Source organism: Nannobrachium achirus, assembly GCF_963921795.1.
Source record: "Nannobrachium achirus genome assembly, chromosome: 3".
Classification (NCBI taxonomy): Eukaryota; Metazoa; Chordata; class Actinopteri; order Myctophiformes; family Myctophidae; genus Nannobrachium; species Nannobrachium achirus.
In genome coordinates this window covers 55332612-55403775 of record NC_137812.1, presented here as the reverse complement: position 1 = coordinate 55403775, position 71164 = coordinate 55332612, and the positions used below count along the sequence as shown (strand labels likewise).

At 41.4% G+C, this 71164-nt stretch overlaps 6 protein-coding genes across 7 annotated transcripts; 4 read left to right on the top strand and 2 right to left on the bottom strand.

Moving 5' to 3' along the window:
• Window positions 1–8378: 8378 nt before the first annotated feature.
• On the top strand, window positions 8379–10436 carry LOC308282325 (uncharacterized protein; the record flags this gene model as incomplete). Its single annotated transcript, XM_080722670.1, has 6 exons — window positions 8379–8512; window positions 9007–9030; window positions 9267–9390; window positions 9645–9823; window positions 9988–10174; window positions 10334–10436. Exons 1-6 carry the CDS (start codon window positions 8482–8484, stop codon window positions 10434–10436), a joined length of 648 nt encoding a protein of 215 aa, XP_080578796.1. The 5' UTR covers window positions 8379–8481.
• A 6260-nt stretch (window positions 10437–16696) lies between these two features.
• On the top strand, window positions 16697–29269 carry syngr2b (synaptogyrin 2b). The gene is made up of 5 exons (XM_080722100.1): window positions 16697–16897; window positions 24065–24302; window positions 25547–25683; window positions 26246–26566; window positions 27701–29269. The coding sequence occupies exons 1-4, from the start codon at window positions 16787–16789 to the stop codon at window positions 26516–26518; spliced, it is 759 nt and encodes a 252-aa protein (XP_080578226.1). The 5' UTR covers window positions 16697–16786; the 3' UTR covers window positions 26519–26566; window positions 27701–29269.
• Window positions 29270–31887: 2618 nt separating this feature from the next.
• Window positions 31888–35471, bottom strand: tk1 (thymidine kinase 1, soluble). The gene is made up of 7 exons (XM_080721886.1): window positions 35352–35471; window positions 35117–35148; window positions 34517–34630; window positions 34126–34219; window positions 33912–34001; window positions 32634–32753; window positions 31888–32167 (listed from the first exon to the last, which is right to left on the bottom strand). Exons 1-7 carry the CDS (start codon window positions 35415–35417, stop codon window positions 31988–31990), a joined length of 696 nt encoding a protein of 231 aa, XP_080578012.1. The 5' UTR covers window positions 35418–35471; the 3' UTR covers window positions 31888–31987.
• Window positions 35472–36579: 1108 nt separating this feature from the next.
• Window positions 36580–44143, top strand: afmid (arylformamidase). 2 transcript variants are annotated; one of them, XM_080721204.1, is made up of 11 exons: window positions 36580–36690; window positions 37307–37397; window positions 38650–38754; window positions 39116–39164; window positions 39764–39849; window positions 39938–40010; window positions 40189–40286; window positions 41300–41378; window positions 41925–42060; window positions 42616–42720; window positions 43552–44143. In XM_080721204.1, the coding sequence occupies exons 1-11, from the start codon at window positions 36679–36681 to the stop codon at window positions 43579–43581; spliced, it is 864 nt and encodes a 287-aa protein (XP_080577330.1). In that variant the 5' UTR covers window positions 36580–36678; the 3' UTR covers window positions 43582–44143. The 2 variants fall into 2 exon arrangements, with proteins under 2 accessions (XP_080577330.1, XP_080577331.1); XM_080721205.1 differs by lacking the exon at window positions 36580–36690 and adding an exon at window positions 37043–37061.
• A 3245-nt stretch (window positions 44144–47388) lies between these two features.
• cant1b (calcium activated nucleotidase 1b) lies at window positions 47389–54417 on the top strand. The gene is made up of 5 exons (XM_080721874.1): window positions 47389–47465; window positions 50077–50689; window positions 51498–51638; window positions 52351–52554; window positions 53219–54417. The coding sequence occupies exons 2-5, from the start codon at window positions 50149–50151 to the stop codon at window positions 53587–53589; spliced, it is 1257 nt and encodes a 418-aa protein (XP_080578000.1). The 5' UTR covers window positions 47389–47465; window positions 50077–50148; the 3' UTR covers window positions 53590–54417.
• Window positions 54418–57541: 3124 nt separating this feature from the next.
• ogal (O-GlcNAcase like) lies at window positions 57542–68676 on the bottom strand. Its single transcript, XM_080720998.1, has 17 exons — window positions 68509–68676; window positions 67052–67103; window positions 66340–66437; window positions 65068–65198; window positions 64573–64744; window positions 64386–64484; window positions 63544–63683; window positions 63219–63363; window positions 62684–62782; window positions 61950–62200; window positions 60485–60659; window positions 59600–59685; window positions 59151–59243; window positions 58687–58775; window positions 58252–58372; window positions 57938–58067; window positions 57542–57837 (listed from the first exon to the last, which is right to left on the bottom strand). Exons 1-17 carry the CDS (start codon window positions 68552–68554, stop codon window positions 57701–57703), a joined length of 2064 nt encoding a protein of 687 aa, XP_080577124.1. The 5' UTR covers window positions 68555–68676; the 3' UTR covers window positions 57542–57700.
• Between the last annotated feature and the right edge of the window lie 2488 nt (window positions 68677–71164).

Sequence of the window (71164 nt, the reverse complement as noted above, 5' to 3'; positions counted from 1 at the left end):
CTGGGAAAGCTGCAGCTGGCGAGAGGAATGGAGTTCCCACCGCTGGTGCTGGAACTGCAGCTTCCCATGTTCCCTTGTGACCTGGCGGTGGCGACGACGGTCGCAACCTGACAGCGCCTCCGGAAGATGGGCCGGCACCACAGGCTTCCAGCACGACGCAGCGCTGGATCATGCTCATGGTAGCAGCAGTAATAGCATTAACTGATGCTGTAGCGGGCGAGCGGGCAGCCGGACGGGAGGGCCGACAGGCAGGTGGGAAGGCAGGCGGGCGGGAAGGCAGGCGGCGGCGGGCTGGCGGTAGGCCACTTCCGTCTGCTGAATATGGCGCGTGCAGGCGGGCAGGCATGCGGGCGGGAGGGCGGGCGGGCAGGCTGGCAGCTCATGGTAGCGGCAAAAGTAGCGGAAGCTGTAGTATCAATGCCCTCTCCAGTGCTAACCGACTCCTGACTGGTCTCATGGAATTATGCAGTAGTGGACGAAACTATAAAGATAAACATGTTAGCAGAAAACACTCAGCCGCTGCAGCGCGACGCTGCAATGATGGCATGCTGTAGCAGCCGCTATGCAGCGGCTCCGGCAAGAAGCTGAAAGGACAAACATGATGTTAGCAGCAACATGTAGCAGCCGTGGCCCGAAGCTATAAAGAAAAACGCGATCTAGTGGTACATGTAGCCGCTTTAGCCTAAAGCTGCCATGATAACCTGATGACGTAGCAGTGGGCCTGCAGCCACTCCGGCTTGGAGCTGAAATAATAAACAGAATGTTAGCAACCAACAAGTATTCGCTTTGGCGTGAGCTGCAGCAACAGACATGTAGCACTTTAGCCTGAGCTGAAAAGAAAGCATGGCGTTAGCAGCCTTTATCCTGGAGCTGCAATGGTGAACATGATGCAACAGTCCTGTAGCCGCTTTAATGTGATTGTAAAGATAAACAACTCGTCATTTTTTTCACTAGCAGTAGCCTTAGCTGTAATTATTAGCTCGAGTGCCGCAGCTACGGAAACACCACAAGGGCATACAGTGCGATACGCAGAGACCCAGAACTATAACCTTAGATTGAAACAATACGGCAGCTCGATAGAGGATAGTATCCAATGACTTCAACGCTGCCACACTCGACGCCGCCCTGATGCCAACAGACACGCGGCAGTTTCTGGCCCGAGCTGCAAACATAAACAGATGTTAGCGTTTTCACCAGAGTAGCATCGGCAACCATCATCAGCTGCTATGCCAGCAGGCAGCCGCAGCTTGGGCAAAGCTAGCATTAACCGAGACCAGGCAAAACCTCATGAACAGCAAACGAAGCCTGTATGCTAAGCTTGTACAGTGGGCACAATCGAAGCATAGACATTGATAATACATGCGCATCCCTGCCCTATTAAACTGCGCGTGCACATAAAATAATATAATAACGAAAAAGAATCGTAACGGACCAGGTGACATGGAGGTTAAATGCTAGAGAGCCACATTACCCATGTGCTCAGAATGCGCAGACCGTGCGCCACCCTTCGCTTTGTGACGTTACCCTCTGCTAGCCTGTATGCTAGGTAGCTGCTGACCACGGACACACGCAACCCCCATGGAATAGGCAGCTTGAAGAGTCATTACGGAACGTTAGCAAACCTCTTTAGCTACATGAGTTCTGAGTTGCAAGCTAGCCGACCATCAACAGACAGCTCGTGGCTGGAATGAACGATGGCTCCTACCGTAGCAGAAGAGAATATTTAGCTGGAGCTACCGAGCATATAGAGAAGACTACGATTCCCTGCATGCACTAGCGAGTTCAACTGGTGACGTCAGGACAGACAGCACGACTTGCGTTAGCGGAAGCAAAACATTGTTTGCACGTAAACTGTGGCACCTATGAGCTTGCGGGTTTCCTCCTCTCAGGAGCCCACGCAGACAGACATCCTTTATAGGCTTCTCAAAGAGAGGCGATTACTGTATTTAATAATTCGTCCCGCGAGGGCTTCTACGCCACGGTAACTGGCAGCAGCCCTACTGTGGTCCAAGAAGCGACAGAAACCATTTAGCTGCTATGGTATAGCAACTAGCACCTCATAAGCAGCAGCTGTTAAGACGGCCAGACAGTGCAAAATGAGGAAAACATACACATAACCCGAGGCGAGGCAGAAGCAATATAGCCCCATACTAACTAGATTAAGCATGCTGCGAGCGAAGCTTGAATCGAAAGCTTCCTCCTGGCCTGACGTGACTAGTAATTCATACGACTCTTGCTACTAGCACGACGCCGAGCTTGGCATGATAGAGAACTACATTTCCCACACGCAGCGCTTAGTATTCGCTGCCGAACGTCATGCCGTAAATCACCGCTTGACGTGACTCGGCTAGCTCAGAGCTAGGTGAACGCTGCCGTTTACAGACACCTGCAACCTACAAACTGAATCCTCCTAGCGTGATTCATTACTTGCTACGGGGCCATGTTTTCACGCGGGCCGCCGCTCTATGCCTTGACATGGCTAGCCATTGATTTACCAGCTAACAGCATCCTTACCGAAATAGCCGGCTAGCAATAGCCACCTAGCTCCTAGCTGACTGTACATTAACCCTGTTGTTCCGCGCTAGCCGATACGGCCCGCGCCGTTGCAAAGTACTGACATTGTTATCGACAAACCTAACAACTGAGATTACTTTAACTCATGGTAGCCCAGTAAAGGCCCACCAGGGCACGAAATAAGTTAGCATTTAGCCCGTAGCCACAGCCAACTTCTATGATACTGAGTTTACCTTTAGCAACTTTAGCAAGCCTGTAGCACCTTTGAAATAGCTTTAGCAACAAACAACTGCAAGTACAGAAATCAGCTAGGCACCAGCAACGATAGCAAGAAATCTGAACCTTGAAACAGCAGTTTAGAATTCAGCGATTACCAGAATAACAATCTCAAACTTCCCATACAACCTGGCCAAGAACACAGCTTCTTAGTTTGGCAGCTAAGAACATGAATTGAGCGATAGTAAAAATAGCAGAAACAGCCAGAAATACTCAGCCAAGTTAGGCACCCTCTCCAAGCGGTGGGCAACAGCACAGCTATCTGCAAGCAACAAGTGTGGCACTTGTGTGTGTACTGCAGCGTGGTAGCAGCAGCAGTGCTATGCAACAAGACTGAGTCCCACCATCTGACTTCCCTAAGAACTATGGGTAAGGGGGGGGCAGGACCTAGTGACCCACCCCCCTCCGCGCGCGCGCTCCCTTGGGACCGCCCCCTGAACTAGCTTTGATCCTTACGAATCGTCGCACTATTGGACAGTCAGTCTCTTGTTATAAGAAACTCCATCCTCATCACATCTATTTCAGCTCCTGCCTCAGGAACCAGAGTCACTTCTGACCCCTCGCCGCCCATCCTGTTTGAGGGGTCCCGGCTCCTCCTCAGCTGTGACGTCTCCAGGGGATCCCACCTGTCATACACCTGGTTCTACAACATGCAGGAGCTGTCATCATCAACCCCACTTTGGCTCCGCCCAGCAGGAAACAAGCTTCTGGTGGAGAGGGTGACCCCAGAGCATGCTGGGAATTATTCTTGCATGGCAAAAACACTGACTATGGTGGGGGGTGACAGTAGATTCTCCAGTAGTGACGTGGTCCAAGTGATAGTCAAAGGTAAAGGATGACAATTTGTGTACACACATTTCTGCCCTCCGCATACTATCTCGCAACTGACGGATTACCTTCTTCTGCCCTGCAAAGAGGATGTTGTGTGGATATTCAGGGGGATTTGTATTTCGTTGATAGATTTCGTTTTTACTTCTTAACTTCCTCATAGTGACGTATATGATCTTTAGAGCACTAATGTTACTGTTTGCCTTTGTATAGGGCACCTTTGTGTTGATGACATTTGTCTAGGATAATTTCTAACCACATGACCTTATAGGTCACATGTAGCACATGCTGACGTGGCACAGGGAGACCAGGAAGATACCTGCGTAGGTTGTGGTCACATGAAATAGAAAGTGAGAATTGTAGTTGAGCAATAGAAAGCACAGTGAACAGACACTAGTTGGTGCAGGGGGGAAAACAGTAGTCTAAATAACACAGCAAAGGCCTCTATGAATGTGGAGAATAATCTTAGGACAGTAGAGAATAGAACTAATGATCTATACATCTCCATTTCTCTGTCCCTCGCTCCATCTTTCTCCTTCACCCCCCCCCCCCCATCTCCTCCCCACCCCAGTGCACTTCTCGACTCCCAGGATCGCTTTCTCTATCTCCAAGGAGGGTTTCGATTACCATGGTAACGTTACCTGCTGGTCTTCGAAGGGCAGCCCCCCTGTGACCTTTCGGTTTTTGCTGGACAACAGAGAAGAGGGCTCCGTTGAAGCCACCGGGCTCCTGGTTGCCTCCTTCCCTGTTGCTATGGTACCCGGACGAGACTTTGGCACAGCCCAGTGCCGGGTGGAGAGTGAGGTGCAGCAGTCAATGAGCAAGACTCTCACTTTGGAAGTCGGTACGAATGTGTGTGTGTTCTTACAAAGATAGTGTAGAAACAATATTATCCAAATGACAAATAAACAAAAATAAAAAAACACTATAATTATAATTTAGGTTGTTATCTTTTGTCACTGTTGGTTGTAGCATTCAGAGAGCAGTTAGGGGTTAAATGTCTTGCTCAGGGACACTTAAGACACATTGTCGAAACCTGTAATGGAACCTGGGATCTTTGGCTTCCCAGGCAACCATTCAGCTATGGCCGCCCTCTCTCACTATGAAAATAAAAAACATATGCACAATAGAAAATGCTCCTATAGCAATGAATGTACACTGTATACACTGTATATAGTGAAGTTTTCACGAAGAAAAACACTGAAAAGAAAAGAAATGTGCTCACAAGGGTGTCTGTGTGTCATCTCTCTCTCTCTCTCTCTCTCTCTCTCTCTCTCTCTCTCTCTCTCTCTCTCTCTCTGACTCTCTGTCTCTTCCTTCCATCCTCCAGCCCCAGTGAGTGGCCATGTTAAGGTGGAGGTGGAGCATCTCTACAGAGATGATTCTGAAATGTCTGCCATCATGCTGCACTGTAACCTGAGCAAAGGAACCTTCCCTTCCTTCTCGTGGCTCCTTAACAATTCTCTTCTTCGCACCGAGACCCACGACACACACCCTCGTTTGCACCCACCCTCCAAACCTCACTACACCTTCCATGACCATGGCCGAACACTCATCCTCCTCCAGCTGGGCCCAGAGGACTCTGGGTATTATCGCTGCAGGGCGAGGGACAGCTACGACAACTCCTCCCCTTGGGTGGAGAGCAAGCCAGTGCTCATCAATTTGACTGGTGAGATGGACTGTGCTTTGGTTCAGATGAGAACCTTTGGCTAGGGTTCCCATTCAACTATGACGCACGCACACATGCACACACATACGCACGCACGCACGCACGCACGCACGCACGCACGCACACACGCACACACACACTTGTATATGTATATGTATATGTATATGTATATGTATATGTATATGTATACTGTATGTATAAGTGATAATAACACATTATTATCACATACCCAGCCTTTCTATGCCCTGGGTGAGGGCCAAGATGTTGATATGCTTGCACTGATTGGTCAGCTGTCATATCTTCCCTAAGGAATATATAGCAACTGATCAATCGGTACAGCAAATGTTCCACCATGCGCTGAACTGACAAGGACAAAACTTTGGTAGAATGAACGGCTGAGAAGACACGGTTCACAGAATGGCTGCGTAGCGTACCATGCAAAGGTGAGGCATGCCCAAAACTTCTGAGCCAACTCTCTCCCCACACTATTGTAGATAGTGACTATTAAATTGTTAAAACGATATTTTCTTGTTGTCTTTGTGAATAAATAAGGCTATGGGTATGTGATAAACAAATTATCACAAAGCATTCATCGCTGCCCTCATATTTTCACTCAGGTAGGCAGGCCTGAATAAGATTGATTGATTTATTGGTTTATTTATAGGAGTTGCATTGAAATTAATGTTGACTATACCTAGACATAAAATGGAGCAATGTTATATACAAAATATCCATAGAAAATGGGAATGTTCAAGATTGTTGGACAACAATGGAAATGTTGCATTTCAATTACTATTTATTGTATAGATTCTTCTGTGATAAAAGGAAAACTTCTCCCATTTCAAGCAAATACAACAATTTACAAGTAAATGAAGAATGGACAGATTTGCTGATTTTTTTTATCAGTTCCTTCCAACATGGTTAACATGGAGTGAAGCTAAATGTCATGCTTTTTCTAATGAAGAGAATTATTGATTACAACTCAGGAAGGCACTTATGCAATTCCAAGACTTCTGCCTACCTTTCTGCCTACATTTCCGACGCTGGGATTAGGTTGATGTTTTATATCACTATTACATACTTTTTTTGAGAGATCAATGACAGATTATTAATTTGGGTAATTTTCTTTTCTTTCAAAGTGGGCACACAGCGTTCACCAAGCTGTGCATTGTCTCATACAGTGGGCACCATGACACCCATAGAGGTCTTCGCCATAGCTTTCTGCTGCTTCTTGCTGTTGGCTCTAGCAGTGGCCGTTGCCTGTGTGATGAGAATGTTTGACCACAAGAAAGGTATGTTTTTTAATGAAAAGTATCAATACTGCCATGTCGAAGTACTCTGTTACAAGTAATCAATATTTACTTACAAAAGTATTGGTATAAAAATGTAGGCTACTAGCATGCTTGCTTCTCAGAAGAAAAAACATTTCAACAGTATAGCTACTATCAAAGTATAAAGTATCAAAAGTAGAAAGTATTCATTATGCAGAATGTCCCATTTCATGTGTCGATGCGTGTCTCATTAGATGCGTGTCTCACTCAGAATGTGTGATAAGATTTAGTAATCGATTTAAAAAGTGGACAATGGTTTAAATCACTACCCTTACCTCTATTTATTTTATGTACCATCTAACTTTTCACAGCCAATGGTGCCATGAATGCAGCCACAAAGTAAGCTGTCTTATCTAAAACCACTGTCTTATTTCTTAACGACTTAGCCCCATATACTTCATCATACAACACATAGCGAAAATAGCGAATGTACTAGGGGTGTTTTCAATAATGTATATGGGAAGAAGTTTGAGAATTTGCCCAAAATAGGGATGCCAGGTTTAATGTGGTTAATGGACGACTTCACCACTTTTCAACCTATCTTTGTATAATTGGTCCTCACTATTGTTCACGATAAAATAAGACAGTCTACATTTCTCAAAAGGAACAGCATTTAATTCATGCTGAAAAGAAGCAGGGATAAAACATATCCCCATAAAAAAATGAAAATGAATGACCCCCATTCCCCCCAGAAAATCAAAAACCCTGCAAACATACAGTATATCAGCTATAATTCTCTTCCTCCCCAGCTCAGAGTCGTCTCCTCTGTCTGACATCACCTCCAGGTCTGTAGGCAAACATGCAGACCCTGCCTCCAGTGTGGAAACTACTGTGCACAACCAGGTACAGTACAGTGGTTCTAAAAGAAAGGTTAAAATAACATAAGAAAGATACAGGGGAGGGTGTCTAGAGACAACAACAGGCACACTTTGTCCATTTTTGCTACAGTCAGTCTCTATCTGAAATATGTTGAACTGATATTTGATTCGCTGTACAAGAAATAATAATGACTGCTGTCTCTATTTTCCTGTTTCAGACCATAGAGATCACCGTATGATGTGATGTCATCATCATGAGCCTGAGCAGAGTATTCCAGCTTGAGAACTGTTTTTGCATGTCTTCCTCCCTCTCTGCTCTTTAGTTTTCCAGTCTCTCTATTATACTGTGGATATATATATAAAAAAATAAAAAAACAGTGATTGACTTTTAATGAACATAATTAGGAAGTTAATATGAACAGATGTATTTCTGATGTCCTTTATTGAGTCATTTCATTTATTTTTAGGCAGAAATACCTTTGTAGGATTTTGGTATTGACAATTAGAAAATACTGTATTTAGCCAACCTGACTTCTTTTTATGATTTGGATCAGGCCTTTAAGATTGCATTGTTGTATTTGGGCTTTGTTGTACAATGCATATATCTTTTTTCTTTTGCTCCTTTTTTTCATATGTGTTTAATCCTTTTTCTTTCTTTTTTTTACATTTTAAAGTTTCTTTTTCATTTTGTAAATTGTGCTTTTGTGTTTAAAATATATTTTAAGTGTTCCATATTAAAATATTTAAAAAAATATACAAACGTGCATGAATTTGAATCATCAAGCTGAAGAACGTGGGAGGGTCTATGGTGGGGTGGTCTACTGTAGGTCAACACTATCAGTCATTTGCACGTTTTAAAGTGCGTGTGTCTGTGCGTCAGCATCAACTGTTTTACCCTCATAGTGTGTCCCTCCATTCAAAACTGCCATGACTCCAGACCACCATCATTCTCAGTTTCAAAATTTGTTGCCACATTTTTATATCTCATTAAAGAAGATTATATTTTTTCAATGCTCCTGCAGGATTATTTGGATAAGCTTAGAGAATGTCCTCTCGTATAATTTTGGTCATCCTGGGTAAGATAACTCATAGTACAGTACTTTTGAGGTATTCTTTACTTTACTTAGTATTTTCAATTTACAATACTTTTACTTGTACTCGACTGCATCTTGGATCCAAATATTGTACTTTTACTCCACTACAATTATTTGTATTATTTAGTTACTAGCTACTTTCTATGTCTGTATTATTATTACAAAACATACATTAACCACTTCAGCCCTACATGCATTTCGTCCATTTGAAAAAAGCCGATCTGCAAGCTTGCCTCGTGATGCGAGGCATTGTGAGTTTATACGGTAGATCTGCTATTTACAAGAGATCTTTTTATAAATTTTGAACTTGTACTTTAAGTACATTTTGATGCCAACACTTTTGTACTTTTAACTATTACTACTTTAGGAAGTAATTTTAAGTTGAGTACTTTTTCCACCACTGGGTATAAAGTCTATTACATTATATACAAACATTATGCATTATATTTTACACTTACACTTTCCCCTCTTGTTAGGCCTGTGCTGCTGCAAGGAGACCAGTAAGTTATTTGTGAACTGTTGTGTGTTTGTGTGAACAATCTGGACAGTCTGTGCACGCGCACGCGCGTGCGTGTGTGTGTGTGTGTGTGTGTGTGTGTGTGTGTGTGCATGCGTGCGTGCGTGCGTGCGTGCGTCTGTGTGTGAGAGAGAGAGAGAGAGAGAGAGAGAGAGAGATAGAGAGAGAGAGAGAGAGAAAATAGAATACATTTTTGTGAGTCTGTATTGTTTTATCTAGGTGCCTCATCTCTGGGTGTCCCAAGTATAACTGGTCCTGATAGATCCCTGGTTGGTGAGGTTGGAACATTCAATTGTGAGGTACAGAAGTACAAGGACGAACTCATTCTGCTGGAGCTATACAAGTAGGTGTAGTTTGAACTGGTTTCAACTGAAATCTTAGTGGTGAAAAGCTAAAAATGTATCAACATCTGAGCAGCAGTCATGGAAACATCATGCCGTTTTCAATACTATCAGGGTTGGGATTCTATATTCTGTTTCAAGAAGGAACTTCAGATAAAAGAATCCATCTTCTTTTTTCTTTTGGCTAGATGTTCCTATGGGCCTATTAATACCTGCAAATCAAAACAAATCAAAAACAAATGTCCATATTCTCCAGGGAGGAAGACCAATCCATTTGGCCTTTGAGTGAATTCACATCCAAAGATGGAGAGATGGCAAGCTTCTTCCTGGTTGTCACCAGAGCCCATGACGGCTACATGTTCTGTAGGGCTACAGTCCAAAACGATTCTCTGGTTCAGCCTACGTTCAGCACCAGACACTACTTTAAGGTGATCGGTGAGTGGCAGCCATGGAGTAGTTTCTTGTGATTGTAGACTTGTTCTAAGAAATGTGTTTTAATGGAAATGGGTAATAATAGAATATGAAACAATGTAATTGAAGTGTTAACCAGATGAAATGGGACCAATACAAAATGGAATACAATACAACATTCTCCACAGAGCCAGTGAAGGGGTCGGAGCTTGTGGTCCAGTCAGGCCCAGCAGAGTTCTTTGAGGGGAAGACTCTGATTCTGCGCTGTAGCATAACCGAAGGAAACTACATCTCCTACAGCTGGTTGGTCAATGGACAGCCGGTCCCAGAGTCTCAACGCCACAAACCACACCAGGACTTGCTCTATATATACAGGTCTGTGGATGTTCAGTGGATGTTCTGTAGGAAGAACAATCCTTCCATCTGCCCATCTGTTCATTAGTCCATCTGTTGTGATTTATGAAGATGATTAGCCTATCTCAGCAGGAGTTGCATTTTCTATGTTAAACTTCAACCATGTGTTTGTATTCTCAGCATGCATGGACGGTCAAGGCAGGAGGCCATGTGGCTACAAGAACCATCTTCTAAAAATGTCACAGATTCAATCCCCACTGTAGTCCTGTCCAATTTCCCTTGAGCAAGACACTGAAGACTAACCTGTTATAATTCATTTGCTCTAACTTCTTTGCTTGTTTTGACAAAGTAAAAATAAACCTATGTGACAATTTTTTTATGATGGTAATATTCTTGTATTGCTGTTGTACCTCTCAGGAGCACTCCCAGAGACAGTGGAAAGTACATGTGTGTGGCCTCCAATCAGTTCAATGAGACACAGGACTACCGCTCAAACAGCACTGAGGTCATCATCACTGTCAAAGGTCAGATCCAAGCTCAACTCTTTTTGTTTCTTCAACTTTTAAGTCCAAAACTGTGACCTGAAGTTCAGCATTCAGCTTAAAGTGTTAATTATATCATTTTGTCAAAAGATTGCAACACGATAGGATTTTGTGTGATGTAATTGGTTGAAATATTCCCAATTTATGTAAATGTCATCTCTGTCTTCTGCCTGCTTACCTCAGAGTTAGTATCAGAACCTGAAATCTCCTTCGCTGTGGTCAAACACGAATTACGCCACAACATCTCAGCCGTGGTCACCTGTCGGTCAATCCAGGGGACACCGCCCATCACCTTTTTGCTCTACAACAGAATGGAACTCATCGGCAATCACACAGTAGTGGATCGGAACACTACGTTCCAAGTTCCTGTGATTTTGGACATGCCCATGGGCCAACTGCAATGCCAAGCAGAGAACGGAGCAAACCTGACCAAAAGTCAATGGATAGACCTGGAAGTTGGTATGTAGACTTGTCTCTGTATCAATAAAATCTGTTTTTATTTTTTATTTTGTTTGTAAGTGTATTGGGATATTATCTCTTATTTATGTTTACATTTATTGTATTTTACATTATCTTATTATTGGTTTATTTTGTTATCAACCGGTTTTATAATTCAATGTAATTCAAATATAATTTCCTCCTAACAGTGTCAGTCGGAGGTCCTCTGATGATGTATTATGACTATGATGTTGGAGAAAACTTTATTATAAATGGACTGAGGTTCTACTGCAAGGCGGCCAAGGGAACCCAGCTGCGGTACCAATGGTTCCTCAATGGATCCCTCCTGGAGGAACAAGGAGAATTCTACAGAGTGGACCACCAACCTCCAGAGCGATCCATTCTCTCCCTGGCGTTGAGAAGGAGCAGTGCTGGAACGTACCACTGTGAAGTGTCACACAGCTTTGATAATACCACCACAATAAGGAGTGAGAAGCTGTATGTCGATAAAGAAGGTACTAATTATACATTTTCAGCTTTTTTCAACCACTACGGTTGGCGATTACCATAAACATTCACATTATCATGTGGATTTAAAGGTAAATGCAAGTGTATATTACAGAATATGGAATACAGGTTTGTAACACTGGGTGATATAATAACACAGGACAATGTAATATGCAATAGTTTGGAATTGCTGTTAACATCTAGCCTAAAATAATATTCTTACACCTCAGAGATAAATTTGTTTGTGTAATGCCTGGGAATTGAACATGGGTCACCCATTTAAAGCCAACATCTTATCCACTAGTCTGTAGTCTAGTGGATAACTTTATATTAGGCTTTTGCTCATCAGGCAGAGGGTCTGGGTCACTACTCCTCATCGTATTTTAATGGTATTTTAATGGTATTGTATTATTTTAACTGAAAATGGGCAGCATCAGCTTTGCATGCGTTGCACTTCATGTTATTTATTTCTGTTCTGCTCAGTTACTGATGCTAGGTCAAGGTCAAAGATAAAAAAGAATACATTGTAGAGCAATAGATGTGCCCAATTGTGTTCATGCACAATTTTGTCTATGCAAATTCTGCAAATTGTGTTGCTTTTTCAAGGTTCATACGAAGATATCATGCCATTGTATCTTCTCTCTCCTCTTCTTTATCCTCTTCTCTGCCCCTCCTCATCCTCCTCCCTCCATAGTGCTCAACCGTCTACCTGTCTCTGTGGTAGTTGTGGTCTTTAGCTGTTTCATCTTTCTAGTGTCCTTGGTCTCAGCATGTTGTTGCATTAGCGCTGTCTACAGTAAGTTCATTTCTTTATTGTGTGTCAAATTCTGAATCCATTCACTCTCTTCCTGTTACTGTTGTGTCTCAATACTTTGATACCACTGTTTTCCCCTTCAGGGCGAAAACTTTACGGAGAGAAGCAGCTGTAAGTTATTATTTAAATCCCATGGCTAAAATTATGTTGTTTCTTGACCACAACACAGTAAAATTCTGAGTGTTTCCAGTTATCCATATTTGTACACTCTCAGAGTTAAATTAGCACTTTATAGTAGGGTTTTACAGTATACAGTACTGACTGTATGTGACATTGTTATCTATTGTGTCCTTCTCTGTTAGGTGGGATGGGGAGATGGAGAACATGGCAGTTTCTTTTGAGGATGAACTGGTGAGTCTGTATTGTCATAACAATATTTTTGTGCACGTTTTGGCACGTTTTTGTCTGTGGTCAAGTGGAAAGGTTTAAATGCCTAAAATGTCAACATGTATAAATGTTACATGAATTTAAGTCATGATGGCTATCCTCTCACACTCGATGATAAAGGACCTTTTTGTGATTAATCCACATTCATAAAGCATTTAACTGACACTCTTAAAAATAGAGTGACACAATTTAAAAAATAGAAACCTAGAAGTGTGCATAATTGGTTGACTCGCACACATACGCACACGCACGCACGCACGCACGCACACACACACACACACACACACACACACACACACACACACACACACACACACACACACACACACACACACACACACACACACACACACACGCACACACACACCTACTTTTACTACTACTACTGTCTACTATTATTGCGACCGAAGGTCGCATTTACCCTGAAAAACCCTGTCGCTTGAGTGACCTTCCTTCCTTCCTTCCTTCCTTCCTTCCTTCCTCTGTGATGTCAGTGTGATGTCAGCGAGTTGTGGCAACGGGCGTCAGAGAAAGTTATTAGGCCTGCATCCGACTTTAAGTCGACGCACAGGATTCCAGAAGTGTAGCGCTTATTCGCTCTTGTATCAAACCGGTACTCGAAACGTTCTTAGAATTTAACATATTTTCTAAAGTAAATATGGGGGCGGCTGTGTTAAGAACGTTTCGTTGTCAAGCTCAACGTTGGGCTTTTGGACCTATAAATGGAGAAATGGAGCAAACCTGTTTGGCCTAAACATGGAGATGTGGAGAACACTATATATGGAGATAGTCCAGTCCATCATGTCAGCAATTGTTAGGCCGGAGTCAATGGCTGTCTGTCTAACTGTCTGTAAAAGAAGTGATGTCACATGACATACTTTTTATGCCCATATATGAGTCATTCTGTACCACATCTCCATGTTTAGGCAAACTCCACACAGAAAGGCCCTAGGCATGTTCTCCCTGTGTCTCCTAGGGCTGATACCCTCACAAAAACATGAACAAACTCCCCCCAGAATGACAACAACTAGAATCGTCAGAGAAACGCTGTGGTTGGTCAGATGGTCAAGAATTGGCGCGATGTCACCCTGAGGTCGCATATCACCCTCAGGTGTCTTACTAGTTAATACTGTGTACACAATCACATGACATGGTGTATTGAAATGCTCATTTCTTTATTAGGATTCGGATGAGTACAGAGAGGATACAGATCTGGTTAACGCCACAAGAATAGATGACAATTATCAGGTAAGGACCGTAAGGCTGATCGATCAATCAATCAATCAATCAATCAATCAATCAAGCAAGCAAGAAATCTGTCTGTCTGTCTGTCTGTCTGTCTGTCTGTCTGTCTGTCTGTCCAACTACTTATTCAATTATTCAAAGTAGTAATCAGTCAAACTCAATTATTTTCACAATCTTTCTTGCATTGTTTTCTCTGCAGGGGTCTATGTCATCCATAGATTACATGCAACCATTCCAGAGCTTCCAGAGGAAGCAATGATTGGAGGATCTTCAATCCAGATAAATAGTTAGCCATAATGGGACATTTTAGTATGCTATAAGCCACAATATACCCAAGAAGAGCTTTTGACAATCTTGCATTTAATTGAGTCACTGGTCACAATTTGTCCTCCCCCAGTGTGATATCAGGATGACCTAAATCACCGATCTCACGTTAGTTACAGCAGTGGTTCTCAACCTGTGGATCGGGACCCCCAGGGGGGTCCCCAAATTATTTTGGGGGGTCCCCAGATGTTAAGCTAAATGTGAACATTGTTTTCTCACTCAACAGTAGTCAAACCAACATAAAGTTGAAGTGTATAGAGGGTATCTGCACATATTTAAAGTGACAATTTAAGGACTTTAAAGACCCTTTTAGTACCTCTGGTCAAACATTGGTCAAATTGTGAAATATTAGAGGCTGACATTTTGAAAATAGCTGATCTACATGCTCACAACGCCTCGCAAACGCCTCGCAACGCGAGGCGTTGTGAGCATGATCTATTTCACAATGGAATAGATCGAGTCAAACCAAATGTAATGCCAACTCCTACAATTCCAAGTGCTTGTGCAAGGTGGGGGGTCCCCAGTTAAAATATGATTATTTTGGGGGTCCCCAGTTAAAATATGATTATTTTGGGGGTCACAGCCTGAAAAGGTTGAGGACCACTGAGTTACAGCACATGGGTAGACCTAATTCTCCTTCTACAGCACTGCCACTCAAATGTGGAATTCCATTAAAATTTTGTTCACTGGCTTCCTTTAAAACAGCCCTGAAAATTCACCTCCCCCCACACTTCTTTACTCTGTACATATAGTGTTTTTATACTTGTGAAGATATTGAATGTTTTTTTTTCTTTTTTTGTGTAAACCCTTTAGACTAAGTGTTTTGACTGTACTGCTGTTTTACATTTCTGTCTAATAAAATATTCACGCAATCAATCCATCATACAGTGATATAATGGAAATTAAGCAATATGCATGACTATACATTAATAGGAACATAGATTTAAATTAATTTAACGGAACTGTATTTTATATTCAGTAGACACTTACTGTAAAATAAAGTATTTTTTTTATGAACAATCTAACAAATTGCCCTTTTGGTGAAATTCCTTTTAATAGAGGCATTCAATGTGTACCTGTCTGACACTGTGTTAGGCAGGGAATATTATCAGAATAATGTCACATCTGGGAATATATTCTAATGTCTTCACCAATGTGTTTGTAAAGGTGTCTAGAAACACATCTGAAATTCATGAAAGTTGGGGTCCCATTCACTTACTATAGCTATAGGCCTACTATACAGGAACAAAATTCCCCCAAAGAATCTGCTTTAAATACCATGATGTGAGGGGTCACATAGGGTTTTTTCATGATTCTGAATCCATTGCAAGCAAGCATTTGTTTTGCACGAAAAGCACACCTTGGGCTAAAAACGGCCATAGCCATGCACTTAATTGTCATCACTAAACCATTTTTTTGTTGGGCCGTTTTTGTACCACGCCCAAGGAGAGTTTTTCGTGCAAAACAAATGCTTGCAATGGATTCAGAATAATGAAAACTTAAATCCGATTTTTTTTCTTTTTCTTTTTTTATGAATAGGACCCCAACTTTCAGCAACTGTCAAAAATTCACCAGAACTGAATTTCAGTCTTGTTTCTAGACACCTTTACAAACACATTGGTGAAGAAACTTATTGGTAATTTATTCACAGGTTTTATTAATATCCCCTGGCCCTGACAAATATGATTTACGATGTTGCGCTCTGTGCTTCCACCTGGTGGTCCCTCCCTGAGGGACCACCAGGTGGAAGCACAGGGCCCAAGCAATGAGGGACCGTCCCTCATTGTATTATTTTCGTTTCAACAACAATATTACTCGCGCATCACTTGATAAATACGAACGAATAGAGTGTACTGCATACACTGGGCCTGGCAGATTGACAGATTGGCGTTTGCATTCGTAAACTTTCAAGTTTCAACTGTCATCTTGCGAGACGATGTCAGAACGAGACCGGAAAATACAAGGTTTTGTGACTGCAAAATATAAGCACAACCTGCTTTGACCCGTTTCTTTGGGTTGACTTGATTGGCCAACATATGCATTCCAAAGTCTGAGGATAATTTATTTATTTATTTTAAATCAAGAGTGCTATAATATGTGTGTTTAATCAATTGTGTGTCTGTTTTTTTAAATGAAACGCCAAAAATAATTTTATTTTGACATATTACCGGAAGCTCTTTTTTGTATTATTGTGGTTGTTTTAACGTTCGAGTAGGCTGCTGTTTTTTTTACGGAGGCGGTTTCACGGATGCACCTCGCGCTTGCATTCGCAGAGGCTCGCTGGGGAAAAGCAAGTCATTAAACTGTCAGTGAATATATAATCGCGGCGTTGTAAACGCAGAGGAGCGGGCGGGAGAATACTTTTCTCGGGGAGACATGGAGGAGACGGGCGGTGCAAGTGCTTACGGTGCGTCGCTCGCAGGAGGAGGCTTCGACCTGCATAAGTTTATCCGACAACCGCAGACCATCGTTCGGCTGCTGAGCTGGGTGAGTTGACGAGTCATGATGAAGGAGCGCAGAGCATAGTAGTCAATTACACAATATCCACACTGGTCAAAGTTTGAAGGGACAAACACGCCACGTACTTTTTCTTAACACACTAATACACTTTAACAAACGGCGATATAAAAAGCTAAAGTCTCGAGTTAATAGACTACACATTTTTATGAACATTTTGGGGAAACGGACGCGCAACTAGAGTTGGTCTTAAATCAACAGGTGCGCGCACAGACTTGTTGAAACGCCGACTCCCGGAATTAATCTGTCATGTTTTTTATTGAGTCACCTGAGTTCCTGTTCTGTCATGTTATTATTTAGAAGGGCGTTATTTATTAACCATCTAGTCCCATTCTAATGTTGCCAGCGTTTTTATTCAATTAGACCAATTAGTCCTATTCTGTAATGTTTCATGACACGCTGCTAGTAACCAACTTGAACTAGTCCTGTTCCTTAATGTTTTTATTAACGGGCTGCTATTAACCAGTCCTGTTTCAGTTCACCCCCCGCGGTGTCGTGTTGCGTGCACAGTGACAGCACGGCACGGCACAGCACAAGCGCAACACACAGACACAGCCATATACACAACCTGAGAAATCTGTAACTGCTGCATTAACTCTGAAACTGCAAATACATTACCGCAGACCCGTAATATTTAACACCATAATTTGCTCACTGTACAGTCTGACTTAACTTAAAGTGATAGCATTTGACCTTTAAAACAGACTGCCGTTTGTGATTGTCTACGTGGGAAAGGCTTGAAGCCGTCTCCATTAACAAAGTGTGTGTGTGTGTGTGTGTGTGTGTGTGTGTGTGTGTGTGTGTGTGTGTGCGTGCGTGTGTGCGTGTGTGTGTGGCCAGTGTAGGTACTAGGTAGACATACAGCTATACACTAATCTAGTCTTAATCTTAAAGACTAGAATATATACTCCCCTATCATGTTACAGTTAAAGTCTTGGATGTTTAGTTGTTGTCAGTTGTTGCTATGGCAGGTGACAGGTCATGTAGGATAGATCATTATCTGTGGTTAGAATGGAGTGCTCTGGGATTTCCAACCTGAGTTTGGAGTGCTCTGGGATTTCCAACCTGAGCTTCAACCACATAAGTATTTAACTCTGAAAGTACTGGTGGTGAATGTTTACACTTTCACTGTTCAATTAACACAAATGTTGCTGTGTAGAAGAAAATATTTCACCAATAATTGTGAATAAAACAATAATCTTTAGAATATAGCACGTAAAAGCAGAGTTTTCAAAGTGCTTTACATCAGAAGACCATATCAGAATCAGAATACACTATTGGCAAATGGCAAGTATAAAGTAGCCTACATGCTGGGCCTGGGTAGGGCTTTTCTTAGACCTGTGATGCAGCAGGGGTTTCCCAACCTTAAAGAGGTGGTGCCATAGTTTTGTACCTTTTCTGTTTTGTATGTGTCCATGAAGTTAACATTTGTCTATGAAGTTAACATTACTCTAATGGACCACGGGGTGGGTTTATAATGTGCAAATGTGCCTTCCCTGTGTATTGTTGGTTAAAGTTCCTAAAAGCTGAAAGCCTCTGAGTCAAAAAGGCCCAACTGAAAAACACTGAGTTAATGACATCATATAATCAACCCCTTCCCCTTTACCATACCCCCAACACTGTGGGTGTGGCTAACTTCAGCTGGGTCACCACCCACCTGCAAACCAGGCATACTTAATGAACTGGTGGTGGGTGTGGCCACATAAAAACATAATTTGAACACTTTCTGTTCACTTTTTTTTGGAAATGATCTTCCTCCTATTATAATCATAATACCTGATCATCATGTTTTAGGGAGGGGGGGGGGGGGGGATCATGGCACCGCCTCTTTAAACAATCAACACTTCATGTAGCACTACTGATAAAGTGCATGCTAGACATTTCAGAACATGCCTTCATACAGTAAACTATAAAGCAGAGAGAAGCAGCTGAATGGATGATGGTACGTGGGGAGCGCATCTTTGATAAAACATGGTAGGCAGACATTGGAAAACAAATGCAGTTAGAACTAGCTGAACTTCTGGATCACACGTAGCACAGATCACACTTAACACATTGAACAAGTTGATTTCTGCATTCGTTTTGAATCTGTTAAAGGAATTGTTTATATCAATATGTTTGGCTTATTCTATTTCTGCTCTGACAATATTCTATGAACTACTATTGTCTCATGCTTTTCTGCTAGTTTTTGTTATCAACACATTTGTAAACAAAAATAATCAATCATCAATGTATCACGTAATAATTTATTTTGCTTTCATAAGAATATGTTCAGGATCCTTTAATAGAACTCTGGCCTCATAGTTTGCAAAAATCACACCCGTGTGAAGTGGAGCTGTGTGTGTGTGTGTGTGTGTGTGTGTGTGTGTGTGTGTGTGTGTGTGTGTGTGTGTGTGTGTGTGTGTGTGTGTGTGTGTGTGTGTGTGTGTGTGTGTGTGTGTGTGTGTGTGTGTGTGTGTGTGTGTGTGTGTGTGTGTGTGTGTGTGTGTGTGTGTGTGGATCATGTGTACCGATTTTTGTGACATTTGAAGAAAATACGTAGGAAAAGGAGCAAAAAGTGTGTTTTGGAGAAAATTCAAGATGGCGGAAAATCTATCATGGCGCAAATGGGCGTGGCCTATATGGGGAGATGCGTCATGACCCAAGGAATCCAGGGAAAAAATATTTTTAATTTTCCGACCAACGGTTCAAGAGTTACAGGCCAAAACGTAAAGTGGGGTGTTATGGCGCCACCATGCGGCCAAATGACACAATTATTTTTTATTTAATCCTTGAAATCATTATGAACCTCCTCTCCAAGTCTTGAAACTCTAGCCCCTATGGTTTGCGAGAGACAAATAATTGAATGTGAGTTTTTGCGATTCCCATTATAAGTCAATGGGGAAAATTAATTCACTAATAAATTAATATCAATTAAACTATTGAACCTTTCTCTTAGCAAGTTACTAGCCCACGATTTCCGAGTAAGCCGGTCGATTTGACATATGGCGCGAGTGTGTGGTGGCAAAACTGTGGGACTAGTAGCGTGCCGAAGTTTAGGAAGTTCAGGCTACATACACACACACACACAGACACACACACACACAGACAGACAGACCCACACAGCCACGTATAGGGAGCCTGTGTTTCACACAGCTCCAATAAAGTTTCCCTAGAACTATAGTGTGTTGCCCTGTTAGGGCAACCACACTAACTAGAAAATGTGCAATTTGGGAAATTGCGAGTGTGGTTGCCTGCCCTGCCGCCCCCTATGGGTCGAACTGGAAATGCTTTTGGGGATTTGTTGAATATCCCACCCGTGACTTGTGGTTAAAATTTGGTGTTGACTGGATGTTTCGTTTCTGATTTATGGCTACTTCTTACAAAACGGGCTCCTCCCGCTAACTTTGGAACCCTGTTACGGAAGAACGGTATGGACTATCGAAATATCCTTTGAATATGTTTATCGCATGAGTCCATAGATCATGTGTACCGATTTTTGTGACATTTGGAGAAAATATGTAGGAAAAGGAGCAAAAAGTGTGTTTTGAAGCAAATTCAAAATGGCGGAAAATCTATCCTGACGCAAATGGGCGTGGCCTATATGGGGAGATGCGTCATGACCCAAGGAATCCAGGGAAAAATAATTTTAATTTTCCGACCTACGGTTCAAGAGTTATAAGCCAAAACGTAAAGTGAGCTGTTATAGCGCCACCATGAGGCCGAATGATGTAATTCTTTTTCAGTTAATCCTTGCCTGCATTATGAACCTCCTCTTCAAGTTTTGAAACTGTAGCCCCAATGGTTTGTGAGGGAAAAATAATTCAATGTGAGTTTTTGTGATTCCCATTATAAGTCAATGGGGAAAATTAATTCACTAATAAATTAATATCAATTAAACGATACAACTTTTCTCTTAGCCCACGATTCCCGAGTAAGCCGGTCGATTTGACATATGGCGCGAGTGTGTGGTGGCAAAACTGTGGGACTAGTTACGCGCCGAAGTCAGGCTGAGTCAGGCTACATACACACAGACAGACACACACACAGACCCACACAGCCACGTATAGGGAGCTGCACACAGCTCCAAAAACAGAAATGGCCTACATTATGGGTTAACCCTAAGGCCTGTAGCATGGTATAGTACGGTAATTGAACACAATTATGCTAGCAAGTCGCCTGGCTACTAACATAATCACATTTCCTATTGTAGTAATTTAGCTGACGCTCTCATTTGGAATAACTCACAATGGCTGAACAGTAAACACAGCATCTTGTTCTGTGTTTTCAGTGTTATGCTCAAAGGAATGTTGATGTTCATAGAATGACATCATAGCATCTGTGACAGGAATCAACCCTGTGAATCTTTAGTTACAGTTTCACTTTCTTCTTCTTGGGAGATGGAGATAAAGTAAAGCCTGGATAGTGTGCTTTGTGTTAACCCATTAAAACTGGGAAAGCATCCATGTCATTTTAGATTATATTAAAAAATAGCTGATATGCAAGCTCACAGCATGTCACTTCGTGCTGCACTGTGAGCTTGTCTGCTTTTTTGTAACATTAATATTTATATTATATTCAAAAGATTTGGGGGTTCTTGGCACAAAAAATCTTGAGAACTACTGATTTAGAAGGCATTGGTAGAATCAGCCTCAGGTCTTAAAGGGATTGATTTACATGTAAATACTGACTACAGGCAGACAAGAGACGGGAGTGTGCTTGTGTTAACATGTAAATACTAACTTCAGACAGACAGAGAGGGGAGCACCCTGGACAGAATCTGACCTTGGTTGCCATAGTGCATGTGTGTGCGCATGTAAGCAAGAATGAGTGACGGTAGTAAACAGGGGGCTCATAGGAAAGTAAAATGATACCTGTTCTCCCACTGCTTTGCCCAGCTGGTGAATGTGTGACACTGACACATAGTACTATATACTGTATGCTCACCATGTGGGGCAGTTTACCTCAACTTGTGGCAATCAAGAGGGCCTTGTGAGGTTCAGTGAAGCTTGAATAATATCATGGTATCAATATTGTTCATACTTCAGTTTCATTTTGTCATGTGGTGTCATTATTCCATATCAAATGTTTGTTTTTTTTGGACTCATACACAAATTACATGTTAGACCTGTGTTTTCAAGTCTTCAAATTGGAACCCCAGCACGATAGCAGAAGGCATTTGTTCAGCTATACATTTTTGTTTCTTGAAATCAAATCGGCTATTCAAATATACAGTAGCCTTCCTTAAATATATACATTTACGCTAACTCATTTGTGCTTAAAGGAAAACTTTACAGATTGCATGCATGTATGTACTCTGGATAACGACGTGAAACTAATGTTTTTGGTGACCTAGTTTAGTTTCGTGATGTTAATATGTTGAGGAGAAATCCACAGAAATGTGGTATTTTGTTGCCGCACTTTCATCTCCTCACATCAGAACAATGGGATTTAGGATGAACATTTGCTTAGTTTAGTTTATTTTAATAATCACTACTGTAGCCAACCGTTGGGCCCCCTGGCACTGCTGGCAGACACACTTTGCCCATTCAAATTACAGAAATGAGTGTATTTCAATATAGGAAAGAGTAGCATCCACAGAACTGTTTACCACACAGTGTCAACCACTTGGCACAATACAGTATACCTGACCCAGAATAAAGCAGTTTTTCCAAACAGCTGCATTGGAAAGTGGAATTTGGTAATTGGTTGTCGGAGTGAACTGTCCCGTAATGAAAATCTGTACCTGCCGACTCACTGCAAGTGGCTCCTGATAAGAACAGCAGCTAAATAACTGAAGCGTAACAATAAATGGGCCATGATCCCTCGTGCATCTATTTATCTAGAGCCATTAGTGGGGCAACAGCATTCAAATCCACACGACTTGGCATAGGATAATTATTGTTCCTGGCAGCCAGGAATTTCACTTATCGGTTTGCACTTTTCCACATTCACTCTCTCTGTATTTCCATGAATTGTTTTCTTTCCCTGCCCCCTCTCTACTTTCCATTTGTCAACAGAAAAACTAGAAATCCCCCCTATTCTGACCCCACAATGGTCTCTCTCTCTCTCACACAAACACACACTCTTTCACTCTCTATCAAGGCGATATTCATGATTGTCAATGACATGGTTTTTCTCCCCTTCTCAGCTCTCAGAAAATTCTCCTCTCTCTTCATATAGGAAAATTCTCCCTCTCCTCTCTTTTCATATAGGTGGAATTTTAAGGCCCGTCTGTCCCTCTGCCCTCTCTAACCCCACATCTCTCCTCTCTCCCACTCTCTGCTTTCTTTTTCTCTCCCTGCTAATCCCTCTTTCTCCTCCCCTCCCTGCATACCCTCCCTCTCTTTCTCCTCTCACTAACCAGTAGTGTCATAATGAATGTAGTTGGGAGAGCTGGTGGCATCTTTCTCTTGTCACATGGCAGGCAGCTGCACTGAGAACTAGGTCACATGGTTAAGTAGGGAAGCATCGCAGACAGACACACCACAGGCAGGCCAACAGTAGCTCTTCACACCTCAATACCAGACTGAAAAAAAAGAAGAAAAAAAAATACTCCAAAGTATTACCCAATACACAGCTGGCTACGTATTATAAATTACTTTGACAAATGAGCATACCCTATAAATCAGGGGTTCCCAAACTTTTTTGGTTCAGGGCACCCCTATAAATATTTCTTTTCATCCGAGGCACCCCTACATTATATTCATCATTTTCACTCCCAGCACCTTATATTTATGGCATATTTTACAGATTATGTTGCATGGAAAAAGTTGAGATAATAGCCATTTTAGTTAGAACTGACTGAAAATAACTTTGTACTTCAAGTTTAAAATTATACCAAATATTTTTTAAGTGCACAAATAAATTCCAAATATTATTAAATTATATCGCAGCACCCCTGGACTGCTGTCACGGCACCCCAGCGTGCCCTGGCCCCCACTTTGAAAACCCCTGCTTTAAATTATGGCTGGATAGTGTATATTACATCAACATTGTGATATGAGACAAGTTATTGTTGGGATGTTGGATATCGTAAAGATGATTAACAGTGTCAGAAGAGGGTTCTACCTAAACTCAACATTGCTTTGATAATGTTTTTCTTCTTGTCAATTTGTCTTTTGACTTACATCTTGCACTCTCTTCTTTCTCCTTTAGGTCTTTTCCATCGTAGTGTTTGCCTCCATAACCACAGAGGGCTATGTAAACCCAAGCACTAGTGCCCAGGCCAAGTGCATCTTTAACCAGAATGACTCTGCGTGCCACTATGCTGTGGGCATTGGAGTCATTGCTTTTCTGGCCTGTGTGGGGTTCCTCTTGCTGGATGCTTACCTCCCACTGATGAGCAACGCACACGAGAGGAAGTATGCTGTCATGGCTGACTTGGGCTTCTCAGGTGAACTCAAATGATAGTATTTCAACCAACAAAGTGATAGGTCTTTCACTCATGTCTGCTTTGGAATAGTGTTAAAACTGTCTGTGTTAATTAAAGTGGCAAGACATGATCACATAAATGTTGTGGAATTCTGGATCAATCAGTTATCGATGAGGTAATAGAAGTCGAGACAATATTCTTGGAGGTGATGGTTATGCTTTTGATAATATGGGGAGAAGTACAATAACACTGGTGTACGGTAGTTCTGCCAAAGAGCACAGGTCTCAAACCATAGTTATACTAGCTGCTACAAGGACATGCTGAACCATAACAAGATACAGGCTGTAACAAAACAAGATACAGGCTGTAACAAAACAAGCTATCAGGCTTTGAGACATCTAGGCTCTTACAAGCTACCACATATGATAATGTATTTATATAAGTACAATAAGTGATGATAAAATATAAAGCAACCATAATAACAATATAGTATAATGAATAATAATTCTTGCAGGACGTTCTCTCTTGTATAGTAGTGTCAGCTCACTGTATCGACATATCCCTTCCTACGCTATTAGCACATGTCCCAACTTGCTGCTTTCTCTCTGTAGTTGCTTTGTAGGTGTCCAGATGTTAAAATCAAATGTGGTTAGAGGTATGCGTCATTATGTGTACCTGCCAAATTTGTTCCTAACATTGCTGCTATTTCTGTGCAGAGATCAGATCACTTTACTCGTCCACTTAGGGAGGCTTAATCAGATACTTACAGTATACCCCTATCAAAAATGATTTACATTTTCCTTTATAGTGGAATTCCTGTTTTACACTGAAATACAGACTACAGAAAGGCTAACGTGGATAGTTCATGTGACATTTGACTGCTATATAGTAACATGTGTAATTCATATTTCACATTATTCAGTCAGTAGTTGTTGTGAGGGGTGGAGTGTGGGGGGGTCAACATCATCATCATAGTTGTGTTGAATTTTTGCATTCATTGAGTGTCCGTGAGACTGCTGACAGTCAGTTAATTATTCAGTGGAACAGAGCAGCATTTTAACTGCTTTGCAATAATTGTATCAGATGTTGGCACCATCACTTCAAGCCAGGCTATTGTAGGGAAGGGAGGGATAGACAGATGTCCTGTATTGTGTCCTTTGATACTGTGTGTGCATGCATGTGTCTTTATTGTATCAGTATGGCTTTGAACCCTTTTCAGTTGGCTGTAATTTGATCCATGAATGAAACCTGTGTGTGTGTTCTAGGGGTGTGGACCTTCCTATGGTTTGTCTGTTTCTGTCTGTTGGCCACCATGTGGGGGCGAACTCATGACGTCAGTGGAATCCCAGAGGACGCTGCACGGGCCACCGTGGCATTCTCATTCTTCTCTATCGCCACCTGGGTGAGGAGGACAGCTACTGCACCAGCTTCCCTTTTCCTTTGTTCAGCGGTTCTCAGACTTTGACATTTGAAGGTCTCCCTGTAACTTTGACAGTGAACCACATGGACTCTTTAGGGTCCATTTGGTTCCATTTGTACACTGTCAAAGTTACAGACTTGTAAGGGTCAATTTAGACCCCCATAATGGAACCTAGAGAGTCCCTTAAATCCACTGTCTTTGTTGAACAAGTCTGAGGATTTCAGCATTTCAACTTTTTTACTAGAAGACGAAGTTAAGAAAGTTACGGCTGACAAATCATGAGCTGGTTTTGACCATAGGTCTGAAGTTTAATTCCATTTCAAACATTAACTGTAATGAATGGGAGGTTTTCAGTGAAACAAGACATAAAGCTGCCCCAGTTATTGTACTGTACTTCCTAGATAAACACAGATACAAATGTGCCTGTTTAATTTCACCACTGAATTGTTGTAACTTCTAACTCAAAATTCCAAAAGCAGAGAACCCATCATCTTTGAGTGTTTGCTGATTTTCCTCTTCTTACTCTCTCTCTGTTTGTATCTAGGCAATCCTGACCTACTTCGCTTTGGGTCGGTATCGCCGAGGTGTGGATGAGGTTGCCGTGCCAACCTACGCCGAGCCCCCACAACAAGATCACCTCCATACCCCGTACCCTGCAACCTATGCCCCCTCCTACACCCCTCCGACCCCCTACACTCCCACCACTTACTCAGCCTACCCCTCCAGTGGTGGGCCCGATGTCTACCAGCAGCCTCCCTTCACCTCAAACACTCAAGCCCAGGGAGATGGAGGCTACCAGCCCCCCATCAACTATTGAGTCCAGAGGGACGGGAGTGGGTGGGTCGCTGGGTGGAGGAGTCACTGAGTAGGTATTCCAAGACAAGTCACCTGTTGATAGTCTGCTGCTTGGCACACAATCATATAGTAGGGTCTCAAACCAAGGTTCTGTGACCATCCTCTGGCAAGGATGTTTTGATGATTGATTTGACCTCTATGGACCCTTTATAAAAGATTTAGTTGGTGTCCCATTAACTTTACATTACAGGGAAAAAAAAGCAAAAAATGTATCTGCTTTAAGTAACATATGAGGGGTCAAACTAGGGGTTTTTCATGATTCTGAATCCATTGCAAACATCTGTTTTGCATAAAAAACATTCACAGAACCTTGGTTTGAGACCCTACTAATAGAGTGGATGTGTAGGATCATCCAGGTCAGGACCACACAATTAGTGGAGTTTAGGTGTCTGTCATGATCCTAAGTTTCCACAATGGATAATTCATAACATTGGGCATGTTTGCAATATATTTAATTTAATTTAGAATGGCCACTGAGGATGACAATTGCAATTTTATTTCAAATACAAAAATGGCCTACTATTGTACAAATAATTTACCCCACTAGTCTTAAAGACTACCTGTAATCATCATGTGGTATTTGACTAAAATAATCAAATGTATTCATTTAGACATAATGGTGAAAATGTTCATTAGTAACTGCAATTATTTATATTATTTATCAATATTATTGTAATCTACAGTATAGATAACTCATCAAGTGATTATCATTGATAATCAATAGCCAAAGTGGTGCAGCCTTGATTGAGTCTGAGCAGTGAGACTTGGAAAACCGGTACTTGAATTGTTTATTATTCTTAAGTTAAGCTTTAAGAGTTTAACACAGTGTTGCCAAGGGGGTCACGTATATAATGTATGATCTGTGGTCAGATCTTGAACACATCAGCCTGAGGTTTGAGATCAGCGTTGGAAGATTTGTAAATCAAGAATGAGTGTGTCAAATTTAAGTTTTTACCTCAAACATACTAATTTTGAATTGGGAAGAGTTAAAACGGAATGTCTGTGCGGTCAAAGGTCCTGCAATGTGAGATCACGGAAAGTATCAGCCAAGAAGTGCTCTTGTGGAAATGGCCAGCACTTAATTTATGTTCCTTTCTTCTTTCTTCTCTGTTCTGGACATTGAACTCTGGTGCCTTTGTTGCAGAAGAAGAATGTGTATCTGTACATAGATGTTCACTATGCAAAGCTACCATTTTTAATGGTTCTATGTGCCTGTGTTTTTTATTTTGTTGTTGTGTTCTTTGTTTCGTTTTATGTTGATCTTTGTGTTTAAGAGAACTTATGAGCACAATGCTTAGTGAATATGATTTTAGTTAATGCAGGAATACCTTTAGAGACTTTACTGAACAGCCAACTATGAAACCAGCCTAATGCCCTCCTACACACAGACACTATCTGTTTGAGGAAGTGTTTGTGGCCTTATATGTTATCTGTAGAAATGACAAACTGCTGTTTTCATTTCTATTCTTAGCTCAGTTTCTCAGATGACCTGATAACCATAAGGCCTCCCTATAAGAGAGAAGATGATACACAGTATGTCTATGTTCAACCTCATAGCAGGTTTAATTATTGAGTATGTTTTTCTCAATAACATGGAAACAGCAAAGTCCACCAACTCTCCTTTGATAAAGCTTTTAGCCCAGATATTGTGATATCCAGTAGGGAGGGAACTGAAGATAAGTATAGGGATGTTTGAACCTATAAAGTCCTGACAGTACTGGAGGTAGAGGTATTTATTGCCATTTAGATAAGTGTAGTTAGTAATTGAATGACTTCATCCTGTGGCTCACCAGGTTTGCCCCTCACACTAAACAGTAACAGGATAACGGATAGATTGTCCTGTGCATGAAAGGTAGAGGCGAGTACTGACCACCATGTCTGCTCACCCGTGAGCCACTCTGAAAGAGAATATCAGATAAACCAAATGGCTGATGTAAATCCGATGCCATAAGTCTTGTTTATTTGGTCCAGATAAAGACTTGTTTAGTCCCTTACTTCTCCAACCCTTTTTGTTAAATTCCTAACCTGGCCCTAATTTCAAAACTGATCATTCTAGGATCACAGGTGTGTGCAGTAGTCTAACCATTATACACTGGACAAGGATGTCAGCAAATGCCTTTAATGGAAAAGTAATTTAGACAATTTATGTTTTTGCCAATGGCAGATGCATGGCTTAAGCACCTTAGCCTTTTTTTCGTAAATATTTTTATTCATAAACAGGTTAACAAAGAGCAGTTAAGACATTCTTGTTCCATTTTCCATTTCCTACCCATGTCATGATGTTTGCCACGGTTCAATTGTCAAAGTAGTTAACTCTTTTTGACTTTGTGGGACAAAAAATATATGTGCTTAGTGCTTATGCCATATTTGAGCCATCTTTTCCATCAGCAATGGTTTCCATTTAGCCAAATGATGTCTTCTATCTTATATGCCGTCAATATTATCAATTTGTTACATAAAAGTTAAACTTGAAAGTGTTGCATTAAGGATTTGGGTGGTGCTATTGTTTGAGGTTGCCCCATTACTCTTGGGCTATGGGCTTAATTCCCTTTAAGTATGCATTATCAACTACTCACTTGTCCATCAGCAAAACACAGCCCTTACCCATAAGTTGCCCTGGTGAAGCGCATTGGCTAAATAATTCCTAAAATGTAATGATTTTCTTGTCTTCACCGTCTGCTTATAGTTATTTATTTTGGCTTACTACTGTAAATGGAGCAAGTGGTGAAAATGAGGTTTGCTGATTGTGATGTTAAATGAATGAGTAGTAAATCAGTACATTTGAGTCTTGTGGATTTCTGTTCAATCTTAAGTTTAGCCTGTTTTGTATTTATGACATTTGCATTTGAATTGCATTTATTTAATTCAGGCTCTCGTTGCAGATCTGAGCGTTGTAGATATTAATCACAGGATTTGTACAGTGAATGTTCTGCATAGATTTGAACATGACTCAAAAGGAGTACTGAATAGAATTGCACTTGTGTTCCTTAATGCACAGAAATCTTTTTCATCAAGTGCATACAGTACCATTACAGTGCTTTGATGGGAAGTTATGTTAAACTGCATGCCATTCCATGTCATTAATTGTGAATAGCACAATAACATCCATTTTAACAACCCCGTCCTTGAGAGTCATGGAATAAAATTATCCACAGAATAGTCTTGAGAAGTGAATTCCTAAATTTGGAGCAGCTGTTGCTCATAAGGTAGAATCGGAAAGCCTTCGGTTCAATCCCTGCCTCCTCAAGGCTTCGTGTTGAGGTCTGTGAGCTGTTTGTACTCACTTGGACCTGCATACTGTTTCTAATATGATGGTTCAAATGCAGAGTATTTTCCTCAACCTCAAATACCTTTTATGCACACACTAGAAAAGAGTAAGTCATAGAAAGGTAGTGGCCAGGTGTGGGCAAAGTTCAATCATAGCACTCTCACCCATTAACACCCTACTGTACTGCCAAACTACCTTTTGCTTAAACCCAAGTTTACGTATGTAGCTACAGAAGTGGTATATGGTAAATATAAAAGTTGCAGGTGTTTGGCACAATTTATTTATGCTTCATCACATCGACGACATGTCGCTCGCCAAAATAAGTAACAGTCATGCAAGAACAAATCAGGCTTTAGTTTTGCAATTAGCTGTAGAACCGGTCTGTAATTAAACAGGCCATTGGTCCTCCAATGTGACTGGCTGCATTGAATCACATGACAAACACTGAGGTTGCATACAATGACCGAGGCGCGCTACACACAGTTGCGACAGCTATCATGTCCGTGTAGTCTGAGAATGAGGGGGGAGGGTCAGGTCCAATGCATTGTCAATGGAAGGTTGTTTGGTTTTTGTCGTTGCCGTGTCTCTTGGCCAAAAGACAGCCTTCGGTTGAGCAAGGCCGGACTCACACATATGCGTGAAACATCTTCTCCGTATCGTCTGAGAAGGGGAAGTCCAATGCATTGTCAATGGAAGGTAGTTTGTTTTTTTGTCGTTGCCGTGTCTCTAGCTCAACCACAGGCTGTCTTTTGGCCAAGAGACACGGCAACGACAAAAAAACAAACAACCTTCCATTGACAATGCATTGGATCGGGCCCCCCCCCTCAATCTCAGACTACACAGACACGATAGCTGTCGCAACTGTGTGTAGGGCGCCCAAGAGACACGGCAACGACAAAAAACCAAACAACCTTCCATTGACAATGCATTGGATCCCCCTCATTCTTAGGCGCCGTACAGACATTTGCATGAAATATCTTCTCCGTATCGTCTGAGAATGGCCACTGGGAACGCCGTACTAATGCATTGTCAATGGAAGGTTGTTTGGTGTTTTGTCGTTGCCGTGTCTCTTGGCCAAAAGACAGGCTGCGGTTGAGCTTGAGACACGGCAACGACAAAAAACCAAACCACCTTCCATTGACAATGCATTAGTACGGCGCCCCCAGTGGCCATTCTCAGACGATACGGAGAAGATGTTTCACGCATATGAGTCCAGCCTCAGACGATACGGAGAAGATGTCTCACGCATGTGTGTGAATGCGGCCTGAAGCATATATTATACAAACCGACATGTTTGTACACAGTACACATCAGGGTTAGCTGCTGCAGATCCTGGGCATTCTAGAAGCATTTCACCATAATACATCACACACTGCATGTGGCTTGATATTCATTAGTTATTTGACTGTACGACCAATGTTTTGCACTTGGTTAACTCATACTCTCTTTATTTACATGTCGTAGAATTACATAACTTCCCCCCCAAAGTAGACAAAACATTAAAATAATCACATTTTAAGAACAAAACAAATTGGTGATAAAACAAATATTAAATCTGAGGGACATCACTGCCTATATTCGTCTCCATGGCTGCAATTGAGTAGCAGTACAGTACTTACAGTACAAGTTTCACCGTATAGATTGTCATTACAAATGACATTTTCAAAAGCATAGGTAAATAACATAAAGGCCCAGGTTTCACAAAACTAGGATTACATTCATAACCTATAGCTTAGAGGTCTAGTGGCTGCCAAGTCAAACTGCAGCCACATAACCTGTCAAGTCAAATGCCTTAATGGTGACATAAACACCACATTATACGTCTCTCTCTAACCACACAAAGGAAAAGAACAAAGCAGTATAAAATGTACACCAAATGTAAACTGTCAGGTATAAGGTATAGAATGTTTATATACCACAATAGCTTCTACTGATAATCATTTTCTATAGTTACATTTCTCCGTAAACTCAGCTTGTGCTTAATTAAAATTGCTGGTGTATGTTACATTTCCATTGTAAAACAAAAAAAAGTGTAACATTCGATAACCACACGAGTAACCACAATGCATTACACAAATACCTACTGTATGTACACACAAATAACTTTTGCTCTTGTAACTGTCCTCAATTCACCCAATCATAATGTTTGAACGTCGTTCACGTTCAGAGCTGTAGGGTGGAGAAGAGCCTCCTGGGAACACCAGAGTCTAGCTGTTTTGCTGTGAGCGCTTGTGGTGGAGTGTCCTCCTTCATAGGGGAACAGTTCTCTTTGTTGGACATCAGGCCTCCGTAACACTTCCGACATACTGCCTGGTACTTATCTGCTCCACCGATCACCTCTACCTATGACAACAGTAAAAAGGTTGATTTTGCGTCTTACAATTCAATTCAAAGGAACTCTTTTCTTCTTTCCTCACATCCACCGCTCACTTCACCTTGGTGGTGCAAACACAACAAATTAAGTACTCCCTGTATAAATAAAAGGCGATGGGTTCCCAGATTGGCAGAATGCAGAAAAGGGGTACCAGCCATTGACTGTATATAAACCCACACATTGCCGACTGACTGACATGAACACATATTATGAAATGAGCTAAATAAAATTAGGTAATTAAAAGAAACCGATCATCTTATGACATCATGTCATGATCTCATAACACTCATTATATCCAGTCCGTACAGATTATATGAAACCTGCAGTTTACCTGATTTTAACACACACGGTTCATCATCACACTCTCCCTGCATCATCCATTCCTCCTCCCTCATCTCATCCACCCCACTCCTTCTCAACCTTCACTAAACTCACCTCCTTCTCAGCTCCCAGTCTCTTTGTGTAGGAAGCCTCTTTGTAACACACCATACAGACAGCATTCAGCTTCACCACGCTCTCAGCCAGAGGAACCAGGCTCAGGATATTGCCAAACGGCTGAGGAAGGACAAAAAGGAAAAGGTTAGGCTACTGCTACATGCATTTTTCAAAGGTGCGTGCATGACAGCATGATAAGAATCCTGGCATACTACTGGTATGCCAACCCGAGTATCGAGGTCAAATGTGGCAACTGAAACAAGTTTTTGTGTTATCCTTTTAGCATTGTTGTATAACTGACTGTGCCTCATGGATTATGATATTTAGGGCTACTAACAACACCATGCTTTGTACGTGAATGATTTGAACTACTAAGAGGCTGATGATTGGTAACACCATCTTAGGTCTGCAGATTTTTTTAAACAGCCGCTCAATATATGCTCTGATTATGGTGTCCAACCGGATGTGCCATGTTGGGATGAGACTGACTTTAGAGCACAGCATTGAATCTGCACTCTTCTTTATACTGGCCCTTTGTGGGCCAAGTTAAAAAGGGCAAGCTTCAGGTTGCCAATAAGGAGTAATGACTATATTACTTAGGAAACCTACAGTAGGTGGTGTAGTGCAAGCGACCTGTTCCTTATGCAGGAGTGAGGAGTCAACATGTTTCAGGCTCTAATGAGTAACCTGATGTACACATTTATCTGAATGATTCTCAGAATGCCATATGCATGCTACTGACAACTCTAAGTTGTTGTGAGTGACATGGTAGCTGCCTTTTATAAATGTTCTTCTTTGTTTGTGTTCACTGTTGTATGTGTTTATTATCTTGCACTACGAGTCCAAATGAAAAGTTGTTCATTGACCATGTAGGTCTATTTACAAAAGTACCGTACATGGACCTACTGGACTCAACATTAAACTTCTCACCTCTGACATGCCATGCTCTGTAAAGACTTTCATTGTCTGTATAGTGGAGTGAGTGATTACTACAAAAGAGCTGTGACTGCACACAACAGGTCCTAAAATAATAGACAATGAACTGGCTGTTTTACATCCATCTATGGTTTTGTTTAGTGACATTATGTACCGTGGCGCCTCCGCAGTCACCTATCCTTCTCCGAACAGTGTTTACTTCCCCTACGCCGTCTTGTTTTTAGCTACACCCACAGTGTCACTTTGTCTGCTCAAACAGTGGCTGTTTGTGAATTTGAATAGTGAATAGATAACAAACTGGCTATCGCATTTTTGCCTCTCATTGACAAAACACACACCTACCTTTCTCTGGAAGGTTGCATCCAAGGCAGCTACAATGATGGTCTTCCCCATGTTAGCCATCTCTTCACAGAACTCCACAGTGTCAGGGAACTGACAGAAATGGAAAAGCATCATATAAATATTATAACATTAAATGGACAAATGTTTATTGTGTTGTTTAGTAGGGCTGTGCATTTATTTCTATGAACTAACCAGTGACTAAAGTTATACTCACAAACTGGCCTTCATCAATTCCGATGACGCAGGCCCTCAACGCCAGAGAGCGCAAATCTCCCAGGCAGTTAGCAGGTACTGCTTCCATTGTGTTTCTGAACACAAAGAGCTCATTTGAATACATTCTGTATTTATGTAATGCATTTTACACAAAATTCATTTTTTCAATTCAAAAGGTTTTATTGGCATGAGAAAACATACCTTTACATTGCCAAAGCAGAAATGTACACAATACAATCAAAACAAAATGTGTACAAGTGAAAGGAGTGAATCAGTTTATGTATCAAGGTTACATGTAGACAGTGCAGGGATATACACAATGATTAGTGGTCTTTAAGGTGGTTGTGTTCACACACACACACACACACACACACACACACACACACACTTACTTGTCATGCGTGGCCATGCCTTTCTCAGAATAGCGCGTATCTTTGGCATACTTGATCACCAGGCAGGTATATTGAGCAACCTGGAAACGACGCACTCTCCTCATCAGTTCAGTGCTGTAAAATGTAAATAAAGAAACATCACCATCAAGCTAAATGATATTGAGGATGTGATATGCACTCCAGCCGCCATATTGTGATTTAAGACTAAACTTATGGATTCACTCTGGGAGGAAGCAAGCCTTGTTTTCTGGGACAGGTTTAGCAAGCTAAATGTATAGTAAAACACACAGTAAAATAGTTCAAGTGTTTGAGGAATTTGGGTTAATATCAAACTCTGTAAAAACACACAGTAAAATAGTTCAAGCGTTTGAGGAAGTTGGGTTAATATCAAACTCTAACTGAACTCTGTAGCTTAGAGTTAGCTTGCAGACTGCTTCACTGTACAATCATATTTGGCGGGATATGACAGGCTACTGTAAACTAAAGGCCTGCGCTTTGTCTGATAGGCACATTAACAAGACAGATATGCAGCTTACGTCGGTGATGATCACCAATGTTACACAATGCACAGAGACTTATAAACGTAAACAAATAACAAACCTTTTCCCAGAAAACATCGGTCCAAAGATAACCTGCAAAACGGGCAATCCATATAAGAAACGGTCAATAATATGGTCAAGAAAATTACAACAGGATTTTGTTTTGTTTTGTCATTGTTATTATTATTCACGCGTACCATACCACATAACATGGTTATTATTACCAAGCATTTGCCGTGAGACAATAAATGAGTGTCCACGTCAACTGTAAGTTACTGTAACTGTCTTATACAAACCTGAATTTGTCCTCTGGCTTTCAGTGGGGAATTCGGTAGAATTCTAGAGACACCCAAACAGTCCATATTCGATGGAAAGGTCAAATAAAACTCAAACGAAAAAACTAAACAACCTAAAAGTACCGGTAACCACACAGCTAACTTAACGCAACAATAACACAACTGAAAATCCGCGCCGAGGCTCCCAACTGGACATTTATACAGGAAATGGCCTTGTCCAATCGTCACAGAGCCATGTGACAATCCGAACCAATGAGGCGGTGCGCTGACCAACAACCAATCAGAAAGTACTCCTGTTAGGCGCGAGACAGATGTTCGTGCAGCAGCTGTTAGTTCAAAGCTAGTAACTAGGTCAATACAGCAGTGATTCTCAAACTTTATCATGTCAAGGACCCCCAAATTGACACTTATTAGCATGTGGATCCCCATGTGTAAAGATATGCCATACAATCCCATTATGATTATGGGATTGCATGGCAATGTATGTATGGGATTCCCATACATTTTAAGCTTGTTATGGCTGATTCCCAACCATTTTAATTTCAAGGACCCCCCAGTTTGACGTGCATTAGGCTACGGACCCCCATTTAAGGTTATATCTCTGATACCCCAATTTATATTGTAAAAGCAATGTTAATTTAACTCTTTGAGTTTGAGTTACAGATGAGATACCCAAGGGTCCATTTGGTTACTAACTATAATTTAGCTGGGGACCCCCTGAAACTCTCTCAAGGAAGGACCCTTGAGAGTCCCCGGACCCCACTTTGAGAAACTGCAAAAGATTGATGCTATTTGTTTCAAAAAGCTTTACACCCTGTAGGCCTAATAGTAGCCTAGTCATACCATATAACAACATGCTAACCTTCTTGTACCTTTAACCTTTTAGTTGACCTTGTATCATTGAACTGTCCTGTACCTTTTCTCCTATGCAAACCTCCAATAAAGTAGGCACATTCAATCAATCAATCAATCAATCAATCAATCAATCAACACAATGTGACATAGCTCTGTTTACACAATGCTGTATTCCCCAATTTCAACTGTTTTTATTATATTTTGACACTTGCTTTGGCAATGTAAACATAGCCTATGTTTTCTCATGTCAAAGTTCCTTTGAATTGAAATTGAAGTCTTCTTTGACAGACCAAGACATTTGGAAGGGGGGGGGGGCATAGCAGCAGATGGAATGTGCTGACGTTGGCTACTGATTTACTGACAGTGAACCACACACAGGGCGAAGTTCAGCCTCATGGTATATGGACATTCTGTCTCTGCCGCACGTAGGATTCATTTCAGCTAAAAAAAAATACAGATTTGAGACTAAGTCATGGAGAAAAATGTAAGTACAAATGCGTCCTTATAGGCTATTGGAAGATATCTCTTTCAAATGCACAATCAGAATATTTGGCATGAACTAGTCAACAAACAACAGTGTATGTCTAAATGGCCACTAGCTAGTAGCCTACACTGCAGCAGACGATTATATTACGTATTTACTTCCTCAAGCCAAGGAAGGATTACACAAAATATATTGCTTAATGCAGAACATGAACTCTTGCAATCTGTTTTGTGGCAATCTATTTAGCTACTTACTTAGAATTTGGAGCTGTAATTCTACAATCTAAACGCCTGAGAGCGCTGTTCTCCACAACACTGTTTGACACAGATCTTTGACAGCAGCTGCTGCTGCAGCGCTCGCCTAGACATGGGGTATTTTTTTTGCCTTCAGTTGTTTGGAATTTGAATGTTGAAATTGGCCTCAGTGGCAACTTTTGCGTACGCTTACAGTGGGTTTGGTGCACTTAAATATTTGTTTAAAAACAGAAAAACAATATTCATGACACTTGTATAATAAGCAGATGTTGTAAAGTAGTCTAACTAAGTACATAATACTCTTACTACAAAAATACATGGGTAAAACTAACTGAACTCTATGCATATCCCCCGTCGGACAGGAGCTCGAGAGGCAATACTCCCCAAGTCGGTGGTCGCACAGAATGTCGGCAGACGAGGTGATCAAAGCGCACGTTGCAGCGCTCAAAGAAGGTTGGTCGTTTGTTCCGCATTCATTGATTCAATCATATCGGATCAGATTTGATTTGAACTGGCAGAATTATCTAGCGCTTCTGCTGAGATCTGTCAGTGGTTGGGTGGGTGCAGCCTACGGGCTGGTTAGACTTGTCTTTGTGACTTGCACTTGCTACGCATTGTTTTGTTTTATATAGGCATGCATGCATAGTAGCCTAGCCAATCAGTGTATCACGTTCTGCTATCCCTATAGAATGGCTGTGGTATATTACATACAGATAGTACATTCTTCAATTCAACGTAGGCCTATGTAATATCACAGCCATTATATTGTTATTACTGAATAAAGGTATGAAGTGCTTGTTAATGGAACGACTGGAGTCGTTTGTAGTGTTGGCCACTTGTAAACGTGGATAGGCCAGGCCTACCAATTTTATCCAATCAGGAGTGATGATGACTCATACAGGAGGAACAAGTCAAACGGTCTGAATCACAGATATAAAAAGCTAGATACCTCCTCCACCGCTGCAGTTCATTAGCGCGACTGGTCAAACACCCCTGGCGGAAGTGCATAACTGTGGAACTGCGGAAGGCACTCTGCCCCCTCCAATGGGAAAGAGGGAGTCCTGCCAGGACTGCATCTGATTGGACTACCGAGCTTCCCATTCTGTGACGCACAAGGAAGCGTCCTTCAGAATTCCCAAGAGCCCCGCCTCAGAATTCTGGAGGCTTGCATAGAGTTATTGGGAGGCTTGCCAGGAGTCTTGGACCAGCACCCCCCAGCCGGAAGAGGCGTCTACCTTTCTATGTCTGTGGTCTGAATGACACAAAGAAGTGAGCAGACAAAATTGGAACACTATCCACAATTTTCCCCGGGGGTTTACTGGAGACTATCAGGACCAAACTTCCGGGTTTAACAGCAGACACACAAGCTCACGTCGCGCCGCAGATGCAACCCGTTGTGAGCTTGTAAATCGGCGGCGGAAGATCGGTGCAAACGTCTGCGCAATGCACTATGGGGCGTAGGAAAATCGTGGATAAAAGGATAAATGAGTACTCTCTGGTCGAATGAGCTGGACAGACAGGGTCACAGGGCTCTCCCAGTTACTGAACAAAAAAGCATATAGCAGCAATGATTACTATCAGAATATAGAGTTTTTTACTTTTTAATAAAAAGTTAAAATCACTTATGTTACACTACCTTTAAGCGTCTAATCACTAATGTCAATATCGTGAACGTTTTTGTGTGTTGGTTTGTAATGTTATTCAGGTACTGAACGTGCTCGTGGCCTGGCCCAGACCTTGTTGAATGTACCCTATGGAGAGGGAGAAGGAGAGAAACTGGATGTTTACATACCCAGTACCAATTCTTTAGGTGAGTTAAATAAATAGCATATGGTGCACCTGCAGAAGTTTTAGGGTTCAGCGCCTTGCTCAATGGAACTTTGCTGTGTGTGTGTGTGTGTGTGTGTGTGTGTGTGTGTGTGTGTGTGTGTGTGTGTGTGTGTGTGTGTGTGTGTGTGTGTGTGTGTGTGACCTAATGCCTATATATATACACACATGTCTCACTTCCAACAGTACTTTGTAGACTCTATTCCGTTTCCGCTTTATCCCCGCAGTGATACCGAACTATGTTGCTCTTTTCTGCTCTGTTCCATTCTTTTATCTTATTTTCTGTATGTGCTGTTGTCCTCTGTTCTATCATGTACTGACTAACTGACCTCCCTTTGTTTTAGACATGCCCCTGGTTATCTATATACATGGAGGCTACTGGCAGTTTCTTAGGTAATATTCTTTATTATGAAAGGGTTGCACGGTATTCACAAGCATATTGACTCTTATCCCAGTGAGCAATAGTTGTCTATTAGACGGCTGTCTAAAATTGGTCTTAACAGTGAACGTTTTTTAGACGTCTAAGGCTAGCTTAGACTAGACGTTGATTAGATGTTATTTGTATTTTCTTTTTTTCTTTTTAAGATTTGTTTTTGGGCTTTTATGCCTTTATTGATAGGGCAGTAGACTGACAGGAAATGGGGGGAGAGATGGGGAGTTACACACAGCAAAGGTCATCAGGATCGGGAATCCAACCGGCGACGCCGCCAAGCATCCATGCCTATGTGGCAATGCGGTGGTATGTGGTAAGTGGTATGTGCCTGGACCAGTAGGCCAGCGGGCGCCCGCTTAGACGTTATTTCAACGGCTATAGATGGTCTATAACGTCTAATCAACGTCTAGTCAAAGCTTAGACATCTAAAAAACCTTCACTATTAGACCAATTTTAGACTAGCGTTTAGATGTCTAATAGCCCAAAGAATTCTCAGAGTTAGAGTTACCTCAAATGAAAATCTCACTGACTGTCTCTCTATCTTTCTCTTCACATACAGTAAGGAGGAATCAGGCTTTATGGCAGTCCCACTGGTCCAAAAAGGTGTGGTGGTGGTTGCTGTTGGATATGACATCGCTCCCAAAGGTAAAGGGTTCCCTTTTTGTGCCATGATAATAACTGCAGTGTAGTAGAGAAGATACTGACCCTTTTCTGTTCATCACTTACTTATCAGGCAATATGGACCTGATGGTGTCCCAGGTGCGTAAGAGTGTGGTGTCTGTCATTCAGCAGTACAGTCACATCAGGTACTGCAGTTTTGCTTGTTTTTCCTAGCTTCACTGGCAACTCTTTTCAAGCTCATCTTAATACAATGTGTATGTCTTGGCTGCTACAATTCATCCGCCCCCTTCTTTTCCTCTTACCTGCTGTATGAGTGGTTAAAGTATTTTCTTCTTTCTGAGATCCAACAAATCTCTTCCTCAGTGGCCTGTACCTGTGTGGTCACTCTGCTGGTGCTCACCTGGCTGCCATGGTCCTGTCCACTGATTGGTCACAATACAACATCACCCCTCAGATCAAAGGTGAGGCCTGCCATGTGAGAGGAGAGGGCAGGAATGAGTGTTTACACTTACAGCTTCCTTGTGTAGCTGACACTGTTATCGAGAGCAGCTTACATGAGTGAGCTGGCAGGTAGGTAAGCAGTGCCTTTCTCTCTCTTGTTCCAATACCTCACATCTAGTCTTAGGCTTTTAAGCTGTGACATCATTTTGTAGGCAGAGGAGAACTCTGCCCCCAGAGCATTTTCTGTCCCTCGCTATTTCAACAGATCCGAGACAAAAATAACGACTAAAGTATAATTCTAACACTTTCCTTTCAACAACAAAGAGAAGTAAAATGTGTAAATAGTAAAAATAGTAAAAAGATTCACGGAAACTGGGGGCAGAAATTCTCCTCTGCCTACAAAATGATGTCATACTTAACAGCCCCTTGTCCATCCATCCACCTTTCCCTTCCTAGATAAAGTTTAATTTGCCGCGCTACTCCTCCCACAGTTTTGGTCAAATCGACCGGCTTCATCGATTCCTTGCATTTTGCTAAGAGATATGTTACATAGTTTAATTTATATATACATTTATTCGTGAATTAATTTTCTTAATTGACTTTAATTAAAACGTATAAACTTTTCCCAAAGATGAAGATGACTGACATCATAGATGTATGACATCATAGACCACATGAGACTGATGCAATATGTCTATATATGGGCATTCCAAGATGTGGGCTTAATTTTGATGACCACAGGGATCTCCATATATGGGCATAAAAGAGACAAGGATGGAATGGTTAGCACCGCTCAAATAGGGACAAGGAATGACATACAGAGATATTTGCAAGTGTGACTCTTGTCACAGCAACCACATGCAATTTCTCTCTCTCTCTCTCTCTCTCTCTCTCTCTCTCTCTCTCTCTCTCTCTCTCTCTCTCTCACACGCACACACACACACACACACACACACACACACACACACACACACACACACGCACACAAATGAAAATCAACAATAAGTTTCCCATCTACAATTACATCCCTCAGGTGCCTTCCTGGTCAGTGGCATCTACGACCTCCTTCCTATTCTCTCCACCTATGTCAACGAGCCTCTCAAGATGACAGAGTATGTACATGTTGCAGTACATTATCTACTCTCAGTTTCAGTCTGATGCCTGATTTATACAGTACTTGGTTGCGCACCAAAAATAGCAGATCTACAATACAAGCTCACAACAGCTTGTAAATCTGCTATTTCCAGCATCGACATGCAACAAAGTATAACTCCGGCTTGAAGGAACTATTTCGTGTAGAAAGGTGATTTTATTTGTGTGTGAGCAATGAGCATTGGATTTATGTCTGGTGGTTTTACCGGAACAGCTCAAATAAGTTTAACCACTGAAGTCCTTTTAAAAAAACGAAACAAATAAAAAGTGGAAAATAGTGTAGTGTTAGTGTATGTAGGTCTTTGTATGTATGTCTGTTTTGGTGTGAATGTTTGTGTAATCTACTATGTGTGGCAAAGGCTATTTTAAATCATTGCCTGCTACATTAATGGACAATAATAATGTTCAAATCTTGATTGTGTGTGTGCAAGTGCATGTACTGAAATGTGTGTACTCTGTATACTCTATCAGTGCCTCTCAGTGTTTGTTTCCTCTGTTGTTTACAGTGAAGTTGCAGTGAGGAACAGCCCCAGTACACTGGTCCCTCAGCTCAAACTTTCTTCCTCCAGCTGTCACATTGTGGTTGCCATGGCAAAGAATGACTCCCCGGAGTTCCGCAAGCAATCAGAAGATTACTACCAAGTTAGTGTTCCATAGAGCAGTGGTTCTCAATCTTTTCAGGCGTTGAGGCATTACATTTTGTATACCACGGTTCTATTGTGAAAATAGCAGATCTACATGCTCACAACGAGAGGCGTTGTGATGTATATCTGCTATTTTCACAATTTCTGCCTCTAATTTTTGACAATTTGTCCAATGTTTAATTTGTCATTTTAGAGGTATTAAATAGTCCTCACTTTAGAAATGTGCCTGTACTATACTAGTCTATACACTCAAACATTATGTTGGTTTGTTTGTTTACTGTTGAGAGAAAAAACAATGTTGCATGTTAATCATCTGGGGACCCCCCCCAAATATTTTGGGGACCCCCCTGGGGGTCCCGACCCACCGGTTGAGAATCACTGCCATAGAGCACAAGAACTGTCTGTCTACCAGTTAATGACATGGTTGCTGAAAGTTAGCAGGCCACCAATGTAGCAAGTTCATCAAATACAATTACTGATACTAGCCTGACAACACAGTAGTAGGTTTTTCATTATGGCCCTGAAATTGTTTTCTTCCCTGACCTTTTTAAAGGCTCTGGCGGCTTCAGGAGTAAATGTGACCATGGAGGATGTGCCCAACACAGACCACTTCAATATCATAGAACAACTGGTGGATGGGGACTATCACTTAACACTGGTACTTGCAACACACACCAACCCCAGTTAATATTTAGGCCTAGAATTATTGAATGCTTTAACCAGTGAAAAATAGCAGATATACAAGCTCACAGCGCGGCACCGAGTGCCGCGCTGCGAGCTTGTAGATCTGCTATTTTTGAAAAAAGTCGTGGAAATGTGTGCAAATCTTTGAATATATATGTATTTTCAAAGCGAACGTTTGTAACTAAAATGTTGCTTCTGGGGGGTCCCTGGAACTAAATATTTTGAGATGGGGGTCCGTCGCCAAATAAATATCATTTTGGGGGTCCTTCACATGAAAAGGTTTGAGAACCACTGACATAGTAGTCTCTCAAGAACAGACTAACTGAGCTCCATTTAAGTGAAAAGGACCTTTTCTTTGACGATGGCTGGCCAGATTGCTGACATAGAAACATAGGTTTTTCAAAAAGTCTTAGAAGGATTCAAAAGACACTTATAGAATCGGGTAAAATTTCTAATTTTTACGATTTTTCAAAAATAGCAGATCTACAAGCTCGCAGCGCGGCACTCACGCGCTGTGAGCTTGTATATCTGCTATTTTTCAATAGTTAAAGCATAAAATAATGATACACAAAATGTGTACCCGTTCTAAATGGGTTAATTAGACAGAGAATGCAGTCTAGAGCAGTTATGATGTTTTGGATCTTGAGCAATTGTATAGCACATGGCATTAATCAGTGTTTTTCTTTTTCTTTTCTTTTTTACTTATTTTTTCTACTTTCCTACCTTCTCTCCCTATTATCTCCTCCACCACCATTTCCTTCCTTCCATCCCCCTATCTTCTTCTCCTTATTACTTTTGTTCCTAGCTCCTGTTGAAGATGATGGGGAAAGGCTGAGAAGAGCAACTGCCTGCATAGGAAAGGTTACTGAGAAAATAGAATCAGTGTTATAGTAATAATCACTGTATAGCCTTTGTCAACGATTGGCCAAAGAATTCTGGTTCAGTCACTGCACATAAAATTAAGCATGCCTTGTTAATGTAAAAAAAACATTTACATTGTATTATTGAATTGTGTTTCTGACAATCTATAATGCCATAACAATGAATAGGCCTACTGAGAAGTTGGGATAATATGACCTCATATCAAGGCATGTAGTGATTTGAATGTAGCTTTGTATTGCACATGTCACAATACAGAAGGGAACTGAATGATTGTTACTTTTGACACAAAATGTCATCCACACTTGGCCAACATTTGTTAATTGTGTATTTTTGCAATTTTCAAACATACATTATACTGTAGATTACAACACCATATATATTTCTAAGGGGGAAACATGTCACCTGCAGTCCACAGTCAAGCATTTTAAAATACATGATTACATGATTGTTGTGTTTGCTGTTATTACTGAAGGAGTATGAAGAACATCACAACATAAATAAATGTTTATATTTAAGACAGTTTCTGCTGATTTTTGAGCGTTACTAACTGCTCCTACATCTGGCTATGTATGTATGTATGTATTCATACTGTATGTACCGTATATGTGTATGTCCCACACTTGGCTCATTGGCCAAGCTTCACAGGACGCTTAATAAAATTAACTCATAAAAGGCACTGCTCACTTCACACTGGGTGTAATTTGTGTTCAAATATAATGGGTGTATTGGTGAGATTGGAGTTTTGCAATAATGTTTATGTGGGTAACAAATTAAATTGTCCATTACAATTTATTGCTGTTCCCCCCCAAACAAAAGATGGGCACAACTGTGATATCAGTAAGCAAGACTTTAGCTCATGAGACATTAAGCATTATGGGTAATGGTTTCTTGTGACATTGCTGGAAAGATACAGAGAATGTGTTATCACTGTGAACAGATGGCCGAACAACCAGCCTGGAGCAAGTGGACACTGGACAGTGTCAAAGTGGCGTTGTCACTTTAGCACAGTGGGAACTGTTAGTAGGCTACAAATACTTTAACTTTACTTAGTTTTTTAGCCCACAACATTTATTTGACAGCTTTAGTTAAGTTACTTTGCAGATGTATAGACTTATTAACGAAAAATATTAATTGTTTGTATAGATGTTATGGTGTATTAGGCTATAGGTTAAGGCAAGCTACCCAGCAGCACAACGTAATATCAGCCCCACACTTTACCAGCTGCAACATTAAAGTGATTACTTACTAATCCAGTAATATGATTGTTAGTTGGCAAACTTGGCATGATGATAGGTCTATAAACTTTGCACCACTGTTTTGGCATAGCTTGCTGGAGCTCTGCCTATACAGGATCTCATGAGTTAAACTAAACATGGAATGAATGGCATAGAAATAGAATAGATTATGTTAAACCACTTTGTACAAAAATATTTAATTAATATATTTAAATATATATATAAACTAAAAAAAAAAAACTAAAAAAACATCAGTTCTATGTCATGTTACATGGTATCAGAACATTCACTGAGGCGTTGAGCTACAGTATGTTAACATTCAGTGGTGGAATTTTTAATTGTGGGCTCGCCGAAGGCGAGAACACTATGTTCTCCTCATTATTTACAGAGAGTTCTGCCGCTGGGCACCACAGATTTCAGGTCAAGAAATAGACACTGATCTTGGGCCAAGATACTGCTATGAACAGTGAGTTCATGGCAGAATCACATACTCTGAGCCACAAGACTATTTTATTTCTTTTTAAAACATACTACTAATTTATTTTTCTTAAGTAAAAGTATCAATACAGCAATGCATGGTTACAAGCCGATTCCCAGATTGGGGTCCAACATATGTTCCCCAGGTTCTATGTTCCCCAGGTTCTATGTTCCCCATTTTCCCCTATAAAAAAGGTTCTATGTTCCCCTCTTACCCAAAAATCACACCCGTGTGAAGTGGAGCTGTGTGTGTGTGTGTGTGTGTGTGTGTGTGTGTGTGTGTGTGTGTGTGTGTAGATCATGTGTACCGATTTTTGTGACATTTGAAGAAAATATGTAGGAAAAGGAGCAAAAAGTGTGTTTTGGAGAAAATTCAAGATGGCGGAAAATCTATCCTGGCGCAAATGGGCGTGGCCTATATGGGGAGATGCGTCTTGACCCAAGGAATCCAGGGAAAAAAGAATTTTAATTTTCCGATCTACGGTTCAAGAGTTACGGGGCAAAACGTAAAGTGGGCCGTTATAGCGCCACCATGAGGCCGAGTGATGTAATTATTTTTCGATTCATTCTTAAAATCATTATGAATCTCCTCTCCGAGGTTTGAAACTGTAGCTCCTATGGTTTACGAGAGAAAAATACTTGAAAGTGATTTCTTGCATTGTCCCATTATAAGTCAATGGGGACAATTAAGCGTCGTTTTTTGCCGATTACGTCGGCATGGTAAGGCGGATCGGAACGAAAGGTAATAGAACACCATTCCCGGCCGAGCCGCACATTTTGATGTATATATTGCGCGAGTGGCGTAAATGGTGCGGCACTAGTTACGCGCCGAAGTCAGGCTACATACAGACACACAGACACACACACAGACACACAGACCCACACAGCCACCTATAGGGAGCTGCACACGGCTCCAAAAAGGTTCTATGTTCCCCAGGTTCTATGTTCCCCACCTGCTTTGACAAAAAAAAGGTTCTATGTTCCCTGTTTACCTAAAAAAAGGTTCTATGTTCCCCGCTCATAAAAAAATGCAAGAAACAATTACAAATACTATATAGTGGGACAGGGGGGCACTAGGGAAATCTGGGCACCATATTTTTGGGATGACTGGGCATTTGGACAAGTGGGCACCTAGTCGAGTGGGCACTTAGGGGTGGAGACATCTGTTCATTATAGGGACATGTGGGCACCTGGACAACTGGGCACCTGAATTAGGATTTGTGTTTTTTGACAGCTGAAATCAACAATATATCAGAATTCTGATGTTAACTTGTGGGCCACATTAAGTGAAGATGGGGGCCACCAGTTGTTATGTCACTGGTAGTGTCCACAGACCTCCTCTGACACACAGAGTAAAAGTTATACCATATTATAATAAGCATTAGTGAAGACCAATTATATGATGATAGTTGAAAATGGGTGAAGTTGTCCTTTCAGCTTGTATAATTGTAGGCCTATTTACTTTTGTGTGTAAAACACTTTTCTTATCTGCTTTATAAAGCACCTGGAAACTGCAGATGATGGCTAATGTTGATCATGCCTCTAATTAAAAAGGATATACCGAAGGCTAATTGCCCAGGGCCCACCATTACCAGGGCCCACCATTACCTGCATTTTTGGTTTGTGCCCACCATTTCCTGCATTTTTTGTGAGCGGGGAACATAGAACCTTTATTTGGTTTAGTGTACATAGAACCTTTTTTTGAGGAGCAGGGTGGGGAACATAGAACCTGGGGAACATAGAACCTTTTTTGGGGGGAAGTGGGGAACATAGAACCTGGGGAACACGGTCCCCTTATTAGCTGGCAACCATACTTTGGGGACCGTACCTATGTTCCAATCCCCAGGTTCTATGTTCCCCACGTATTGGGAACTGGGAATACTCAAGTAAAGTACAAATATCAAAACGATTTAAGTAAATTCCACCACTGGTAACATTAGATATGATCACAGTGTGGCCGCTGTTGGAAGTGTCTCTGCATCAGGACGTGCTGTGCTGGCTGACTGCCAGCCAGACAGACCAGTGTGCAACAAGCAGGCGATGAGGAGCACCGCAGCATCGCTTCCTATCCGAACAACCCTGGCACAGCGGGAGGCCAGCGACACGGAGACTTGCTCATAACCGGGTAGGTAAACACACAATAGAACTTTTGAGACCCACACTTGGTTCGACAAAACGTGAACGTAAAGCGAATAATCGATTTGACCAACAGCCTACCCTGATGAAGATACTGTAAATGAACGCCGGTTGGCTAAGTTGTTAGCTAGTGACATTAGCCAGCCCAGAATAGCTAGTATTAATGATTTTAAACTATTTGGAACTAACGTATGTTACTTCATGTCTAGTGCTTTGCTGTCTGGAACACTTAAAGTTTATGGCGTGCTTCGTTGTGAACTGATATAATAAGCTTATACTTCCTCAGTTCCTCTTAAATGGTTTCCTGTGGAAATAAGCTTAGTCTTTTCCGTCATGAAACTGTACCTTTTCCTATGCAAACTTCTAATAAAGTCTTCAATCAATCAATCAATCTTACACACAACACAAGTTTGGACACATAGTAGCTCTGGTCCATAGCGTTAACTGACCAGAGCTAGACACATAGGTGGTCGTAGCAGTAGCTGCCAAAGTTGACCAGCCAGCCAGCTGGCCACAGTGGCGTGTGTGTGTGTGTGTGTGTGTGTGTGTGTGAGGCACAGGAAAAGGGGCTGCACAGAGGAACCACACACTACTATCAATTATGGAAGTATAACTATACACTATGACAAACAATGCTGTGTAATTAACATGTCACAGAACAGGTCAGGAGCTTTAACTATGAACACATAAAATGTCTAAAGCAAATAGCTGGGGGTGAATTTCAAGGATACTTTAACTTGAGACCTACTGCTGTCTTCGGGTTATATGGCACTGTATAAGCATGAATTGTAATCATATGCAAACATGGCCAATTTGCAAACGCATTAGTTGTGAGGAGAGAGAGAGAGAGACAGACAGACAGACAGACAGAAAGTAAAATGGGCAGATAAAAATAAGCCAGGGGGAGGAAAGGGCCAGGAGGCTAAAGTGTCATGTTCTTTATGGGTTGCGTGCGAAGGAAAGCAGCATACTAGTGTCAGAATGCTCATGGGAGCAAAAATGGTGAATACGGTTTAGTGTGCAGTGCATGTGGTTGCTGCTGTGCTGTGCACTGCAGCTCTCTCGATTGCAGTATACAGGTGAGTCTGGACAATCACCATTGATGGATGGTTAATGACAGGTGTCCTTTATTTACCCTTTGGTTGCCGTTGACAACGCTGATTATATAATAGGAACTATGGGACAGGTCACAGCTTGGCTATGGTCTGCCTGTTTCCATCTGGTATAGCAGGTTTTGGGTAACGTTACTGTTGTACCCCTACCTCCTACTGCACCTGTGTTTATTATTCCTTGGCTTGCTTTAGCTCTTTCCAGGGCCTGTTGTTCGCATTATGATGTGAATTGTTGTGTATTTGGAGAAAAAAATACACAACTCTAGCTGAGTATTATTGTTCTACCACTGATGGTTTGAGGATAGGTAATGGATTATTCTTTACACCACAATATTCAGGTAAGGAGACTACTGAGGTTTTCTTTCTGTCTGTCCTTTATAATGTACTGTTTTAAACTTCAGCAAGTTGTCTAAATGGAATGTTAATAATTACATTGCAATGATTAATGGTGTAAATTAATGTAAAACTCTGCCATCTATTATTTACATGGTGTATATATACAAAGACATGGTTATTTTTATTTGAACTTCACATGACAGAAGCAAGACATTGATGATTATCTTAATGTGAATGACGATCATATGAAAGATGCACTTTATCCGATCAGTCATCTGTTAGCAGGTAAACCATAACATTCTCAATGTTGGTTCATTTACCCATTGTAACTCTGAGTGCAACTAAATGGACCCAATGTGTTTTAACAGAGGTGAATCCCTGAAAAATAACATTTCTGCTCAACATCATTGTTCCTTTCACACTACAGGATTTGAGACCAGGGAGGTTTTTAATCAGTGATATAAGATTATGACTGTGAACCCTTCACACTACAGGATAATAATCGGTTCTGACCAACCTTGAATTGGGAACGGACCAACCTTGAATTGGAAACGCTGCTTGTCGGGAGGGGTGAATTGGACCAAAAGTTGTGCCAATTTATCTTCTAGTGTGGGGCCAGCTTTAGTGGGAACACAGAGGTCAAATATTGTGTAGTTTGCTTCAGAGCAGAGCAGTGTATCATACACAGTAGATTCCTCAGGCCATGGGATGTAGGAGGTGCCTACTGGCTAGTTAGTATGCCTATTCACACGCTCCACACAGACAATACACAATGGCCTGCAATGAATAAACAATGAACAATAAGAACATTGCCTATTTTTCCAAGATCGCTCTTTCCCTTTCCACTTTGTTATATTTTTTACGTACTTCAGAGTTTGAAAAGCAACTGCAGTTTCACAAATTACTGATTTGAGACAGAGTCTCCTTACCTCTCCATCTCTATCTCTCATTCTACATCCTTTGGTTTCAGGCACGTGCACACATAACAACGTTTCGCAGCGTGACGCGTTGTGAGCTTGGAGGTCGGCTATTTTCGATGTTTTCACCAAAAGGCCCTTTTAGAAATGTCAGCCCCTGCCTCTCTAACATTCTCTGCACGTCCCTGTTTGGTTTCTTTTTCTCTCTCCTTCCTCTCTCTCTCTCTTTTTCCAGGCTATTCCATCTGTATCTACCTCTCCCCTCCACACAGACAGATCTGATGATGACGATGATAGCGGTGCTGCGATGATCTCGTTACGCCTGATGGTGCGAGGCCTCCACCAGGTCCTCCTGGCTGCTGCGACCTCCGACCCTCGCTTCCACCTCAGATGGCGGGCCATCAGCGTGGTAGCGCTGCTGGCCGTCGCCCTCCTGTTGCTCGTGCACGGTCCCGCGGACGACGGCGATGACGGCGTCGTCACTGACACTAGAGGTTCCTATGGCAACCGGCTCCTAGGCTGGAAATCGCAGCATGGAGGTAGCGATGACGACGTCCTCACCAGTCGACAAAGTCTCTCCGCTTCTGACGGGACGTTTCAGAAAGTGGCAAAACGTCAACGTTATAACGACACATACCCACTCAGCCCGCCGGAGAGGACAGAGCGTGGTGTCCGGTTCCGAATCGCCGTGATCGCAGACCTAGATACGGCCTCGCGCTCCGACACTAAGGAGGACACCTGGTTCAGCTACATGAGGAGAGGTCACCTGACCGTGTCAGAGAGGCTGGATGTGGAGTGGGATGCTGAGATGGTGACCGTGGAGGGACACCTGGCTGAAAAGGGACGAGGTACAGCGTACACAGTCAGGGGTGTCGCACCTAACTCTGGGCCCTGGGTACAAGGATTCACTGCAGGTCCCCCATGAATGTTCTTCATAGGGGGAAGGGGTTTAACCCATTTAGACTGGGAACGCATTATTTTGTCCTTTAACTATTGAAAAATAGCAGATATACAAGCTCACAGTACGGCACGGGCACAGAGTGCCGCACTGCGAGCTTGTATAGATTTGCTATTTTTGAAAAATCTTGAAAATTTGTGCAAGTCTTTGAAAAACCTATGTTTCTATGTCAGTGGTGCTCAAACCTTTTCATGTGAAGGACCCCCAAAATCATATGTATTTGGCCACGGACCCCATCTCAAAATTTGAGTTACAACAAATGTTCGCTTGAAAAATACATATATTCAAAGATGGCAGATCTACAAGCTTGCATTGCGGTGCGCTGTGAGCTTGTATATATATATTTTTTCTATATTTAAAGTATAAAATAATTCCAGGCGCCTCCACCTTGGGCCCTAGTAACTCCATTACTAGATCCATTAAGGGACCCACTGGAACCCCCTCTAGGATCCCTAGGCTTAATTGAGAACCACTGCTCTAATAGCCCTCTGCAAGTTTGCACTACATCTCTACTGATAGTGTTTGAAACATTAATAAGACCAAACTAATTAACCGACTGCTCCTTGTCCTCTAGTTATAAAGTAGTTTTTCACTCTAATATGATACTGTTCTTGGCACATTGCTGATTTATTCCCTGCACTCTCTCCCTGTCTTGTGTTTTTACTGTATTGACCAATATATTTCGCCGTCTGTCGCAGGTATGGAGTTGTCTGAGCTGGTGGTGTTTAATGGACACCTATACAGTGTAGATGACCGTACAGGGGTGGTGTACAGAATAGAGGGACAGGAGGCCATTCCCTGGGTTATCCTGCCTGATGGAGATGGATCAGTCTCCAAAGGTCAGTTTGAACTTGAACCTCTTAGCTTTTCCTCAGGTAATCTCTAAATTGTTAATGCTGTATTGGGTATACAAGGTCAACAACAGCTATTACAACTGTGCTACCAGTTATTGCTGGATATTCACATTACAGTACCATACGCAAATGACCACCATGGAAAATTATTCTAACAAAATGTATAATAGTTATAATCACAACTTTCCCTTAAAGGACAACTTTGCTTTTTTACAACAAGGGTTCATATTTTAGATTGTAATTAGAAAAAAGAAAAGATGAGTGTTAAAATGTTTTCATTTACTGCTTTCTATTGTTTTAGTGATTTTTGTATTTTCAGTGGCTTAATTGTGGCATGTCTGTACAAGTGGCTAAATATGTCTTTTTAGACACAATAAGCCGGCAATTTCTGTGTTACTATTTACACCAGCCCCCATAAATCACATCCGCCCATGAAAGATTGCGGAGCATCTTGGTAATGGGCTTATTGTCTAAAAAAGACATATTAACCACTTGCATGCATGCCCCCAACCTGGGGGCATGCATGCAAATCAAAATCGTTAAAATCACGATTGAAAGAAGTAAATGAAAACATTTTAACACTCATCTTTTCTTTTCTCTAATGACTATCTAAAATATGAACCCTTGTCCTTTAACCAACATGACATAACCCTGAATACTGTGGCCTCTCTCTTTCCCCTTGTTCTGACACTGGTAGGATTCAAGGCAGAGTGGTTGGCAGTGAAGGATGAACACCTCTATGTGGGTGGACTAGGTAAGGAGTGGACCACCACTTCCGGAGAGGTCCTCAATAACAACCCCGAGTGGGTAAAGGTCATCGGTTCCCATGGAGACGTGGAGCACGAGAACTGGGTGTGGCGCTACAATGCCCTGCGTAGCGCGGCAGGAATACATCCTCCAGGTACTTATTTAGCTGCTTGTGTGAACGCAGCTTCAAGCCCTATTCAAACATTTAAAGAAATAGCCAATCTACAAGCTCACAACACGTCACTTCCGCAATGTGTTGTGAACTTGTAGTTTCTCTAGTTTTTTAAACTAGAGGTTTTCGGTCGTAATTTAAACTGTAACCCCTTTAACCTTTTTAAATCTTCCACACATGCTTCCCTTCTTAGCTGGTGTAGTGGTGACACCTTGGCATCAATCATGTTGAAAAAGAACAGTTGAAGTTGACATTAATGTCTTTATTTTGTTCTTTGATGATAAAGAATAGATGGAACATGTTATCTAACCAGTATAACAGTTTGTTCTCTGTCCTTCGTCAGAGAGAACTGTGTCTAAAGTGCTTCTCCCATGATATAATTTAATAAACTGCTAACTTACTTCTACTCAATTGTTTCAGACTGCATCTGCCTCAACATCTTGATTGCTCTGGAATTCCTCAGTAGTTTTTGTACAGCTTGGCCAAAGCCATCTGAATATCACTAATTAATGCTTTCACCATCATTTATACCCCTAATTAGAGTATTTGAACACAGCACATTATTTCTGTGTGAAGCTCTCCAGTTTATATCCTGTACAATTTAATTAGTATTTATTATTCATGTCTCGTTCTCCTCTCTCCCCAGGTTACCTCATTCACGAGTCGGCAGCATGGAGCGATCATCTCCAGCGCTGGCACTTCCTGCCGCGCCGTGCAAGCCACCAGCGCTATGAGGAGACAGCCGATGAGCGTCGAGCTACCAACCTGCTCCTCTCTTGTCCCGGTGACTTCAGCCACATCAACGCAAGGCATGTCGGACCCCTAAACCCGACCCACGGCTTCTCCTCCTTCAAATTTGTCCCCGGCACAGATGACAAGGTCATTGTGGCGCTCAAGTCAGAGGAAGACGCTGGGAAAATCGCCACCTACATCCTGGCCTTTACGTTGGATGGCCGTGTGCTGTTGCCTGAGACTAAGATAGGAGATGTCAAGTATGAAGGTTTGGAGTTCATCTAGGTTCTAAAATCAGCAAACCTGAGTGTGATTGAACAGCAGACCATATGAATGGATGTTTTTGTCCGGATTTTCAAATTGCTCCTGACCAAAAAGCCCCTCGGGATCGACCAGTTGATCTTAAAGACATGGTTGTCCACCCCTAATCTAGGAATTAGTGCTGAAAGCAGAACCAGCTGCTATATTAGTTGTGTTTCCAACCAGTTGTATGCAAAATTCTCTCAAGTGGCATTTTCAGCTGTAAAAAAAAAAGTGAATTAGCTAAAAAAGACTACCAAAACCTTTGGAAATACAGTAGCTTCAGCCAACATTGAGCATTATCCCTTCCATATAGTTTCCTATTTAATGTCACACCTATCTATATTATCTAAAAACAGTGACATGGATCATTGTCACATGTCACACCGCCACTCTACCCTCTCTGGGTTATCTCTCTACAGTACACTATTGCAGAAATGCCTTAAAGCTACAATCTGTATATTTTATTTCCATTGTCTCCCTCTCCTGACAAAAAGGAAATTGCAACAGTGTCTGAACTATAGCCAATATGGCAGATTTATGGCCATCTGTGGCCCTTTGCTTCTAATAACTTGAATTAACACTGGGGTTGAAACTTGTCAGAGGAAGAATAGTTATATTGTATTCTATTAGCCCAGAATGGCTGCATTGCAGCTTTAACAACAATATTTAAAGAAAGAGAGAAAGAGAGGAAAAGGGAGTAAACTAGAAACACGGTCACACCTCAACCTTTCTGTGAATTCAGTTCTATGGTTTATCCTGCCTGTACAGTTCTGCGCTACAAAGCCAAAGAATACGTGCATTTCTTCAAACACTGGCATCTGTTCTGCCAAAGTATTGTGGGTAGAGAGTGGACGTACATTTCTTATCGTTGAGTTGTAATATTTCATTATATGATTTTGTTCTGTGATACCTTTATTACATAAAATGTGCTGTTTGCCTTTGGAGGGCAGAACTGTCTTTAAACTATCTGCACTTGGCATGATGTTATCATCTTCCTAGCCTGAAACGACATTCTGCTGGTCAGAGACTCAGGGGAAGTACAAAAAATAGCAACATCCAAAGCATTAACATTAATAATTTTAACATTAATTTGGGTATAAGCAGGCATGACCAAAAAAAAAGAAAGAAAATGTATGTAATGTAAAACTACCTGATTTTTCTTTTGTTTTTAACTTATTTTATAGTCTTATATGTGCCTTGAACATCATCATGTGTGTACTCTTACTCTACATTGATGTAAACCTTTTAAGTACACATGCATTGGTAACCATTCTATAAAGGTTATCATACTGTTGAGGTTTATCTTTAGCGACAATGACTACTTCAGTTTTACCAATGGAACACAACTGCACCTCATACCTGTACTGTATCATCACTGTCATATGCAGAACTAAGACCACACTCTTGGGTATTTTAGTGTTGCATTCACTATGTTTCTTCTTATTTACACTAGATCCAAAATAATGTGGCAACCGTGTCAGTCATCGTTTGGTGAGTTGTTGACTTGTGACTTGTTTTTGAAAGTGGCAGTCATGCCACAGGCTAAAGGAGCATGATACACGTGAATCTTGGCAGAGTCTTATGTGTAACTGATTCTCTGACACAGACACTACATTTCACTACATTCTGCAGATTACTAGATTATTTGGTGGTAATACATTTCATTCATAAATACTCACTGTACCAAGTATATTCATAATTTGAAATGTACAGTATGTGTTCCTGACAGTATTGGTCCATGAGGCTTTTATAGCCATGTTCAGTTCTCATGTTTTCACTTCAATTTTTCAACATAGGGAAAGGGTGCCCATCTCGTAACATAACTGGCAAATTAATGGGTGCAAAACTGCAATTTGTGTGAGATTATTCACAGCATCTAAAGTTTTCAGTGAAATGCCCCTTTCACAAATTCTGACTGCTTAATTTCTGCTCAGTTAATCGATTGTTTTAATCCTCAAAGGGACACTGTCATGGCGTTGATGTGCATTTCAGTTCATAGTTGATTGTCGTACTCTTTATTTGAAATATTGTATTTTGACAGAAAATTCCAATCCATTCTGTCAGCTATTATTTTGTGTTCCTACAATTCTCATGGTGCATTTCCATACAGTAAGATCTCTATTTAGGCATAAACGGCAACAAGGAAAGGGTAGTAGTTAATACCCAGACAGAACTTATTTATTTTTCCATAGTTGCTAATGCTACATTAGCCCTACAACAAATATACAATATACTGTAGAAACTATGTTGAAAATGGTGTCCCTCTAGCCTAAGCCTAAGGTCAGTAAACTTAACCTTAAATGGTCAACATGTATTCCTACTGAAATGCATTACGCACAGAAATTAAAATGTGTTTTATTGTTCTCGTGTCTTACGTTTTTGTTTCAATATCCTGTCAATATCTGGGAAATGTCATGTGCCATATGCCTGTTTATGCCCATCTGATTGGCTAAGGGCATAGACAGCCCCTCTCGTGGCCTTTATATTATTATGTCCCAATATTGTGGTGTCACCGTTTTCCCCTCTAATTGGCATTGGCTACGGGCAATCGTGGCCCTTAAGGCCCCACTGGGCCAGATACAGATACAAAATATCTGTCTCCATTGAAGTGGATGAGACTGGACTACCATCCACTTGAATGGACAAAAATATCTGTGTCCATTCAAGTGGATGGTAGTCCAATCTCATCCACTTCAATGAAGACAGATATTTTTAATCTGTATCTGGGAATGGGCCTTTATACTGTATATGCCTCGATGTTATGACGTCACCCAACAGAGCATGCCTTGTAATTTATATCAGGCCGCACTTGTTGATGGTGACATAATCAAGAATGCTGGTCCCTCATTGGCTGTTGATGGTGATGATGGTGACGTCATCACCCAGTTGATGACGTCACTCCGTGTTACTTCAAGGGTTTTCCCATTGGATAACGTAAGCGCAAATAGACACACAGACGTAGATTTGCCTAATTTATAGTTAGATGCTGAACACTATAATGCTTAATCAACCATTTTATTTAGCCACATTAGACCCACTTAATGTATTAAGGCATTTGTCATGCAGTGTAAAAAATATACCTTTACCATTTGTACAACTTACAACTTAATTTTCTCCAGAACAAGAATAGTTAAACTCAATAGTTTCCACAATACATCATTTACCTGTGGTGGTTAATGTAGAGGACAAATGCAGAATGTCCTCTACATTTACCCAATCTAACCATTAGGAACAGTGGGTGCCATTAATTAATACTGCAGTCGGGCGCAGTTAGGGGTGAAGTGTTTTGCTAAGGGACACATAGCCCGGGCCAGAGGGTGAAAATGCTAAATAACTACTGCGTATCTTTTCAAACAATCTATAATATTAACTCACATACACTGACTTATAAAACTGAAAAATTACTTAAATTATTCACATCCAAGGTCCCTTGTTTATCAGATGTAAGTCCTGAGGGCAATACTGAACCACAAAGACGAAGAGCAGTAGCTAGCAATGAAGATCCTTTAAAACAAAAGATAGGCCTAATACCAATGTCCTCCATAATGCTGAATTCATACCAGCAGCATCACACACAACGCTGGCATGTTCTGATTGTGCATTGCGTTTCAAATAGAAAAAAGCGCAGTTGAGAAAACCTCAACTTTGATGCCTAGAGCACAGAGTGTTCAACCAATCAGAGTGTGCTCAGATTGGTTGGAGATTCATACAAGCAGTATGTGTGAAATCCCACACTTACTCCATGGCATATGTAATGCCTCAAATGTATATAAACTGCTAGGGAAGAGAATCAAGTGTCTGTACTTCTCCTGCCTGAGTCTGTGTGGTCTGCTGCCAGCTGGTGGCTTTGATCTGCTTTGACCACGAGGCTCTCGCTGGGCATGAACTAGACACACTTGAAAATAGACACATACAATGCTGTATGGATGCAGCAAACACTACAGCAGCAGTAAACAACATACATAAACAATCTATCCCCAGTATTGTGGGAGCGGAGAAAGATCCAGTGCTGCAAGCCAGAGTATTCCAAATGGCTCACTCCAGCTGCTAGACATTGGCATTGGGCCTAACTGATCTTTGAGGTGATGTTTGTTCACAGACCTATTCCCATTATGATGATTTCTTGAGGCAATGTGGCCATTTTGATGGATTTGAAGGAGCCTAGTTTATTGAAGAAATCCAGCATCCTGCCGTCACTCTGCCTCAACTCGCAGAAAGCTCCTTTGGAACCTGGATGTGAGAAGAGGCAAGTTTTTATGTTTTAAACCGGACAGAAATGACATCCTTTCATTAAATTCTGTACAGAGCAAAATGTCAGAACCACACTCACCAGTGGTCTTGATGGATGAGAGCAAGCTGCCAATCATGCGCTTTGCAGGGGTGGGGTCAATGACCCGTGGTAGAAGTTGCATGGTGATCAATGAGGGGAAGTCCTCCAGCACAGAATCACACAGCAACCTCTAGAAGTAGGAGGAATGGAGGGAAGAACAGACACCATGACATGGCTCGGCTGGTGTAGTAGGGATAGAACTTGTGGCCTTTAAGTTACAGGCTACTATGTCACCCTGCTGCGCATTATTGTGCAATGTTGCATCTACTGTAATAGCTAAATTGTCTCAATTAACATCTGGGGCCGATTCTCACCTGAAACTTGGCTGGAGCTAGTTTGACTTCAGTAAATCCCAGGGCGTAACCACACATACCCACCTCATCCTCCAGGACAAGAGCACACTGAGGAGACGGAGGCAGATCAACTACTGCCAGGCTGGTGTGAAAGGACATGGACAGTTAGGATGGAGGTCAGAAATAAGACATAAGGAGTGTGTTGTGGCAGGGTAGCAGTATACAGTATGATAATGATGAGGTAATAGGATGGGATAGCAGAATATGAGAGAAGGATGTGTACTAGGGTAGATTAGAAGTAATCCAGTCCACACATGATCAGGTGATATCAAACCTAGTGACCTCTTGACAAATGAAAGGCTTTCAAACTACTAGGCCAAGCTGCCCTGAACATTACGGATGTAAGAGAGGGAATACACACGCACACGCCACATGCACACGCTCTCTCTCCCCTACCTGTCACTAATAAGTGAATGTTGTGTTGTCAAGGTGACTTTGCCTTCTTCCTCGCTCCGCATGTCCCTGAAAATCCTCTGTATGTCGACCTAGGACAGAGGAAAAGTAGTGTGAAGCTGTATTGGTGCTTAATACACAGCTCATGAAGCCAATTCTGATTGTCTTGCAAAAATATCATACGTTATAAATCGTCTCTGTTGAGCAGAAACCTTTTATCTCCATAATCCAATTTATTTCTCACACAAGCTCACAACGCGCCGATACATAACGTGTTGTAAGCTTATAGATCAGCAATGTTTGCTATTTTAGAAAAGAAAAGTTAATCACATCATTGCATTGATCAAAAAATGCAATCAGACTGAAGCAAACTAGTGGTCTGTTATTGATAAATAACATAATACATCCCTCAGAATTGAGTATTCAACAAAGCACTGCTAAAAGTCAAAAGTGTGAGGCGGTGTTACCTTGTCCTCTGGGCAGTATGGACGTATGGAGTACACAGCTGTCATCGGAGGGTGTCGGAATAAGTCCCTGTTTCCATGGATAGGCAGCATCCTCTACAAAAAAAAAAGAAACAATATTAAACAGACATGTTGAATGATGGATGGAGTGAGATCATGTCATCATACTGTATCTTCACACACAAAAAAACAACAACTAAATTGTCAATTTATTTCAAAGTTAATTAAAAAACAATGTTCAAAACTAGTGAAAATAGCAGATCTACAAGCTCGCAAAGTGTCACAATGCGTTGCTTTGCATTGCTATTTTTGAAATAGGTAAGTGGTCAGTTGACACTGATCTCCAAAGCAGCATGGCAAGGGCTTCAGTAACAACAAAAACACAGAAAATACACATTGCTCATAGTGGAGATCAACACATGACTGACTTGTGCTGCAGTCTCTCATATTACCTGGAACTCTCCCGACAGGCCTCCTCTGAAGTCCCATGGTTCAGGATCATTATTCATCACCTGGGCTGAGGGTCGACCACGCCCCCCTGTGGACAGAAAACACTCTTTAACTTAATGCAGCCAAGTAGAACCTCCCCCACATCCCAACAACAACAGATAACCCCACCATCATAAGATTTATTTCCATTTTTTCAAAAAGTTATCCTAAGATTAAAAATGTTTCACCCGGCGCCAACTGCTTAAACTGTAATCCTGGGCACTACTCTCCCTCTCTGCCAACCTAGGGAGGGGCCCGAACTGAGCTCATGCTTCCTTCAATGCATGAGAAGTGAGCAAGCCACTTCGTATCACCTGACCTGGGGAGTTTCCTCGGTAGGACGGGACGTAGCGTGTGGAAGGAACACGTAATTCCAACTAGTTCCTTTCCCCTTTATCAGGTGCCCCGGCTGACCAGGGGGAGGAAGTATAGAGACCAGGATTACTGCATGAACATGCAAACTTTGCCCTTTCGTCAACCCCATCTAGGGTATGGGCACAGATGACACGGAGGAGAGAGCCCACAGCGTTCCCAGCGGTAATCGAACCCGACAGCGCTACCGACTGCACCACCGTGCCCCCCATAATAGTTCTATTTGACTAAGAAGAATAACCCCGAACTTTCATTATACCGGAAACCTCTTTGTTGTTGTTCATGATTCCATTATCACCAGAACCAGGTAGGTACTTAATAATAACAAGATGTGATGCGCTGTGAGTTTGCAGATCAGAGATTTTCGCCATTTTTGAAAATATTTGAACGTACAAGTTCTGAGAACTCAGGGTCAAAAGAGCCATAGGCAAGCCAGGGTCCAAATCCCATCCCCCCAGAGGTCCTGTTTTTCTTACCCATGGTTTTGACATAGGCTCGTGCCAGGCCCACACCACTCTTAATGTCACAGATGTAGTTGTAAAGGTCATAGAGGATGCGGCGGTTGGGGGCGTTGCTCAGACGGTTGAACATCTGAACCACTGCTTCACACATGTTGTCAAACTGCTGGGCTCTGGAATGCCACTCGGCCGTCTTGGAAAACAATAAGCAATGAAAGGTTTGAAAGACAAAGTATGAGTTAAGATCATATCAGCGGAATGTTCAGCCCACTCACTAGTACGACCGCACGCAACACCTGACATTACTCGCAACATTTTCCAAAGCATAGCATAGATTTTTGAAGAATTATATAAGAAATATGTTGGTGAAATCAGATTTATCTCCAGACAAAGGGTACTTTCTTAGATGTCCCTGTTAGTAATGATTGTTGTGGTTCCTGTACACAATTGAACAAAGAAGTAACATACAGTATGCACGAAGGATCAATGCAACCCAGTAGCTGTGCATTTTGCAGAAGCGGAGCACAGTGTCTCCTCTTTGAGGCATATACTGTAGGTATAGAGCATGTTAAGACTCCAAGAAGGGGAGGTGACGTATACAACCTATTACTTAGGTGATAAAGTTATTATATACACACACAAAAACTGTGTTTTAATCAAGAACATTAAATGAGACTCTTCTGTGATAGCTCCCCTTTTAGATTTAGTTTTATCATGATTATGATTGTCACTGAAGAAGTACCCTGGTGTCTTGTTTGAGTAACTTCATCCTTGGGCAGTTGAAATATTCTCTGGGAAATGTTGCTTCTGTGGATCTGCATTCTGGCTCACTATTTTGTGTGACTATCTGGTCTATACTTGTGGTATGTGCCATGTAGTACAGTATTGACAAGAATATGGAATTTGGTAGTTACAGAAAATGTTGCAGTCAGGTCAGGTGGAATTGTATTGTGTATTTTGTAATTTGTACATTGTATATTCTGTCTTGTCAAACACCCAGTTCCTCAAAGGGTTATGAGGCTCACCGGCTGTTTTGGGGAGATGGTACCCTTTGGGGGACAAGGGCTTAAATGAAGATCCTGTATGGACGTTGTTATTTCTCAATAAAGTGATCCTTTTATGTAAGATATAATGGTAAAATCTGTGAAAAGTCATTGACAATGGTATGGTCCTTTAATTTGAGAGAGGAAGGGGATGTTATTATGATGGTGCACGATAACAAGGAAAAAGGGCATTTTAGTACAGTATGTACTTGGATGGCATCCAAGAGTCATTATTTAAAAGCCGTCTCTGACGACAACAATGGACAAGAATGGAAATAAGCTCTCAAGCTTTTTTTGTGTTTCATACTTCTGACAAGATATGGTATGTACAAATATTTGATTGTGTATAAGCATTCTTGTCAATAAAAACATCAATCAAAGAAATAAAGAAAAAAAAGAACAGAACATCATTACCAGTTGAAACACCACATTCCTGATACCTTGTCAGTCACGGTTGCTGTGGTCACCACTCCACTGTGGCTCTTGAGCCAGTCCAGTTGCTGCAGCATGGCCCTGGCGGTGGGCCCATATTCATATGGCAGATAGAACAGCTCCGACAGCAGGTTCAGGTCTTCCAGGTTCAGCGGTTCGGCCGTGTAGAGAGGGTTCTCACCAGGACCCGGAACGTAAGCGAGTTCTCCCCCGTCCGTCTGCATGGGCTCCTCATCTGAAGACTCTTTCTTCGGGCGAGCTGGTGGATGACGGGGGCCTGACGAGGATTCACCTTTTTACATTTCAGATATTTATCCAATTCTTTTATCATGGGCGACCTGACACAGACTACTGGAATACATTTACATTTTAGGTGTCTACTAGCTGTCCCTCAACATACTGTAAACTACATAACTTATACTCCTTGAAACAGAATGAGCTGCCTAAATCACTAGTAAGCAGCAGCAAGGAGTATTAAGACAAGATCATATTCCTTTGACTCTAAAAGGATCATGTAAGGCAGACATGGCATGAACAGGAAAGGAAAATCAGGTCACGGTTATGACTGATTTATACTTGGTTGCTCACTGTCACACACTGAATATAGCCGATCTACAAGCTCACAACGCGCCACAATGTGCTCCATTGTGAGCTTATAGATCGGCTATTTTCAGTGCACAACACTGCGCCCAACTAAGTATAAGTCAGGCTTTATGGTTTAAGGTAAGAAGGACACAGGTACCTCCAGGCTGGTCTGTGATGAGGAACTCCTGCAACCAGTCTGTGAGGGCCAGACGCAGTGCCTTCTGGGGGCTGTAGTTAGGGTCCTGCTCCTCATCACCTGGAGAAAGTGGTGGGTTACAAACCGTGTTTAAGCAGGCTTGATGAATTACAGAATAGGGAGTGGTGTGTGTATGGTGGTGAGTTGTTGCTTTGTGTTCAATGCAGAAATTGTCTTTAGAGCAGTGCTATTTATTATGTCCATGAATTAAAAACAGAGGGCTTTCAACGTAAAAAGACCGTAAAAGGTCTTATTTGAGATGTTCCTTTTAGGCACGGCGTTTAACTGTACTTGTAAAGTACTACATTTCAATTGTATTGACTATACTTGTACTGTTCTCCATTGTTGTCTAATAAAATAATCAATCAATCAATCAGCACAATGAGAGAGTAAGTACGAACCAACTAAAACTAATAAATACAATTTGGTGGCTAAACACATTGCTAAAAGTAAAAAAAGGTGCAAAAGGTACCATCTTTAAATAACTGACACTCACTCATCTCTATGTCCCTTTGCCCGCCATCAGCCCAGGACTTGCACCAGGTAGCTAGGGTGTGGATGGCCACAAAGTTGGGGTAGAATTCACAGTTTGGATTGGTAAGAATACCATTCAGTTTGGGGATCAGCTCTGTGGGGCGGTCCTAGCAGAGGAAATGTATTAGTTAAGCCTAATCCAAAAATCTATACTATAAAATAAATAACGTAAAATAAGTGTTTTGCGCTTACTTAAATAACGTAAATGCACACTGACAATGTATTTCCACTATAAACATCATAATTTACATGTAGGTATAAAGTAAACGATGATGGAAGATACCGACCTTGAATGGTCCCATGTAGATTCTCTGTGGATCATAGTCGTTGGCGTGGATGTTGTCCCAGATGACTGGCGCCCTCTTCAGGACAGATGATACCTCCTCTATAGACTCCACTGAGATATGGTGGGACACCACCTTAGGACCTGGAAGGATGAGCCAAGTGCCAACAGTGATAATCTGGTTAATATGCACACTGTTACTTGACACAAGAAGGGACAAAGATTGCTTTCCCTCTTAAATTGTAGACTCTACTGCAACTGTCACACACTAAAGTGCTTTGTACACAGACGTGTTCACGGAAAAAACAGACCATTGCATTTTTTTTAAAGAAAACAATGATTCTCTACGACCTCATGCACATCGGCTCACCGATGCACACCGCATTTGCCATGCGACAAGTGGCTGCGGCAGTGCGTTTTTTTCTCAATCAAATCCAGTTCGATTTGTGTGTCTTGTCGCATGTGGTAAAAACTCATTGACTACTTTTGTGACTCCTTTTCGGATCCACAGTGTGGATTCAGCACAGCCTTGCACACCAAATCCAATGTGTTTTAAACATGCAGCAAACGGGGGGAAAAATGCAATGGTCCTGTATGCAAAGCCCTTAAGAATGAGTTCCAAATCCAATACTTTGTCACCAACCAATTCAGATTGTTGACTTACGGTCATGCTATGATGCAGTGTGGGGTGACTCGATAGCCTAGTGGTTATGGCGCATACCACATGGCCTCTAATGCCTGATGAGTATCCAGTTCAATTCTGCATGTCACTCCCCTGCTCTTGTCGTGTTTTCTGTCTCTCTACACCCCCTCTGCCTCCCTCCCTAAAATGCATTGTGTCCTTACCAGTCCAGAGGATGTCTACACCAGGTAGCAGGTTCTCTCCTACGGTGTGGAGGTAGGACGACTGGGACACATTTGGAGTACAGAACGCGGCACAGTAATCTGCAGGATCAATGACAAATGGCTATACAGTCATTTCAGAATCCCCACGAAATGTCTATACGTGGTTCTACTTCTGTGGTTTTAGTACCTGTGGGACAGAAGAGGAAGATCTCTGGTTCTCCCAGGTGCAGGTATACTTGATTAGTGATGGTCACCTGGGCGTGGGCAAAGGTGCTGAAGGCCTGCTTGTCAGCAGAACACATCTCTCTGTCGATGTCATCAAACAGCAGAGAGAAGGACCTGCAGCCAAACTGCTTTACCTGCAGGAGGGGAAAGTCTGTATTCTTATATTATGAAATGTCAAATCATATGTAATGGTATAACACAATAAAGATTTTAGATTAAGTTCTTATGTTAATTGTCCCAAACCCTGCCTGAACTCCACCTGTGCTTTAATAGCCCAAGGTATATTATAAACATTATACACATGTTGACGACATGATGCATTCTTATCTTTATGTTTACGACATGTTCTTATCTTATATTGCTGTTTTTGTATATTATTTGTATGTCTCTGTAGTTACTACCATAATGTCCAAAACAAATGTACCCAAATCATCCTTTTTTTTTTATCTTATTTTACCTGGTCAAGTTTTCTTTGCAGTGCAGCAACTTCTTTGGGATTAGAGAAGGTGATGTCCAGGCCAGGAGAGATGGCATAGACAAACTCCACATTGTGCTCTTTGGCCGCTGATATCAGGGCCTTCAGTTGTTCTAGAAAAGCAGCAATGAAGCACAACATGTTTTTACATTAAACACTTGAACGCTAGCATCCCTATTCTGAGTGGAACATTAGCCAAAAATAGCAGATCTACAAGCTTTTCCAAGGAAAAGGAGAGCAGACTAATGTATTTGACGGTTCAAGTGGTTAAATGTCTGAAACACATGACTCCAACATGATGACAGTGCTGTCAAACAAGTCTAAGCTGTCTAAGAAATCTATGAACATTTTTAATCTGCAACACAATTTTATACAACATGTAGTGGGGGTCTCTGCTTCATCTCTCTCTCAGCTAAGGGGTCCTTGGCCTGAAAACATTGAAGACCCCTGGACTAGATGCATACTACTCTACTTGACCATGTCCTGTTGATACCTGATTGATTGATACCTGAGAGACATTCAACGAGGGTTTAAAATCGTTTAAATAAACAGGCCTGAACCTTGTACGGTAAAGTGTAGCAGAGCACAGTAATCCACACAGTTTACACTCGGGCAAGGTATTTAGCAGGCACTCTTATCCAGAGAGACTTACAAGTGTGAGATCGGTGTAGATGAACTCTGGTCAACAAACAAAGGGTAAATAGGAGGAGTGCAATGGAAAACAATTGAGCTCTTCAAAGTAACTAGGAATCGGATACCAGGTAAACATAAAAGCTAGCATCTGTCTAAACAACATGTTATCTAAATAACAGCCATCATGGACGGTTATTTTTATTTTATATGAATATGCCAAAGGTTATTCCTAGTAAATCCTACACATTCATTCATATAGATTATAACGTTTATGGGGTGCCTGCAGGCCTAGCGGTTCACGTGCATACCAGTGTAGCCTGACAGCATGTTGCTACTGTAGTTCGAGTCCCGATCCCGACTACCTTTGCTGCCATTCCTGTCATTCCCCTATCTCTCACAACATTTCCTGTCAGTCTACTGTCCTATCAATAAAGGCATACAAGCCCCAAGAACATACAGTATCTTTAAAAAAAAAATCCAGTTAATTGCCATTATCTCAAATAATTGCGATCAGGCTACTATGTATGTAATAATTGTGACAAGCCTATTTCTGCTCTTTTCTTTCGTTCAGTTGAAGGAAGTGGACAAGTTATGAGGCATCCATCACAGGTTGAGACTCACCTGCCTCCTCGTCACAGTACAAGTCTCTCCAGTACATCCTATGTTTGTAGTCATCCTTGGGAGCGTAAAGGTATGTGTTCAAACCCCACTTCTGTTCCCTAGCAACATTAAAAACAGCAAAGAGTAGATCAACAAAATAATATCTATTATATGAAAAATAGAATTGTGTATGTGTATTGTGTATGTGTATATTATATCAGTTGTTTCAATTTGCAAGCCTCACTCATATAATACCTGGCCAGGTCTTTCATTAATGTTTATCAGTAATTACAAATCAGTTACACCCAATAATGATGGGTGTTTTTATTTTCTTTAATCTTTCGATAAAGTCATTGAGGAGATAAGATACCCAGGGTGTTATTTGAGTTGTTTATTCTATAATGTGGTGACAATGTAACAGGGGTCAGGGTGAGATACTTCCTTTCATCTTGTCCTACTTGATCCATTCATGAGAGTGCATTATGCTCCTAAACCTGTCCTCTGGGTATCATGGCTGTGACCAATGTACTTATTTTATATTAGTCTTGGTTTATTGTAATGTTAATATACCAAGACAATATGTCCCTTGGTCCCAGAAGGATCTTGTAAAATATCCCAGATGAGGATACAAAGGATATTAAAAAAAGCTTGCGGCCTGGGTTAGTTTCAGTAAGCTTATGAACATTACAGTTTAGACAAGAGGGAACTTGTTGGCTAACTGCGCGTCAATTACCTCTTGAAAAGGTCTGTTCTTTGCTCCATAGTCCATGGCCGCCCGTAAAAACCTGCATCAAACAAAGGTTGCATTATAAACCAATGTTAATGTCGCAATAGACAACGCTGACCTTAAAGAGCAGTAATTGTTTGGAAAGTGAAAACAATGTGTCATGTGTCTTCTGTCCATCCAAACATATTATTTGTCATGACCTCAAGACATTTTATACCAAAAATGGCACTGAAGAATGCAGATTAACTATTAGATGTTGCCAAATATTTTGATTAGTTTAACCTTAAGCCTTCACCATTAAGTTTCAAGGTTTCTTTATTGTTAGATCATTACTTGTGTACAGGTATGTAAGAGTAGGCTACACTTATTTTTGTTCTGGGTCCCCAGACACTAGCATTAATAACAACAATAATAATCATAATAAACATTCTACAAGAAGGAAAATAGGAAGGGAATAATCAAGTATAGCAGCAAGACTGTCCTAGTGCTAAAGGTACTTGAAGGTGCTTTGTGCACACGGTTCTTTATTCCTGTAAGTTAAGATGTCCTGGTATCACATTGTAGGCTACTATAACATGCAGAAATGTCATATTTATGTTTTCAGATTGCTAGAATATCAAGGGCAGGCCCATACGTGGTAATTCATACAAAATAACATAAAATAAAGCTAAAGTACAATAACAATGTATTGCACCCATGCAGCAAGAGTCAAGGGTTTAGGCTGCACTGAACCCAAAACCTCCCAACAAGAAGGTGGTGCTGGTGATAGACTGTGCCTGTGAGTAATACAGTGGATCCTGCCGCACCTGTTTAAGATCCCATAATCCCAAGTATCCCTATCCCAAGTCATAGAGATTAGAGCAGTGCAGGGCAAAGAGGTTTGGTGTTGAGTGGAAAAAGAGCAGTACATAGTGAAAGGTCAACTTTATTATATTGACATTCAAGTGGTTAAATATCTGAAAACACAAATTAACATGAATCCAAAATACACTGATGACAAGTTGACAACTAAGGGGTGCTTGGCCTGAAAACGTTGAAGACCCCTGTCCTAGAGATTAGAGACTAGCCTACTTTAGTTTGTAAATAGGCAACGTTATACACTAACAAGTTAACCATTAACAATGGAGTTAAGATGACACTGTTATAATGTGGGTAGCCTAAATCAAGAATGATAGGCTGTGTGTGTGTGTGTGTGTGTGTGTGTGTGTGTGTGTGTGTGTGTGTGTGTGTGTGTGTGTGTGTGTGTGTGTGTGTGTGAATTACATTCATATAATCATATTAATACATTATGCAATTATAAACACAGTTTGAATTATAAAATGTGTTCAATGTGAGTAAAAGCAAAAAACTGAAAAACAAACACAAATATGTCGTCTGTCAGGCAGATACCCAAACTGTTGTTGTGAGTCTTGTGACCTGCTGAGAGCTCTTTGACAGCTGAGACACGAGGACATGTCACTCACCTTCCACCACTCCACTGATGAAGCGCTTGGTTCCAGTGTTAGGCATGGTAAGGTTGAAGAATGAAGATACCCACTTCCAATAGGCCTGTATATTAAGTTATTTCTAAACCTTGACTCCTTCGATTTGAATTGATGGACAGTCTACTTACTGTAGCACCGAAACAACAGTGGTTCCGAGTTATGTCAAGAATCTCAAGATACAAGTCATACTGGAATTAGGCAACACGCCTTCATTGGTTCACTTTATTGCACCCGTCTCGTGCCTGCACACGCCCAATATTATTCCATACAAACACAATGGTGCATCGATATAAAGAACGATTGAACGAATTAAAGGAACTATTGGTTTACAGTCAGTGGAAGGTGCATGCCCACTGTTGTTTTACGTGTCTTCCTACCGGGGTAGCGTCTTAAAGGGACAGTGACCATTCCTTTGAGACGTCTATTGCCATCTGTTGGACAAATAATGTTATAAGCCAGTGTTTCTCAAAGTGGATTTCAGGGACTCTCTAGGTTCCTTTATGGGGATCTAAATTGACCCTTACAAGTCTGTAACTTTTACAAAATTAAGGGGAGACCTTCCAATCCAAGTTTGAGAACCACTGTTATATAAGGGCTTTGCCTTTGGGGTGAATTACTGCAAACGTTCCGAAAATGTTTAGAGAACAATCCAAAATGTAACGTTGACCACAGTTACAGCTCTTATTTTATGTTAATTATGTAGGCCTATAACCTACCACACAATAGAAATAGGCTGTCTGTCTGTCTGTCTGTCTGTCTGTCTGTCTGTCTGTCTGTCTGTCTGTCTGTCTGTGTGTGTGTGTGTGTGTGTGTGTGTGTGTGTGTGTGTGTGTGTGTGTGTGTGTACTGTACAATCTACAACAATGAACATTTTGTGTGTTACTTACAAACTTGACTAGCCTACTCTTGTTGTTGGTCCTTTTTATTTTGATGAATAAAACTTAATTCACCTGGTCAAAATGTTATCAGGGTTTTTCCAGATCATAATTGATCACAAATGGCTCACAATGAGTTGTGAGCCATTCAGTTGGAGTAGAGTTGAAAAAGTCTTAGACAGCTGTTGGCTGGGCGTAACCCTATAAATGAGATAATAGCAGCTTGACAGTGAGGCATATGACAGCAAGCAGTGGGGCCAGACAGTGATCTGGGGTTAACCAAGACCCTTCACTGTATGGTTTTCAAGGAGGCACTTTAAAAGGTGGAAGGTTGAGAGGCCCAACTAAAAAAGGAACTCCTAGTGACCTCACTGGCCTGAGTGGCCTCCAAGACATCCCATGGCACCATGCTTTGTCCATTTGCATATTAGGTACCACTGTACCAGTATCCTGTCCTGTATTCAGTCCTCTAAAGATTCCTTTAATTTCCTTCTCATTAATCTACCCTCATACACAGCCCCCATGACCATAAATAATACTAGAGAGACTGGAGCTCATCTCCCTTACGTGAATTTAAAACATTCTCTGTTCAAGACAAGTTACTTCCCACATGCAAATTTCTCCCAAGAAAGAACGAATGCTCTTCTGCACAACCCTTCATTACCGGTATATTGTCATCAACATTCAATGTGCTTATTTATGCACTGGCGAAATCTAAGCTAACAGCTTAACTTGGAAAGGTGAGGAAGTACAAGAGACATCATTGTTGTCCCTTGTGATGTACTGACACTTTTTGCTGCTTATCCTGTCACACAAGTTATTATGCACGGACTGGACCATACTATGAGAATCAGATCAACTCAAATCAATAGCAAGACGATACTTCACTTTAATCTTTCATAAAGGAAAATACAAAACAGTGATATGGAATGCAAAACAAAAAAGGTATTTTTTTAACCAAATTATTATTTGATTTGTCAGATTAATAATTATGCTACAATATAAAATAAATGAAAATCTATTTTCATGCATAGCAACATGAAGGAAAAAAAGGGTAAGTACGTAAATATGGTGCTACAAAAGATTGCATGTTTAGTGCTATAAGAGTGAGAGCATGAAGCTCTGAGGTTCATAGTGTCCTTGTGTTCTCAGCTGACTCAGCTAACTCTTTAAGCCTCTCTGGGCTTGTTTCAGTAGTGAGTCAAAATCCAGCTCTTCATTGTTGCTCCTCTCTGGAATAGGGTCCACTTCTCTGTTAGAATCTGAGGGGACGAAGTACATTCACAGGTTCATTGTCAAGTAGTTATGGGCGATGTGACTTACAGTGTTACCAGGACATTTAGACTAAATCAGGGGGTCTTCAACGTTTTCAGGCCAGGGACCCCTTAGTTGAGAGAGAGATGAAGCAGGGACCCCCACTACATATTGTATAAAATTGTGTTACAGATTAAAATTGTACATAGATTTCTTAGACAGCTTAGACTTGTTTGACAGCTCTGTCCTCATGTTGGAGTAATGTGTATTTTCAGACATTTAACCACTTGAACCGTCAAATACTTTAGTCTGCTCTTCTTTTCCCTCTACAGACCTCTTTACCACCGTAAAAAAACATGATCCTATCACACAAAGATTTGGTGGCCCCCTGTAGTAACTCTGAGGACCCCCTAGGGGTCCCGGACCCCATGTTGAAGACCCCTGGACTAAATGTCATTGTCAATGTGAATTGATATTGCCACATCTTCTCTAAATTATTTAATTAA

Excerpts from the sequence above, each read along its gene's own strand:
- syngr2b (XM_080722100.1), top strand. The coding sequence starts at position 16,787 with ATGGAGGAGACGGGCGGTGCAAGTGCTTACGGTGCGTCGCTCGCAGGA. Across the intron at positions 24,303-25,546 it reads GGCTGACTTGGGCTTCTCAG|GGGTGTGGACCTTCCTATGG; the intron begins GTGAACTCAAAT and ends TGTGTGTTCTAG. Across the intron at positions 25,684-26,245 it reads TCTTCTCTATCGCCACCTGG|GCAATCCTGACCTACTTCGC; the intron begins GTGAGGAGGACA and ends GTTTGTATCTAG.
- tk1 (XM_080721886.1), bottom strand. The coding sequence starts at position 35,417 with ATGGACTGTTTGGGTGTCTCTAGAATTCTACCGAATTCCCCACTGAAA. Across the intron at positions 34,220-34,516 it reads GGCATGGCCACGCATGACAA|AAACACAATGGAAGCAGTAC; the intron begins GTAAGTGTGTGT and ends CTTTGTGTTCAG. Across the intron at positions 34,002-34,125 it reads GAATTGATGAAGGCCAGTTT|TTCCCTGACACTGTGGAGTT; the intron begins GTGAGTATAACT and ends CATTTCTGTCAG.
- afmid (XM_080721204.1), top strand. Across the intron at positions 37,398-38,649 it reads CGTTGCAGCGCTCAAAGAAG|GTACTGAACGTGCTCGTGGC; the intron begins GTTGGTCGTTTG and ends AATGTTATTCAG. Across the intron at positions 38,755-39,115 it reads ACCCAGTACCAATTCTTTAG|ACATGCCCCTGGTTATCTAT; the intron begins GTGAGTTAAATA and ends CCTTTGTTTTAG.
- cant1b (XM_080721874.1), top strand. The coding sequence starts at position 50,149 with ATGATCTCGTTACGCCTGATGGTGCGAGGCCTCCACCAGGTCCTCCTG. Across the intron at positions 51,639-52,350 it reads AGATGGATCAGTCTCCAAAG|GATTCAAGGCAGAGTGGTTG; the intron begins GTCAGTTTGAAC and ends TGACACTGGTAG. Across the intron at positions 52,555-53,218 it reads GGCAGGAATACATCCTCCAG|GTTACCTCATTCACGAGTCG; the intron begins GTACTTATTTAG and ends CTCTCTCCCCAG.
- ogal (XM_080720998.1), bottom strand. The coding sequence starts at position 68,554 with ATGCCTAACACTGGAACCAAGCGCTTCATCAGTGGAGTGGTGGAAG. Across the intron at positions 62,783-63,218 it reads GCAAAGGGACATAGAGATGA|GTGATGAGGAGCAGGACCCT; the intron begins GTGAGTGTCAGT and ends CACTTTCTCCAG. Across the intron at positions 59,244-59,599 it reads GCCTGTCGGGAGAGTTCCAG|AGGATGCTGCCTATCCATGG; the intron begins GTAATATGAGAG and ends TTTTTTTTGTAG.